Below are 72,089 nucleotides of genomic sequence, written 5' to 3'. Positions count from 1 at the left end.
AAAGACGTAATACACATCTCGATTGGCCAGTCTCGATCGGAGTGACAGCTTGGCAACATCCACAGTTAGTAACGAGAGATTGTTGAACACAAATAGTCCTAACTAGAAGCTACATGCACAACGTCATGCAGGCTAATAGGCAGCCTGGGCAGGTAACATACCTATGACTAGGTATTTGAGCTAAGCTAGCATCTACAGGCTGACAAAATAATGTGCATTTTTTAACCCATTACAACATCCACAGATCGTTAAACAAAAGCAATCTACATGCACCAGCTCAAACATAACATTGTTGCTATTACTATGGTGGAAGACATACAGTACCTGTGCATTGATTTTCTTTCCTCTCAGCTCCCGAGTCCCGCTCTGTCTCATCATGGACTTCAAAACTCCCTCTCTCGTTACTAACTGTGGATGTTGCCAAGCTGCCCCTCCGATCGAGACTGGCCAATAGAGACGTGTCTTACATCTTTCGGCGTAGGTCCCGCCCATGAGATCCAGCTCAACAGCAAGCAAAGCTTTTGGATTCGCAAGCAAAACTTTTGGATTCGCAAGCAAGACCGATTTAAAAACAATTTTCGTACACTACAGTGACATGCGTGAGTTGGCCAGAATGTAACGCTGGACTCTTGCGGAGGAGGGGAAGGAAAGAAGTTGGGGGAGGAGGGAGAGGGGGGAGTAGGGATGTCATGAACATGTAATTCAAAATGGCCTGCAAACCTGATTCTATCAAATTCTGTTCTTTTGATGTGTGTGTGTGTTTCTACATGTGGGTGAGTTTCTATATTTTTCTGTGTACGTATTTCTAAGTTTGTGTTTCCATGTTTGGGTGTGTTTCTATGTGTGTGCGTGTTTCTATGCGTGTATTTCTGTGTGCGGGTGTGTATCAGGGATGGAAATTAACACCCGCCACCCGCCATTTGCGGGTGGATTTGTATGGTGGCCGTTGTGTCACTTCACCCGCCACTGTGTCGGGTAATACTTTCCAGTAAGGTCTGATCGAATTTGCATATTTAATACATTCTTTATACGGCGCTGCGCAGTTCCACAACCATTACTGTCAACATCCGGCCCCCTTCTTCTTCTACGCCTCTTTTGCTAAACTGCGACTGTCCGGCATCCGGGATAATAGGGCTCTCAAGTCTCACGCATTCGGCGTTTGACACACGCAATTCAACCCATGCACACGCTCACACGCCACACTTCGTATTTCTCACGGAGAGAATTTACCAGGATAGCGCTCACCAATTTGGGCCGCTATTTAACAGTGTTACAGGTAGGAATCAAATGGGTTTCCCGTACATAGGGTAACCAGATGTCCTCTTTTTTCCGGACATGCCCTCTTTTTGAGACACTTTTAAAAAATGTGTGGCGAAATTTAAAAATCGTCCGGGATTTTATTAAAGCCTCATACATGTTCACATTGAATTTGCGTTGCGTTTCTCTGGGTCGTTCACAAGCTAGTTAGGCTACGCCCTCCCCTACTCAGTTCTGTTCGCTTTGCATTGGTGGAAGTGAGTAGGGGGCGTGGCTAAGTAGAGCCTTCAGATTGGACGGTTTGACTTACGCAGTTACCGTTGAGTATTTCTGTTTTTACCATTATTGTATTGTAGGGACAAACATTAACACATTTCTACCACAGGGGTTTGATAACGTTCTATCTATTCAACAGAAAGAAACACTTGGTCATACTTTCCATACTTTACCACAGCATTGGCCTACTGAATGCCACAGATATATTTCCAGCATTGGACTGAATGCCACATAAATATATAATTATGTTTTTGCACGTTTGCAACGTTTAAAAGTTCAGGGTATAAAGTTCAAGTATATGCCTCTACTTGTATTGCTTAAGCCAATAGCCTTTTGAGGCAGTGTTTTTTCTGAATATTAGTGTTAAGGGCCAATAATGCTTACTATCATACGTTAGTTACCATGTCTGTGGACACATTTGTATTCAGGCACTAATTAGATTGACTTATGATGGTGTAGCCATGCATGTTGTTTTATTGTTAATATGTCAATTCGTTTTTTATTGAAAATACTTTGTATAGATGCATTATCCCCAAACTTGTCATCGTAACACCTTTGACATTAACATGGCAGATACCTGTGTATTGTTTATCATATGCAGTAAGAGTGTAACATTTTCAACTCAGTTCCTTGGTAGCACCTACTTATAGTAAGAATCACTTCTGATGGAAAAAATGATGTGTATGAAAAACACTTTTCTTATGTATTGTTACTATTATATTGTTTAAAATGTACGCATACATTAAAAAAAATATAGAGCGCATAAAAAAGTGGCTGGTAAAAAAGATGAGTGGCTGGTAGATTTTTAAATCTACCTGCCACAGTGGCTGGTTGGCAAAAAAGTTAATTTCCATCTCGTGTGTGTGTGTGTGTGTGTGTGTGTGTGTGTGTGTGTGTGTGTGTGTGTGTGTGTGTGTGTGTGTGTGTGTGTGTGTGTGTGTGTGTGTGTGTGTGTGTGTGCTTCTGTTTGTGGCACTTCTTTTGCAAACTCGTGGTGTCCTGTACTGCTGTTGAATATTAATAACCATCATCAACTACCCGGAGCGAGACGCACACTGAGACACACACAGCAGGGGTCAGAGCACGGCGACAACACTTCACTCGGAGCCGAACGCACAAAGCACAATCCTACTCACACACACTCCTCCACACATCCCTCTGCTCCTTGACAGCCCCAAAAATGTGACCCAAAAATTAGAACGCACACACACAGGCCAGCACTCACACACGCATACACATAAAAGCACAGTAACACACACACAGGCACCACCACAACAAACAAACACATAGAAAAACAGGCAACCCCCCCCCCCCACACACACACACACACACACACACACACACACACACACACACACACACACACACACACACTCCTCTGCTCTTCAACACTCAAGAGGCAACAAGTTTGTGTGTCCCAAAGCGACACACAAACTTGGTATGCACCAAGCATACACACACATATTGAAACTCATAATCACACACACAGCCCCCCTACCACAAACACACACACACACACACATAGGTCACACCACTGCCACAAACACACACAGGCCCCACCCACTACCACAAACACACACATAGAAACATAGACACACACAAACACACAGGCCCCAATACGCAAAAACACACACACACAGAAACACAGTCCCCACCACTACAGACAAACAAACAGAGACAGAAAAACACGCACACACACATAACATGAACACACACATAAAAACACACGCACACACACACAGACGTAAAACAAATCTTGTACAAAAAAGAACACACACAGAAAACCGTACGCATTAATTAACCGACCGCAAACACAAACACAAACTTCGCAGTGTGTGTGAGTTGTGTTTTTACGTCGTTAAATTCACTCCAATCCCACCACACACACACACACACGCTAGGGCTGGGCGATATGGACCAAAAGTCATATCTCGATATCTTCAAGCAGAATATCGATATAAGATAAATATCGATATTTGTCGAACGGGGGGGCGCTCCGTGCGCAGATTTGATATTACTATTTCTACTGTTCGGAATTGAATACAGTTTGATGGTTGAATAAACCGTGGACTAGACACTGCCTCCGCCTCGTATTTGAGGACATTATAATATATAACATCACGGCCAAAAGCTTTGTGCGCCTCCTAAATATTATGAACCGTAAAGACTGCGTGGGGGGGGGGGGCGGACATGACATGCTATTTTATGTATTCTTTAATATAGGTATTAGTGGGCAACTAACACAGTATTCAAAGACGTTCCCGAAATTCTGCCGTGGAGCCACGGCACCATGCGCTCTGTTTACAGTGGATGTAATAATTTCAATTAATAATAATTTAATTTAAATAATTTCCCTCTGGGATTATTAAAGTATTTATCTATCTATCTATCTATCTATGTATCGCAATGGCGAGTCGCACATAGCCTTTAGCCGTGTTCTGTAAATATTCTAGAACACACGGGAGGCATGTCGCAGTAAATGTACTTCAGCGAGTTAAAGCCAAAGTTCCTTTCCCCCAATTCCTTCTCAACCATGGCTCAGATAACCCCCAATACAGTCTCGTTGCGGAAATACAAGAGACGTCAAAGAACCGACAAGAAACACTTGCGTTACAGTGTGTGTGTTCACACACATATGTGGCGCTCGCACGGTCGTGTCTCATTGGCGGGCCAACGTCTCTGGGCGGGCCAGGCAGAGTAAGGGGAGGAGCTTAGATACTTTGTGACAGACCAAGACATTCCAAATCAGCGCGCTTGAGCCTCCGTTTTTTCAAAGGCGAGCAGAACAGCTAGTGCTCGTTTTACACCAAACGCAAGTTTTAGCCACTGGGGGACCATAGGCAGGCTAGGGGAACTCATATTTATGTTAGAAAACCTCATAAAGTGAGATTTTCATGTCATGGGACCTTTAATGTTTTATGTTTGGGTCTCGCGGAGTGAGAAACCTTGAAGTTACTGTGGAGTTACCGTTATTACTATAGCCTACCTACCTACCGTTTCGATTTACAATTTCTATTCCTACCGTTCAGAATTGAATACAGTTTGATGGTTGAATAAACCGTGGACTAGACACTGCCTCCGCCTCGTATTTGAGAACATTATAATGTATAATATCACGGCCAAAATATGTGTGCACCTCCGGAATATTATGGACAGAATTGCAACCCTTTGGTTGCAACAGTTTTTAAGCACTCTCCACAAATTACGTGATTTTGTAATTCGTCAGACAACTTATATCCAAACCATTTCCATACTATGGAGCCGTTGGTCTTTCGCTTGCAAACAAGCTCCACGGAGCTGCATGCGCAGGCGGACTCCATAGCTGTGTTCGAAATCGTTCCCTATCACGGTTATAGTGCACTATATAGGGTGCTCGCCTAACACATGCACACACAAAAACACCCACACACACACACCAACACACACACACACACCAACACACACACACACACACATAGAAACACACAAGCACACCCACACACACACACACACACACACACACACACCCTCCCCACTCCAGAACATTATATCACTGCTCCTGAGCGAGGAGAGAAGTTTTAATGCAGCTTGAAGGTCGCCCTCTGACCGTGTATAGACTTCTATTGATCCACAATGTTGTTGCTCAGCCCTTGTTCTGTGTCCTGTGTGTTCAGAATCAACCTGGAAGCCGCTTGGAAGAGACTAGTTCAGAGTTTCATCCAGATCACTAGCTTTGAATTACAGTATAATATAAGTTGGACTAACAATAAGACCAGGACCAGAATCAGAAGAGACCAAATTCGAGAGGAGCCACTGTACTGAGCAACAACAATGAGGCAGACACAAGAGTAACAATTGAGTAGCCACTCTTATATTTTACAGTGAACAAAGTAATTTGTCTGGTTCGTACAAAATGCAAAATATTATACCAAACAGTAATGAAAATAAAAAAGTAGTGTGCACACTTAAAACAAAAATGTCTGTTGGGGCCCTTAAAATAAAAGGAGTTGTTGAAAGTTCACCTGATTCCAAGGTTCCTTGTAGTGTAATGTGAGTGTATTATTTGTGTGAATGAGTGTGTACGTGAATATCTCCTCGGTGCTAATCTTCAATCAGGGTAGTTGGCTCGCCATCTTTCACAGCAGGAAGTTGTCCTGAACCTCAGACTCTCAGTCCTCTAAAAAACCTGACCGTTGCTCTGTGTATCAAGGTGGAGCATACCGATGCCGAACCTCGTAGCAGCTCTCCGGAGGACAGGCAAGCAGTTAGCCTGCGACGTAACTCTCCTTCGTTCAGCCACTTGGCTCCGGACCTCCACTGGGTAAGTGCTCCGACTCTTTTTCCTTTTTCACAGGTTTCACTCTGGGTTTTTTCTCTAGTTTTCCTCTTCTCCTTAACACACAGCTGCCCTCGCTTCCCGGGCCGAGATCCGAAAAGACCGGAAGAGCAACGCGACTGCACTTCCTCTCCGAGCCGACTGGCTGAGCGTGGCCTGCGTAGCTTCTGATTGGCTGCTGAGAACTAGGTACCCCACGTGGGAGTTGAGCGGTGCATTCAAAACAAATAAGATAATCAAAGCAAAGTCTCTCTTCTTTTACGGTACTAAATGAACAGTGTTTCTTACACCTGGTTACACGAAGGTTGCTTGTTGAAGCCTCGGCTCCTGCTAGCGAGTGTAGAGGTGTCCCTGAGATGCCTCACCCTGACTGCTCCTGACGAGCCGGCTGTCCCCTTGAGAGGTCGACTCCGTTTATCCAATGCGTCCCACAACCTGTTGTGGGACGCATTGGATAAAAGAGTCAGCAAAAATCCCTTTAATGTAATGAAAAATTCGTAATCGGGAGGATAAGTTGCAGCCTTTGATAGTTGACATGGATGAGGTGTTTGTGTGTGTGACAGTATGCAAGGATATCAACGATGGAGGAGCATGTGTTAATTGGACACCACTGTGTGTGTGTGTGTGTGTCTGTGTATTTGTGTGTGTGAGTGTGTGTGTGTGTGTGAGAGTGAGGGACACTAATCCACAGCAAGAAGATCGTGCAGCGCATTTCAGATGCACACAAACACACACACACAAACACACAGACGCACACACAAATGCACAAACACACATACACACATAAAGACAAACGCACACACGCACACACAGTGTCACACTCGGCGTGCTTTGATATTTGTCATGTGTAATTGGCGCCCCAGTCATCTCCATGTATCATGGGGGGGGGGTGTCTCTAAGGTCTCCTTCTAATCTTTTTTTTTCCGGTTTGACATACACGGGTGGTGAGCATTAATCACGATTACTGTCTCGATATAGGGGGGGGGGGGGGGGGGGGGATGGAAGTGTGTTGTTGCCGAACAGTCAAGTGCATGCCCGCCTCTTGTTTATTATGACGCATTTTGAGTCGACGCGTCACGTTTAACAGCACAACAACCACCGCGTTGGAATTACATTTACACTCAGGGCGTTTAGCGGACGCTTTTATACAAAGCCACTTACGCCTCACGCCCCGTGCCCACTACCTCCGTCAGTTGACCGTTGTCCATTGACTTTGAATGGGGACGGACGCGCAATGCATTGTGGATCCGTCCGTTCAGTTGTAGCGTTCGCCACCGTCAGAAAGTTGAAAAATGTTCAACTTTTTCGGCAGCGACGGTACCGTCATCTAATCAGATCACGTATGCAAATGTAGGCACTGTGACGCGACTCGGGCTCTGACGATACTGGAAAGCGGGAAAGCGGGTCATCTTGCCTCGCAACAAGCAGGAAGAAGCGGGAAGAACCCGGCGAAGCGATTTGATTGGCTGACGGATGCCTCTGCAAAGACTACTCCCCCATCCGTCAGCCACGCCTTCCCACGTCCGTTGACTGACGGTGCAGTGGGCACGAGGCGTCATGCCCACTGCACTGTCAGTCAAAGGACGTGGGAAGGGAAGGCGTGGCTGACGGATGGGGGAGTAGTCTTTACAGAGGCATCCGTCAGCCAATCAAATCGCTTCCCGCTAACAACAAAGCCGGGTTCTTCCCGCTTCTTCCTGCTTGTTGCGTTGTCATTGCAAGATGACCCGTTTTCCCGCTTTCCAGTATCGTCAGAGCCCGAGTCGCGTCACAGTGCTTAAATTTGCATACGCGATCTGATTGGACTACGGATCCGTCGCTGCCGAAGTAGTATCTGTCTGCGTCCTGCAAGACGGAGGCGTAACTTGTAGTCGGAGGAGGCGTAACTTGTAGTAGGAGGCGTAACTTGTAGTCGGAGGAGGCGTAACTTGTAGTAGGAGGCGTAACTTGTAATAGGAGGCGTAACTTGTAGTAGGAGGCGTAACTTGTAGTCGGAGGAGCCGTAACTTGTAGTAGGAGGCGTAACTTGTAGTCGGAGGCGTAACATGTAGTCGGAGTCGTGTCTAGTACTTTTCTAAATCGCGGAAGTGATCTGAATCTAGCTGTGAACTCGGACCTCAAATATTTGGCCTTATATAAAAATAATGCACCCGACCCGCTCATTTAAAAATATGCTCTTGATTAGCTTAATCTTGATATGCTCTTGATTAGCTTAATCATAGCCTTACTTGAAACTGACATCCCTGAGTCATATGCATTTAAGAAAAGAAGCCTATTACAATTTACAATGACATGTAATGCATATAGGCCTAGCAGTTTAATGTGGGGAACCTGCTTAAGTTTAGCCTACTTTATCCCTTTATACCTTTAACAAAAAGACTGCAGATTAATAATTCAAAGAATTAAAGACAGAAGATTAATAATTCAATTCATTTTATTGACTACATATTGTTATTGATCGCATGCTGCATGTTTTCAAAGTCCTGCATGAGATAGAAAACAATGAATTAAAATAAATAATACTGATATAAACAAGACAAGAACAATGTCACTAACAGGAGGGTAGTTATGAGAAAGCCTTCATATTATAGCGTTCACATTACAAGCCCTCATTTTATATATATTTGCCGGTCTTCAATACATGGATTTCTCAGGTACGTCATCGCTGTTGCACTGTGCAAAATCGGGGCAGAAAGAAGCAAGCAACATCTACTAGCCTGTACAGTACAGAGTATTTTGTGACTGTTCAGTGGGCATCTCAAACGTGTGCATCGAACTAACTTCACCGAGGTGGCGGAAGCTGGGGTTTCTTCCAACGTTAAAACAGTAGGCCTAAGCGTTAGAACATTTCGTAAAGAATATTAAACAGTATCACAACCACAAGTAGTCTGCCCTAGTTCTAGAGTTCATTAAGCTTGTAAAAACAAAAAAAAATCATTCTTGTTAATCCATTTCTTTTTACTTACCGACATGAATATCTGAAGATCCGACTTCAAGGAAGATCTCGTCTGAACCGTGATTTACAAGGCTCTTTTTTTACCACGAAAAAGAGAAGATCTCGCGTGGACCGCGATTTAGAAACGTACAAGTTACGCCTCCTAGTACAAGTTACGCCTCCTACTACAAGTTACGCCTCCGTCTTGCAGGACGCAGACAGACACTGCTCAAAAAGTTGAACATTTTTCAACTCTTTGACGGAGCCGCCAAAGGCTCCAACGGAACAGATCCACAATGCATTGCGCGTCCGTCCCCATTCAAAGTCAATGGGGATCAGTCAACGGACGGAGGTAGTGGGCACGAGGCGTTACAATAAGGGCATCCGTCAAAAGAAAGAGAAACAACAATTTATCTCTTTGGTACAGTAAGGAGATTCATAGAACCAAGTACTATTTTTAAGTGCCAGGACGTACAACATACAATCAGTGTGTAAGAAGGCTGTAGGGGAGGTAAGGCGATGTGAAATTGCGCTATAAATCCATACGCTGTAAATCCAGACACCAACATACAATCACACATTGATTATCGGGGTTGAAGTGAATCCCCAGTCTTGTAAATTGGCTGTTAAAAGACTACAACGACCACGCTGTCGTTCCTTCCCCCTGCTCAGTCTTCCAAGGGCTAACTGAGTTAAATAATAATAATAATAATAATTTTAAAAAAAAACATCTGATGGATATGTTTGACACGCATACCAGTTGCCTTGTTGTTCTTAAAAAAGGGAGAAATGTGGAATTAACTATGACCATGTTTATGAATAACTACTCAGGTAGTCGTAGACTTAGTAAAAGTTCAATGAGTAGTTGAATCAGTACTTTTTTAAATAACTACTATCTACTAAATTAGTACCATTAATTTTGAAAAGTCTAGTACTAACTACTAAGTTAGTAATACAATGAGTAGTTTAATTAGTAGTGATAAATATATATTTTTAATTTATTTTTAAGTAAGTCTCTTAAAAACAAAAACATTAACAAAAGAAAAGCCCTTCTCATCCTAACAGTTTCCCTATCGGCTAACATCTCTCCCATTACAGGAAGATGACACCCCACACATCCCTTTCTCTCCCGGTACACGGAACCTCGAGACATGATTACCTAGTGATCCGGAGGACGCCATCTTTTTTGTGTTCTAATGGCATTCATTGGACTGTCTCCGTGGATTAAACGCTGTTCCTGCCGGCTGTCGGCAGGTCGACGGGCGACTGTTCGATGCGACGTGACACACATGCTTATTCCGACACCTCTGTTCACTATGAAGGTATTATTGTAGCAAAAGTCTTTAGCACCTGTAACTGCAGAATTTGAATGCGTACACTAAAGTCACAGTAAATTTGAAGTCGTATATATTTATTTTGCATGTGTACTCTAAAGTCACAAATGTGTAACAGTACATTTGTAGTCGTAAAAAAAAAATATATATTTTTTATACCATTGTAAACACAAAATAGGGTCTACGAGTACGCTAATCTGTGTTACAGGTGCACAAATCCTTTTGCTACAATTATTGCGGCGCAGTTGGTGCAAAACACATTCGCACACCCCTGTTTCATAATCTGAGAACATGCCTAAAAGGTGTGCATTCGTAAACCCAAATTTGAAAAAATGCATCAGAAGTTGCACATCTGTGAACGCTATGTTAATTCAGCATTTTAATGAGCGAGCACAAAACCATTTTACAACTGCTCGAATCTGCTCCTGCAAGTCTCAGCTGTGGTTTTTTTTGCAGGTTGTTTTGCAACACCCCTAGGTGGTAAATGTGTAGCAAAAGTATTCGTATCCGTAGATGACAGAGCGTCCGTGAGCGGGACAAAATAGTCCCGCCCATAATTTCCTAATCCAATGAAAATCGCCGGCAGGGATGCATTTCTCAAATTACAGTGACGGCTGGTGGTGATTTTGGGTGGGTGGGCTAAAGAATGCATTACATTTATCAATACTTCACAGGGCTCCAGACGCCATGAGGTCACCTTTATATCTCTGTTCATAACTTTCATATAATGTGAATGATTTTTAAACAAGATTAAGGTGTAGAGAAAGGCATGTCTTTATTTGAAGCACAATTATAAATAGAAGAAAAATAAGGTGTTTAAAGTGCTTCACTGAGCTGAAATGTAACATTTCGAACTAAACCATTAAGCAAAATAAAACTTTTTTTGTGCTTAAAGAATTACACAATAAAATGTTGACTGGTCTCCCTTTGCGCAAAATGCGGCTGTAGACGATCACACACTCTTTGGTAGAGATGTCTGTGTCGCCGTCAATCATGAAGGACATGTAGGCCTATGTGGCGTTTCCGACGTCCGCAGCTGTCTTTTGCTTTAAGGTGTCGCCCATTAGGCCTACTGCAATGAATTGTGCACATGCCATCTCATTGCTATACCACGGGTTGATGTTTAATCCATTTCTCTTCATGAGAATAATTTCGGATTTAAATTGAGAATGGCAACTCCTCTTTGGCAATGTTGTATGCGACATTAAATGAGATCATTTCCGATTCCTTAGAGAACCTTATTGTTACTGCCTGTCGCTGAAATGCAGCTTGGAGAGGGGCCACTATCTCTACACACTTGTCACGTCATGTTGGGTTATTTAGACAGCTTTTTAAATGTTTCGATACGAAACGTAGTTGACCCGCTTACAAATGCACTATTACCGGCCATATTCTGACCGCACTCCTGACAGTAAATCTGTACATCGTTTGGTTGATGTGTCCCCAATCTTTTCACTTCCAATTTTTCCTCCAAAGACATTAAAGAAAACCGATTAGAAAGTAAATAATCCACTGCACTTGCGCTACTGACTGTGCTGTGATTAGTCGAAGGTCACTGTACTGTATCTACTGCGCTAGGTCAGCCTTTGGGCTAAACTAATTTAGCCCAAATGGGAAGCATATGAAGGGGGCGTGTCAGGGCACATGTCAATCAAACGTCAATGGAAGCTTACGCTACTGCGCTTGGGCTGAATACATTTTGCCCATTCACAGGAAAAAAACGAAGATATATATATCCTGGGTCACTTTTTGGTGCTGTTGCTCCTTTAGGTTCTACCAACATTTAAAACAATATTTTCTAAGTTTGGAATAATATATTTTTTATTTTCACTGTAAGAGGGCTGTTAGCCCATTTATACCAGCCGTCCCTGACTGGGACCCATCGCGTGCCAGCCATGGAGCTATAAAGATCGCAGCATTCTCAGCGCGGGTACGTTTCTTTCTGGAGAAGTGAAGAGGGCGTCCTACTGAACAGAGGTGGGTATCCTACATTATGTAAAATGAAATGACTTAGTTCAAGTGAATTCTCACCAAAGTATTGCATTAACATTTCTGAATTTATGTTATGGCGACCATTAAAATACATTCAAGGCATGTTAATGAAATACTTTGGGGGGAATTCACTTGAACTAAGTCATTTCATTTAACATAATGTAGGATACCCATCTCCGTTCAGTAGGACGCCCTCTTCACTTCTCCAGAAAGAAACGTAGGCCTATTCCGCGCTGGGTATGACTGGCACGCAGTGGGTCCCAGTGTAATTTGAGAAATGCATCCCTGCCGGCGATTTTCATTGGATTAGGAAATTATGGGCGGGACTATTTTGTCCCGCTCACGGACGCTCTGTCATCTACGGATACGAATACTTTTGCTACACATTTACCACCTAGGGGTGTTGCAAAACAACCTGCAAAAAACCCCACAGCTGAGACTTGCAGGAGCAGATTCGAGCAGTTGTAAAATGGTTTTGTGCTCGCTCATTAAAATGCTGAATTAACATAGCGTTCACAGATGTGCAACTTCTGATGCATTTGTTCAAATTTGGGTTTACGAATGCACACCTTTTGGGCATGTTCTCAGATTATGAAACACGGGTGTGCGAATGTGTTTTGCACCAACTGCGCTGCAATAATTGTAGCAAAAGGATTTGTGCACCTGTAACACAGATTAGCGTACTCGTAGACCCTATTTTGTGTTTACAATGGTATAAAAAATATATATTTTTTTTTTACGACTACAAATGTACTGTTACAGATTTGTGACTTTAGAGTACACATGCAAAATAAATATATACGACTCAAATTTACTGTGACTTTAGTGTACGCATTCAAATTCTGCAGTTACAGGTGCTAAAGACTTTTGCTACAATAATACCTTCATAGTTCACGGGAGTGCTACCCTAACTTGGCTCGATTTACCATTTACCGTTTTCTGACCAAGGTGTCAATGGTGAATGGATTACGTTTATACAGTGCTTTCCTAACCACTCAAAGAGCCTCACAATATTGCCAGAAATTCACACATTCATTCACCCGTTGATACACACATTCACCCATTCATGCACGCATTCACCCATTCACGCACACAATCACCCATTCACGCACTCACTCACGCACTCACTCACCCATTCATACACACATTCACCCATTCATACACCCATTCACCAATTTACACACCAACTTCGGAGTCAGACACGCAGTCAGGAGCAGTCAGGACTGGAGCAGCCTGACTCGACACTCATAGCGGTATGAATACAGAGGGCTTTTATTTTGTTAATGTTTTTAGTGAATAACTATCTGTTGATGAATAAATATATTCATTAACAGAGGTGTATGATTACAGAGTAGCAATAGGAACATGGGTTATTATGGTCTGAGGAGTAATTTAGGGGAAAACACGCTTTGTAGAAACAGCCTCGTCTACTTTTTCCATTTGGAAGAACGAATCTGCGCTTTAAACACATTTTCGCACCGTTAGTATAAATCGATATCCAAGCGAAGGAACGCCCTTGAACAAACAAATTGAAGCGCCGGTGTGTCTATCGTCATTATGGTAAACTGTCACACCCCGAAGAAAATCTAACCGTTAAAAAAAAGGCAATCTCCACTGGGACGCGGGGAGGGGGGGAATACTGCCAGGTATCCACAGCGATGATTGTGGTGGGAAAGTACTGTTTCTTTATCAATCCGGTGCGTCATGTGGCGCAGGAGGTAGAGTGGGTTGCCTGGTAATGCGAAGATTGCTAGTTCGATCTAGTGTGGAGGTGTCCCTGAGCGAGATGCCTCACACTGACTGTTCCTGACCAGCTGGCTGCCACCCTTGGGGGTCGACTCCAGCGTCGGTGGGTGAATGTGTGTGTGAATGTGTGTATGGATGAATGTGTGTGAATGGGTGAATATGTGCATGAATTGGTGGATGTCAGGCCATATTGTAAAGCACTTTGAGCGGCCACTGGTTAGAAAAGCCCTGTATAAATGCTGTCTATTTACTGGCTGTCCGACAGAGACACGAGAGACTTAGAGAGAGGGACGGAATAGAAGAAGGAACCTCTCAGCGGCTCTCGCTGCCCCTCCTCACTTCCTCTTTGCCTTTCTTATCGTTTCTCCGTGGGCTTGATTCACATTAACATCTACATTCAGGGAGTTTAGCAGACGCTTTTATTAAAAGCGTCTGCTAAGTAAGGATGGACAGTAAGGATCCATCCTTACTTAGTCGGTACAGTAAGGATGTTCATAGACAGAAGTACCAAGCACTAACAATCGCTAGGATAACCCCTTCCCACGCATACAACACAGACAGCTAGGATAAGATATATACATCATCCTTTCTCACAAAATCCTGCTCTTTCCTGTAATAAAGACGTTACCCTTTAGAAATAAAGAAGTGACAGATTCCCTTGCAGGTAAAGGGCCTTCATCTAAAATGTATTTCTTGTCTTTTTACCGTCGTCCTTACTGGCATCTTGTGACTTTTGCTCTGCCATTATACCAAGGCTCATTTGGATATCACCATCGGTACGCTACCACAGCTAAGCTTTAGCACGATGCTACAGATATGTACTAGTGGGGCTATTCTACCAATGCTCGTTTGGGTACCACTGTCGCTACACTACAACAGCTAAGCTTTAGCACATAGCCACAGATATGTACAAGCAGGGCCATTATATCAAGGGTCATTTTGGTATCACCGCTGCTACGCTACCACAGCTACTCTTTAGCACATAGATACAGATGTGTACCAGCGACCCTATTATACCAATGCTCATGTGGGTATCACCGTCGCTACGGTACCACGGGCCTGCCCGTAATTCCGACAACACATTGATCCGACGTCTCAATGGTCCGAAATATTTCCCATTAGATCGACATGCCACTATGCCGACGGTTCAATGTTCCGAAAACGGAACCCATTGGTCCGAAGGTCCGTTTGTCAGACTTTTCAAAAAGGAGGCACATTAGGCCGACGGTTCAATATGCCGAATAGGCCTACAAAATAAAGCATAGGCCTATCACGTTCACGATGAATATTGGAGAGCAAAGTGACAACGCTTCACTTCATTTCGACGGGGTGTTTCAGCCCCATGGACAGAGAGCGTAGGTCTAATTCTCAACACACACACACACACACACACACACACACACACGACTAAGTACACGGTATGAGGTATAAGTTTGACTAAATCAATACCAGCGAAATTATTCAGGCTAAAAGCCCACTGTAAACACAGTAAAGAACACATATAGGCCCACACACAGCTACTAAAGATAACATTTGTATTTGTTTTTCACTCACCGTTTGACTTCTTTACGGGAAAAGTATTATTCCTTGTATAACGTGCGCTTCATAAATTCACCTCTTGTGACCGTTCAAGCCCACAGCAACAGTCTGGCTTGGTGAAGTGCACTGCTGGAACTTAGCCTACATTGTCTTTTATTTTTGGTTTCATAATCAACCATGTGGAATTGCGCCTTGGCCTATTCGGCATATGGAACCGTCGGCCTAATGCGCCTCCTTTTTGAAAAGTCTGACAAACTGACCTTCGGACCAATGGGTTCCGTTTTCGGAACATTGAACCGTCCGCATAGTGGCATGTCGATCTAATTGGAAATATTTCGGACCATTGAGACGTCGGAACAATGAGGCGTTGGAATTACGGCATGGCACCGGTACCACTGCTAAGCTTTAGCCTGTAGCTGCAGATATGTACCCTCGGTGCGGGGTACGCTGGGTGTGTTTACTCTAGCATTGTTTCGCTGGGGGGGGGGGGGGGGGGGGATGTATTAGGGTACAAGCAAAAAGAAAGAAAATCCTAAATATGGATGATGGGAATGGGAATGACGAAGCGGAGAGAGACTCTGCTGGACTTAATTTTTTAATGCGCCAAATTACCCTCATTTTCCCCCCTGTGTTGTGTTGTTAGCTGTTAGCGTAGCGCTGCTAGCTCTACAGGTTGGGGAGCTGCACATTTAACGAGGGTGAGGGGTGGCCTTTATTTGGTTAATGCTTCAGTGTATGCTGTATGTTTTTGGACAAAGTATTCCTTGGTTAAGAAAATTCAGTACTATTTACTCTTTAAAATTACTACTTCTGACCTCGTCGTTAGTAGTAGTACCTTTTTTTTGATTACTTATTTTAACTTAGTTATTAATAGTACATTTTATTTATTTTTATTACTTTTAAATATGTATTTGTAGGTCATTTTGTAACTGCTCATTTAGTAACTAAGTCTTCTCCTAACGAAGTAGTTAGGACTAGACTTGGTAGTAGTTTAATGCCACATGGCTCTCTTTTTCAGTAGAATAACGTAAACTAGTTTAAGAAAAATCTGAAAAAAATATATTAAACCCTCTTTTTCCCGCAAGCATTAAAAGTGAAAGCTGGAGTCTAGCTGATCATTCAGCCTCAAATTGAAAGGAGTTTTCAAATGGATTGACAAAGCTCCGCAAGGAGACTTTGTCTTGGAATTGCATGGTTTCCTTAGACTCTAATGAATTTATAATCTCGTTACGATTGTCAACGATAAAACTGATTTGTGGCTACTGCGTATTCAGGTGGTCGGATTCCAACACTTTTATCTGTCAAACCCAGACGGTAGAGCTCTGGTTTGATGAGCAAGAGGGGTAAGAGGTGAGGGGGGAGGAGGGAGATGATGAGGAGGTGGAGGGAGGTGACGGGGAGGGAGGTGACGGGGAAGGAGAAGACGGGGGAGGGGGGAGGAGGTGGGTTGTGGGGGGAGGAGGCAGATGATGGGGGGAGAAGGGAGGGAGGGAGGTGATGGGGGAGGACAGAGGAGAGAGAAGAGCAAGCTGGGTTACTTTGTGGAGGGAAACATTTAAACTTGAGGGTTTGTGTTTTGTGTTACCGGCTGAATTTTTGGTTCTCGTTGTAGAAATTCTCTCTTGTTGGGCCCACTTAGTCCTCCTTATCAGAAGGATCCTGTAATTGATCTGTGCTGACCGCAAGTTCCAGAGCAACCATTAGGGAACACTAATGAGGAGGAATTCAACACCAGACAAATAAATCTTTGCACTTAAAAATGGACAATGTGCTGTGTCGGCTAATTCAAGCCAACTCCAGTCTCCATTTTGGAAATACCAATTTGTTCCTTCACCGTTTCTTCTCCACACTCTTTTCAGACCTGACGTAAGGTCGGGCTAAAGTTATATTCCGTGGGTATATATCTAGGAGGAGAAGGAGATGGAAGAGGAGGAGGAGGAAGAAGAGGAGAAGATGGATACTCCGTTGCAAACAACATACAAGGAGATAGAGAAAGAGGAGGACAGGGAGGCGATGGAGGAGGAGGAGGAGGTGGTGAAGGGGTAGGTGGAGAGGGAGAGGAGATGAAGAGGGAGGAGGTGGTGGCTTAGGAGAGGGAGGTGGCTGAGGAGAGGGAGGAGGTGGTGGTCGAGGATGAGGAGGAGAGGGAGGAGGAGATGAAGCGGGAGGAGGTGATGGTGGAGGATGAGGAGGAGAGAGAGGGGGAGGGGGATGAAGAGATTGAGGAATAGGAGCAGTAGAGGGAGGGAGAGGAGATGGAGAGGGAGGATGTGGAGAAAGAGGAGGAGGAAGGGCAGGAGAGGAGAGGATGGATACTGTGTTTCAAACGACACACAAGTAGAGAAACGGCCCTGCTAATGTTGTCCTTCATATATCCGAGGAGAGAAGGAGCGCGCTGTGTCCAATATCGGTTTGGATTCAGCCAGGGAATGGTCTCCCGTCGCCTGCAGTCGTCATTTCGGAGCGGGCGGTTTAATAAAAGAGAATTGACTGAAGATGGCCCACCACCACGCTATACCCTGTGGTCTGAGAAGTGAAGTTTCACAGTGTTAATATGACAGATGTTCACCGACATAGCTCACGGTCGGTCTGTTGTGATTCTGCTGTTCTGCGATCCAAATGGAGGGTAGTTGAGGACATTTTTATTTGTATATGAAAATATGAATATGGATATATACAGTATATTTTGATAGATCTATATCTATATAAATAGAGATGCAGATAGATATACAGACAGACAGATACAGATATAGAGACAAAGACAGAGAGACAGGCAGACATAGAGCTATAGACAGACAGATATAGACAGAGAGACAGATACAGATATAGAGACAAAGACAGAGAGACAGGCAGACATAGAGCTATAGACAGACAGATATAGACAGAGAGACAGATATAGAGACAAAGACAGAGAGACAGGCAGACATAGAGCTATAGACAGACAGATATAGACAGAGAGACAGATACAGATATAGAGACAAAGACAGAGAGACAGGCAGACATAGAGCTATAGACAGACAGATATAGACAGAGAGACAGATATAGAGACAAAGACAGAGAGACAGGCAGACATAGAGCTATAGACAGACAGATATAGACAGAGAGACAGATACAGATATAGAGACAGGCAGACAGAGAGACTTACAGATATAGACAGACAGACAGACAGACAGACAGACCGACAAACACAGATATGGAGGCAAAGACAGACGGACACAGATATAGAGATACACAGAGAAATACAGAGGGACAGGTAGACATAGAGCACAGATACATATATGAAGACTGACAGATATTTATATATATATATTTATAGACAGACAGGCACACCTTGTGTTACATAGCGACAGACAGACATAGCGATGTAAACAGATGTATAAACATATATTGATGTCAGTCAAGATATAAATATACCTCTGTATGAATCACCAGCCTGAGTTCAAGTGTAAAACTGGAAAAACCGAAAACGAATAAAGTCAAGGGGGAAAAAAACGATTGGAATTGAGCCAATCTGAGGGGGAGGAAAGGGACTGGGACCTCCTCCCCTCCCTCCTTCCCCCCGGTCCGTGGGCCCAGCGGGGGGAGAACATTGCCTTGATTGTCACGGCGCCTTCAGAACAGCGTAGGTTTATTCGTGCACGCTTTTCTTCCAGCTAACAATGACCTCGCTTTGGTTTATCTATCCCTGTGTGATTGGAGGGGAGAGAGGGGGGAGGGGAGATAGGCAGGAATATACTATAGGTTTGAGACGGATACACTAGCGTCTACGCATCCTGTGGGGGAGACCCCCCACAGGATGCGTGGGGGGGGATAGACAGTTTTCATTGCCTTTTTCTTTTGCTGGAAGCAGTGACCCAGCCAACGACAACATTCTGATTGGCTGTAAGAATTTCTCGGAACATTGCTTTATTTCAGATAAATCATGACTATGACAATGCGTAACTGTTTTTTATATCTGACTGATGAATAGTATGTTTTTAGTGAATCCAAGAGATGCTGAGGGGGGTGTAAACCACCAACCGGTCCCACGACCATGTAGGTTATTATTTCACAGTGTTCACTCTATCACTCTATTATTAACATGTTTATATTGCTATCACACTATTATCATTAGTAGTAGTTTTGTGTGTCGACAAACGGAGTGGTAGGTCAGTTTGAAATTTAATTACATGTGCTCAAATACGAATACCGCCTTCAGCTGCTATATGAAGCACCACCTGCCCTGCGTTAAGTTATTCATGTGTGGGGTATGCCTAGATGGGGGAGTGAGAGTTTGAGTCTGTGAACTTTAAAGTGTTAAAAGGGGTGAATTACCTATGATATGAAAACACTATAGTTATCCGTATAGTAACATGTCAAGTGAGTTTGTGGGAAAAAGATTGGATGGTATATTCGAGATATGTTCACTAATATATATGTACGATATATTAAAGTGTATAGTATGTCTCATCTCATCTCATCTTCGTCCGCTTATCCGGGGTCGGGTCGCGGGGGGAGCAGCTCAAGCAGGGGGCCCCAGACTTCCCTTTCCCGGGCCACATTGACCAGCTCTGACGGGGGGATCCAGAGGCGTTCCCAGGCCAGTGTTGAGATGTAATCTCTCCACCTAGTCCTGGGTCTTCCCCGAGGTCTCCTCCCCACTGGACGTGCCTGAAACACCTCCCAAGGGAGGTGCCCAGTGGGCATCCTTACCAGATGCCCGAACCACCTCAGCTGACTCCTTTCTAAGTAAAGGAGCAGCGGCTCTAATCCGAGTTCCTCACGGATGTCTGAGCTTCTCACCCTATCCCTAAGGGAGACGCCAGCCACCCTTCTGAGAAAACTCATCTCGGCCGCTTGTACCCGCGATCTCGTCCTTTCGGTCATCACCCAACCCTCATGACCATAGGTGAGGATAGGAACGAAGATCGACCGGTAGATCGAGAGCTTTGCCTTGCGGCTCAGCTCTCTTTTCGTTACAACGGTGCGGTAAAGCGAACGCAATACCGCCCCCGCTGCTCCGATTCTTCGGCCAATCTCACGCTCCATAGTACCCTCACTCGCGAACAAGACCCTGAGGTACTTGAACTCCTTCACTTGGGCTAAGGACTCATTTCCTACCCAGAGTAAGCAATCCACCGGTTTCCTGCTAAGAGTCATGGCATCAGATTTAGCGGTGCTGATCCTCATCCCAGCCGCTTCACACTCGGCCGCCAGCCGATCCAGTGAGTGCTGAAGGTCACAGGCCGATTATCCAATGAGGACCACATCATCTGCAAAAAGCATTGACGAGATCCTCAGACCACCGAACTGCAACCCCTCCCCACCACGACTACGCCTCGATATCCTGTCCATGTATATCACAAACAGGATTGGTGACAAGGCGCAGCCCTGGCGGAGACCAGCACCCACTGACAACGTAACTGACTGGCTGCCGAGGACGCGAACACAGCTCTCGCTTTGGGAGTACAGAGATTGGATGGCCCTGAGGAGAGACCCCCTTACCCCATACTCCCGCAGCACCTCCCACAGTTTCTCCCGGGGGACCCGGTCATACGCCTTCTCCAGATCCACAAAACACATGTAGACCGGATGGGCATACTCCCAGGCCCCCTCCAGGATCCTTGCGAGAGTGAAGAGCTGGTCCGTAGTTCCACGTCCGGGGCGAAAACCGCATTGTTCCTCTTCAATCTGAGGTTCGACGATCGGCCGAACCCTTCTTTTCCAGCACCTTGGAGTAGACTTACCAGGGAGGCTGAGAAGTGTGATACCCCGGTAATTGGCACACACTCTCTGGTCCCCCTTTTTGAACAGGGGAACCACCACCCCGGTTTGCCACTCCTTTGGCACTGTACCCGACTCCCACGCGATGTTGAATAGGCGTGTCAACCATGACAGCCCCTCAACACCCAGAGCCTTTAGCATTTCTGGCTGGATCTCATCAATCCCTGGGGCTTTGCCACTGCGGAGATGTTTGACTACCTCAGTGACCTCCACCAGGGAAATTGACGACGAAACACCATCAACCTCAAGCCCTGCCTCCAACATAGAGGGTGTGTTATTCGGATTCAGGAGTTCCTCAAAGTGTTCCTTCCAACGTCCGACGACCTCCTCAGTTGAGGTCAACAGAGTCCCATCCTTACTGTACACAGCTTGGATGGTTCCCCGTTTCCCCCTCCTGAGGTGCCGGATAGTCTTCCAGAAACACTTTGGTGCCGACCGAAAGTCCTTCTCCATGGCCTCTCCGAAATTCTCCCACACGCGCTGCTTAGCCTCCGACACGGCAGCAGCTGCAGCCCTTCGAGCCTGCCAGTACCCTGCAACCGAGTCAGGAGTCCTCCAGGATATCATATCCCGGAAGGCCTCCTTCTTCAATCGGACGGCTTCCCTGACCACCGGTGTCCACCACAGTGTCCGAGGGTTACCGCCCCTTGAGGAGCCTAAGACCCTGAGGCCACAGCTAGCCACCGCAGCTTCAGCAATGGAGGCTTTGAACACCGCCCACTCCGGCTCAATGCCAACCAACCTCCACATGAATGCCAGAAAAACTCCACCGGAGGTGTGAGTTGAAGATACCTAGGACGGGGGCCTCCTCCAGACGTTCCCCATTCACCCGCACTGCACGTTTGGGCTTACCAGGTCTATCCGGAAATTTCCCCCATTCCCTGATCCAACTCACAACCAGATGGTGGTCGGTTGACAGTTCCGCCCCTCTCTTAACCCGAGTGTCCAAAACATGCGGCCTCAGATCAGATGACACGATCACGAAATCGATCATCGATCTTCGGCCTAGGGGTACTCTGGTACCAGGTACACTTATGAGCACCCTTATGTTCGAACATGGTGTTCGTTATGGATAATCCATGACTAGCACAGAAGTCCAATAACAAACGACCGCTTAGGTTTAGATCAGGGAGGCTGTTCCTCCCCACCACGCCTCTCCAGGTGTCTCCATCGTTGCCCACGTGGGTGTTGAAGTCTCCCAGCAGAACTATGGAGTCCCCTACTGGAGCCCCATACAGGGTCTCCAAGAAGGCTGAGTACTCTGAACTGCTGTTTGGTGCATACGCACAAACAACAGTCAGAGTTTTCCCCCCTACAACCCTTAGGGGCAGGGAGGCGACCCTCTCGTCCACCGGGGTAAACTCCAACACCGCGGCGCTCAGCCGGGGATTTATGAGTATCCCCACACCCGCCCGGCGCCTCACGCCCTCGGCAACTCCGGAGAAGAATAGAGTCCAACCCCTATCCAGGAGTACGGTACCAGAACTGAGACTGTGCGTAGAGGTAAGCCCCACCAGATCTAACCGATAGCGCTCCACCTCCCTCACAAGCTCCGGTTCCTTTCCCCACAGCGAGGTGACGTTCCACGTCCCCAGAGCCAGCTTCTGCCGCCCGGGTCTGGTCCGTCGAGACCCCTGACCTTCGCTGCCACCCATGTGGCTGCGCACCCGACCCCAACGGGTCTTCCCACAGGTGGTGGGCCCATGGGATGAAGAGAGGGGGGGTGCCACGTAGTTTGTTCGGGCTATGCCCGACCGGGCTCCGTGGCAAACCCGGCCACCAGGCGCTCGCCATCGAGCCCTCCGTCTGGGCCTGGCTCCAGACGGGGGCCCCGGGCTTCCTCCGGGCCGGGTCACATCTCCTCTTCTTTCGTTGTTCATTGAGGATTTTTGAACCATTCTTAGTCTGGCCCCTCACCTGAGACCACTCTGCCATGAGAGACCCTACCAGGAGCACAAGGCTCCAGACAACACAGCCCTCAGGTTCACAGGGACACGCAAACCTCTCCACCACGATAAGGTGACGGTTCCAGGAGAGGGTCATTGGGACTGTTCAGGAGAAAAGCCCAGTCGGACCTGCTACAAGTGGCTCTCTTCCGGCAGGAGCAGTTGAACCAGTATGGGATGCTTGTTCCATCATTTGATGTGCCAAAGCCCCTCGAATATTGACGCGTTAATTGTTCAGTGGAACCCAGAAGTGGAAATGTTGTTGTCATGGTGGTTTAAAGGGCATGTGGCTGGCCCCTCACATTGCGGCTCTTAAAAGTTGAATACAGCAGTGCATTATGTGTTTAACTTTATACTATGAATTATTGTTCAGAAAACGTCTTACCTCAAGCTCTTTTCAAATTAATGAGCTAAATTGTTTTTATACAAATCAATAAAATATTGTTAGCTGTTTTATTAAAGAATACAAAAAAGTAATCCCTCCTGGCTGCCTTCAAAATGCACGACGGTCGCTATGCAACACACTTTAGCGTCCCTCCGAGAGAAGGCTCGGCTAGAGCAGTTCGCCGTCAATTTATCAGGTCCGACTGGGCTTTTCTCCTGAACAGTCCCAATGACTTCAGATGTCTGCGCAATGTTGACATACTTATATTAATGCCCTCCTCACTTTTAAGGAACATCCATATTTCCCAATGCCTCAACCCGAGCAGGAAATAAAGTACGATAGCGTCGGTGGCGTCATCTTTGCCGGCCAATGACTTCAGATGTCTGCGCAATGTTGACATACTTATAGGAGATTAAATACGATAGCGTCGGATAGCGTCATCTTTGCCGGCCTGCAGCAAGCCAGCAACGTTATTTATGAATAAGAGGCGTGATCCTTTTCTCGTAAACGAGTTCCTTATGTCGTAAATATGATATCTTATCTCGTAATTACGAGATCCTTATCTCATAATTACGAGATCCGTATCTCGTAATTACGAGATCCTGAGTGTGCTAACGGCTACATTAGCTGTGAAACTTTTTTTTAGTTGGTGAATGCTCAGCGCCACCGTACATTACTGCATGACATCAACATCTAATCTGCAATAGCTTTCTTTTGTAATGAGTTTCACCCAACACTGCCACTAGGCCTGGCCTACTTGCCAGAGAGAACACACATGTTTATTACTATCGACTAAGCCTAAATTTGTATTATTTTTTAGACTGTTGATGTCTTACAAACTGGCCCTACATTGTTAAATCTGAGCATTTAGTTGTTCTCATTTCATGAATTTTACTACAAATGCTATTTACCTGTGTCTAAATAGTGAAATGACGTCTGTTGCTTGTGGTATGGATTTGGGGGCTTTAGGGGTGCTATGGGCTGACGGGTTAACTATGCTGCAATCTTTCCTAATTGTCACAATATGTCCCACCAGGATGAATTAGATGACACAGCACAGACCTGGAACGCCCATACCATCAGGCCATCAAGAAATACTAATGTCCCTAGCGGCCGGCCTAATATCATGTATGCCATCCCACAACTGTATAATGTTAGAGACCACCTTTGTCCTGTTCAGAGTGAACATCTGGGTGTATGCAAGACTGAGTGCATCTTTCGAGAGCCCATTCCCTGTGATCGAGATGTTTATTCACTCTGCAATGATATCATGGTCGAATCACATCTGCATCTACCTGAGGATCCTTATCAGGCTGTTAACTTGTACATGTGCTTGAGAGGTGTCATTACTACTGCTCTGCAAATGTGACCTACAGTATTCACACACCCACTGCCCTACCATTGGACTCACCTATAGTGCACCCCTGTCTGTAGATACCTGAATAAAACAGATATGTTCATGGACAACTTTTACCTTTACTGGACTCATTTTCTGGTTGAATAGTTGCACCTGGAGTTTTAAGTCTGGATTTCTCCCGCTCCACTAACAGTGGACACTCACCTGCAGCAAACAAACCCTCCTACTGTAATGGACACAGTGCAGCTTACAGACAGGTGTTGAAATTTAGCGTCCCACAGCACATAGCCCGTCAGTGTTAAACTACTTTTTGGCTTTGTTGGTTTGGTTTTTGTTAGAGATAGCAATTGAAGGTATACAATTTAATAGAACATGGAGTGGAAGAAATTCAGCAGACACTTTCATACACAAAGCAGGATCTGAAAAATGCTTGCTCACTTTAATATACAGTTCTTCCAAAAATGAAAAAGAAAACAATAGTGTGGGGTGATCTCAACTTCTAAGGAAACGAGTACCTCTGAATAAATGTATATAATGGGCACATTTTTGTATTTTGAGTAAATGGAACACATGCATCACCCAAAGTTTGGTATGGTAACCACATCACACACTCACACATAATTTGCCATGGTTTCTGTTGAAATCTCAGTGATATGTCCCACATAGCCAATCAATTTCATCTAATCTCAGCCTTGGAGGTTGTGTAGGCCTTAAACTACTGCACTTTTTCTTATTAAATCAATCATTACTATGATTTCCAATTAAAGGTCAAGAAATACAAATTTGGCTGCCGTATAGTCATGCTGGTAGTACAAAAATAGATATGGACTATGGACATACAAACTAACATTTCAACAGAAAGAATGTCATTATGTAAGCATTTTACCAGCAAGAACAGGTATTTTAGAGAACAGAAAATAACTCACAAATGACAAAATAAAAATTTAGATAAGACTTTTAGATTATATCCATCTCGAAGTAATTGCTTGAGAGGACGTTATCAAGCACTGTCCTGAATTCAGGGAAAGAGCTATATGTGCAAGGAACCTCAGGAGTAGCACCACACGTGTGCCCAATTGGCCTTCTCCCAAGTCCAGTTTCAGCGTTAAAGGATACCATCACTTTATCTACACATATGACACTGGACCCTGTGCAGAAGCGTAGGAATTTCTCCGCCTTTGTTTGGTCGGCATTTTTAATGTAACGTTGGAGATAACTGAACACATTCTGTTCTCTCCGACTAAGGACAACATTTGTTGTGTCCAACAACTGCACTACTCGTTTGCCTCTGGCCTTTTTGGACTCGTAAAGAGCCAACACACTTTCTTTGTCAGGAAGGTTTTGCTGTACAAACAAGATAACTGTACTGAAGCTATCTCTGACAAATTTAGGCTCCTGCAGAATGGCTTTGTGAGCCATGGATTCAATGGCTGTTCTCATATTATCTTTTGGTGGAAGAGAATGTGAGCCCATTCGTGAAAAAAGCTCAAGCAAATCATCTTCATCGTCTTCCTCCATCCTCCCCTCAAGAGCCCTTTCCACAGCTGCCCTCTCGACTGGAGGCAAGTAGTTGAGAAAGGACATAATGAGCAGGTCTACATCTACCGAATCCATACCATGGATGCACGCTACCATGAAGGCCTTTGAAAGCATCACTGGAAGTACACCAAGATCTAGTAACCCCTTCACCCACACACGTCCAACCGCTTGCCATTCACCATGACAGAAATCAGGCCTCAGCCTTGGGACCCTCTCAGTTTCCCCATCACACTGCTGTTAAAGAAACATCTCCCAAAATGCAGTGTACACCTCCCGCGAAACCCCTGAATCAGCAACAGCATTTTCATTAACAAAATCCATCTTCAAAAACAAAGAAATTATACTACTGTCCATAAACACAGACAGAACATCTTCGACCACATTAATTCTGCGAATTGAAGCTCGACGAAAACCCTCTGTGGCCCCATAGCTGGCAGTTGATGCCTGGACTGAATCAGGTGATACGTGGGCAGGAGCAGTCGGCAGTAGTTCTCTCGACTGGAAGGCGAACACAGAACACAATAAAAGGGTCACTGTATGAAGAACTACAGCATGGTTAAGGTCCAAACTATTTGAGACATGACATTTTCCCCAACATTCAATAGCATAACTTCAAAATAGAAATACTAAACTTCAAAATAATATCACAGAACCTGAATTGAAGCTCGACGAAAACCCTCTGTGGGCCCTGAGATGGCAGCTATTGATTGGACAGAGGAATCAGGTGATGCATGGGCAGGAGCATTCGGCTGTTGTTCTCTCGACTGGAAGACGAAGACAGAACACAAAAGAGTCATTGCATGAGGAACTGCAGCATGTTTGAGGTACAAAAACGGGAGACATCACATTTATCAAAAATTCACTGGCACACCAAAATAGAAATGACAACTTTCTAAACATAGAACCCAGCAGAACCAACACAATCTCACTTGGTGATGTCATGTGAAACCATGCAAAAGGAGTTGACCATGAAAAGCCCAGAACAATTGAAATGGTCCAGAACAAAGTGGAAATTGTCTTAAATATCATGGTATTTTTTATCTTCGCAAGCACTGGGGCTCTGGTAGCATAGTCGTTAAGGAACCTGGCTAACATGCTAGCCTGGAATTTGTGGTTTTGAAGCTGCCACCATTGTGCCCTTGAGCAAGGCACTTAACCTTAAGTTGCTCTTGGGGAGACTGGTAAATAAAAACTGTTAAATTATCTGTAAATGTAAAGCACTTAAAGCTAAATTTTGTTCAAATGTTAATGTTTTTTTTTGGGCGTTAAGAGTGCAGAGATGTATATGATCACAAAAAACCTTCAAAAATGAGGGAATGTGATCCTGCAATTGCTTACTAAATGTGAAGCCTAATGCATACAGGCCTAGACTTTCTGTGATTCTAATGCCATCGTGGTCAAAAAGGGTATTCAAAGGAACCATCTATACTAACGTGCTAATTAGCAGTTTAAATCGCAAACTGGAGTTTAGAATCACAGCTATTCAGAATGAGCACTCCCAACATTTTATAAGATTGTTGGTTACATGCTTCCCTGAAATTTGCCCCTTTCTCATTAGGTACTATTAACATTAATTACCTGTAAAACAAAATCTTATTTGGACTGTCACCTCATCCTCTGAAGCAGCCTCATAATCCGAACACCACTCTACTGTGTCTGACTCTGAGACTGCATTGGAATCTTTGACTCTCCTCGGGCTCGTGTCTTCTATATCTGTAATGTCCAAATCAGAAGACTGCTCTGAAGCGGTGTCATCAACATTAATAATGAAGTCGGCCTCCTCTTGCCGATCACTGGGAATGTTGGTGGATGAGTCAGATGTTGCAGGGTCTGAAACAATGGCATTCAGATTCTGCAACAAACACAAAATGCTTGCAAAGTCTTGCAACACATTACTTCACAATAAAAATGTACCAGGACGACTACACATTGTTCACTAAGTAAATTCTAACAAACACCAAAATACATCTGCTAAAGGGGAATTCAGTGTTATTTGACCCGTAACCCCATTGTTTGTGGTCACCATATACTGTCCATGGGAACAAGAAAGAATAAAAGTAACAAACCCCTGTGCTTAGATCTTCTAAATCTTCAGTCGATGAGTCAATTTCGTCCTCCACAGAGAATTTGTCCTTTGAGCAGATGTAAAAACGGAGAAGCTTCAACTTTGTTGACTCATACAACTTGCCCACGGTCTCTTCCAACGGAATATAATTCCTTTTGAAGTCACGCACCTCAAAATCAAAAATATGTTGTGGCCCCTTGGTCGACGATCCATTTGGGAAAAACAGCCGTTTTCCGGTTTCTAGAACCTGCTCCACGGTAGTTTCTTTAGGAACCGTTGTGTGTCTAGTCCCACCACCATGCCTCGTTCTCACCTGGGTGTAGTGAGGTTTTGAATAGTGAAGCCACCCAATTTCAATCTTCCGTACCACCTTTTCTCCACTTTTGTTGCACTTTCTAGACAATCCATGCGATTCTGATGGCGTGTGACAATCCGTTTTCAACATCTTCCTGTTCCCTATCTTCTCCCTTATCCTCTCCAAAAGGGTCACTCTGTTAGGTGTATGGCGCTGCTGATGACAAAAAGAGACAACAGCTAGTCGAATGCCATAGATTGGTATATATCGTGCAAGTGCTCATCAGTCATCAGTGTAAGCACAGCCTTGTCAATCTGCAAGCAAAAATGTTGGAGAAAAGCAGTTAAAGAAACGCACATGCAGTGCAGAAACCAACAAACATGAACCATAAACCAATAGCCTAGTTAATTTGAGTGAACTGTATTTCACTTAACAGTCAGGTAATTCCAGGACCACCATATTACAACAGATCTTTAGTAGCAGTAGCACAAACTCCAAATCTTCACCCACCGACCAGTTAAATGTTAACTGCTAGTCTTGATACCGACACGACATGATTTCGAAACTGACATTTTTGTCCATCCCCGTATTCATACGACGCTTCAATTAAAATCGTCCTACGACGATTCAATTGCAAGATTACAGAAAGCATTACAAATACAATTCTAACTTTACTTCCATGCTCTAACATCAGGATCGAAAGACACGAGCGCTAACCACTTGAGCTAGTTAGCCTGCTATCAGTTAGAGGTTCACTCACTGGAATTATATGACACTTAACTACACATAGGCTACTGTTTGCCCAGGTTGGGTGACACAGCAAGCAACTTAAGAGCAGTTCCTACCCACCTTATCTGTCTTCATGTGGTTTATCTTGTCCTGTGCCACGGCTCTGGCGATAAGGAAATTCTCCAGGTCCACCTCCATTTTATGACCTTCTTCACCGTATATCTACGTTATTTACCGCCATCTACTGACCCGGAAGTTGATTTTAAAAACCACGAAAGACAAAAAACTTTGATTTTTGAACTTTTTAAAGAAACTGATACTAACAATAATGTTCACATCTTATATCTTCACGTTTTTAGAAGAATTACGCAAAGGATAATATGTTCGACATCACTTTCGTCTCACCTAACCAGAGCCGACTTTAGAGTAAATTTCCCCCCCTGCTGGTAATATGAAGAACTACAACCAAATTTCAGTGGACTACACTCACACACCGACAAGTAGGCTACGCTAGGATTTGCGAGATATTGCAAATGAAACTCGAGGTCTCGCAAAACAAACTCGAGATCTCGCAAATCAAAGTCAAGATCTCGCAAAAATAAACTCGAGATCTCGCAAATCAAAGTCAAGATCTCGCAAAATAAACTCGAGATCTCGCAAAACAAATTCAAGATCTCGCAAAACTGTAGTTAGTGTTTGTCCCCAGAACACGTTTTTTTTTTTCTCCATTTTTTTTTCTCTCCTCCATGTCACCTAAGGGGCTCCGTACGTTACAATGCATTTTAACCCGAAATTAACGGGTGTGTTGTTTTTATACAAATTCGCTAACACCGCGAGATTCGCAGAGGAGAAAAAAAACCACGCAAATGTTTACTTCGTCGTACTGCTAGAGGAGAAGATGACAGCAGCAGCAGAGTCGGACTCTACATTTGCCAGATGGGTATGCTACTGTAGCCCAGCGTTCTGGGTTTGCCTATACTGTAGTATTATAGAAAAGAATGAACGGGACCGGAGACGAGATAGTGTGTTCAGCAGCCAACTCCGCTTCACTTTAATCTCAGACACACCCACACAACACATCAGCCGTACACTTCCCCGAACTTCCCCCCTACGGCAACTCACAAGGGACACACCTCCTTTTCCAAACTAAACACAGAACAGTCTGTTACACTATAATTGAATCCAAAGCAAGCGTTACTGGCTTCTGTGTCACTGCCCAAGTTTAAGCTGCGCTGAGCGGTTGATGGGGGGGGGGGACCTATGGCTATGGCCATAGACATTATGTAGGTCTAGCTATGTCATTCATTATGCTATGAATTCTCTGTTAATGAAAGCAAATAAAAGGATAGAAATGTAAAAAGGGTTGTGTATCTTGTCATGACTTTTTTTTTTACAATCTCTATTGATTTCAATACCTAAAGATACAGTTATTTCTATTATAAAATGTATTGCACCATGAGCCATAACTGCGACCATTATATTGTACATTTGTTAGCCTTAAGCCTAGCTCAGTCATTATGCCAACCACATCACCTCCTGCTGTGTAATGAGCTGCATTGAAAACAAGAAGATCTATTGAGAACACCAAATCCATATTTCATGTTATTTTGGTGAAAGTAATGCAAAAGTAGTGTAATGCCTTACAATTCAAACACAGTAATACTGTAATGTAACTAATTACTTTGAAATGACAGTAACAAGTAATAAATAATGCATTACGCTTTTGAAGTAACTTGCCCAACACTGGTCATGTGATATGCGTTGAACAGTTACAGCTCTATTACTGTCTTGCGTTCCCTTCTTTTAGCCTCTGGAGAAAATTATTCGGAGGATGTTCAGTCATTTGACCTCAGGGTGGACAAATTTTAAATGTGCTTTGTCTGAGTTATAGCAATCATAGTTTATGTTTTGTGTTCTCTCATTTTAGGCTTTTGTGGAAACTTCTAGGCAGAGCTAGAGTCAACAGACCTATTCAATGATAGTAAGTAGACAAAAAGGCTGGATGTAGCTATGTGATGCCCTCAGCCACTCTTATTGTGTCTAAAGTCTGTTCATTCAGTGTCTCCCTATCTTGCAAGGATATAATTTGGATTGTCCTCTTTTTAGACTTTGCTGGCAATCCCCCTCACCACCCTCAGGGCTGAACAGGTGAGTTAACTAACAAATTCTCACCGGACATGCCAACCAATCTCAAATTATGCCATTCAACGGCCAATCAATCGGCATCCTTTGTTGCTATATGGTGCTCATTCACAACCACTTTGATAGTGCTTATTTCCCTTATTTTGTTATTTCTGTCTGTATGTCTCTAGGAATGCCAATGTATAACTCGAGCCCCTACCACAATGTGCCATCAGAGCAAGCAAGGAATGGTATGTATTTCAAAATGTTGTTTGTGCTATAAGGCCCATTTACCCCCCAATACACAATGACCTAATGTGCAATGCCATGGGTGATGGCATGTTGTCGGTGTCTTAAAGGTTAAGCTCCAGAAACACCACTGGGAAGATTCCATGGAAGGGAGCCCAGCCAAATGTTGCAAGGCAAGCATCATTTTCTGATCAACTTCTTAACCTTACTGATGCCATCTGAATTGAGAAACATGTCCCTTTTGATATGACTGTCTTTGTTAGACTTAACATTTAAATTCTTAATGGTTACTATAAGTTAGGGGTGCAAACATCAGTGAGTTGCTTAGTGTCATTCTAAATAATTGAAAATGGTCGATCTATACTTGAAATGTAATGTAAAACCAATTGCTTTTCTTCTAAGAGATTGCTGCCAACAAAAAATCCAAGATGCTTACGGAGCTACTTATGGAGGTGAAGCAAATGTCACTGGACATTTAGTTTACAAAGACTGTAATCGCTAAATCCTCCATGAATATTCCTGGAGCGGGTCCTGAATTACATAGAGAAGAGCCCTGCATGGTTCTGCCACTCGCCAATGAGGAGCAGTTTGATGAGGATGAAGCTGCACTGAAGGAGGAAACAGTCCGTCGAATGATGGTGAACCATTTTTTGACCAATTATTTTCTTACATTTATTGTCAGGAATTGTAAGTGTGGAGGCATTAAAGGGATAGTTCAGATTTTTTGACAAGCGGTTGTATTACATCCTCACCATCAGTGTCGGGGCTCAGCAGTGACTTTTCCCCCACTGCATCCCGTGACCCCAATAACTAGCAGGAACTAATTTCTGCAACACCGAAACCGGGCCAGAACTCACGGAACGCAGTGGGGGAAAAGTCACTGCTGATGCCCAACACTGATGGTGAGGATGTAATACAACCTCATATCAAAAAATCAGAACAATCCCTTTAAATGCAATATGCTGTCCATTTGACATGGCACATTGTACACTAGCAAACTAACCATTTTCTCTCTAATCTGTTAAAACTACCCGCTTGGCATTAGTCGGAGGAACCAATGCCGAAAATATGATCCGGCGAATGCCATCCGCTACCATGGCAAACCGTGTAGCATGCATTTTTAACTGGGCGGGAAAGGGACAGAAGAGGGCCTTCAAGGACATGTTAATGCAGGACTGCATGTTTGGTGAGTCTGCAAATTAGAATTTAAAACTTCTTCTGAAGTAAATAAGAATGGATGCATTTTCCTCACCATGGAGGGAGCCTGATACATATGGAGGACCAACTCTGCCATAATTAAAAATGAATAAATGAATCACTCAATACCTAAATATATGCCATAAATACATACATTTTATTTATTTATTTTTAATTATGGCAGACTTGGTCATCCATAGATAAATGGCTCATTTCATGGGAAAAAAAATGCATCCACTCTTGAAGAAGCATTTCCAATGTTTATCTTCATATAAGTGGTCCTCTGATGCAGTTTTTCTCAACTATTCCAGGCCGTGACCCCCCCCCCCCCACCCTGGCAAGCACTTAGAATTGTGGGTGTTGAGGCATTGCATTTAGTTTGACTCGGTTACACAGATAAATATTGTGAAAATAGCCGATCGCTCACAATGTGACGGCGCTGGGAACTTGTAGATCGGAAAAAATGACAAAATGACAGTGGACTGGGTGTAAAGTCCGCCTTAACCCTACGCTCGACGTAGCCAGTGTCAAACTAAAGGTGTTCTAAATTTTGGTTGCACCACCATAACTTAAGTTGTAAGGTTACTAGTAGTGCATAAATTGTACCAGTGTCGCTTTTAATGACGTTTAGATAATTTCAAGCCAATCATTGACAGCTAACAATATTACAGCTAATAATATTCCGCCCGGCAAAATCGAAATCGCGCATATAATTCAACATCCTCATAATAAAGAAATGGATCGATACGGCGCAAACCGCTTTGAAACTCCTCTTCCCTTTGCTCAAAACGAATAGCCATCTTTACCCTGCCTTAGTGTTGAAATCTTTTTACGTTTTTTTCTTTTAACGGTTCTTTATCGTTAGTATGGAACTTACACCAGCTAGAGGGGAGGTGTAAAAGATAAGTTATAACTTAGTGCTACGTTGAAACTATCTGCTTGGTGCAACTGCTATTTTCTTAGTAGAGTGTAAAGTCGAACGTTTGGGTGATTTACGTTCAACGTAGCCTTGGGACCTTATGTTCTGCTGGTGCAACCAGCTGCTGTGCACCAGGAATCCACGGTGCACAGCGCTCAGCGCAAGCATTCCTGTGGTGTCAATCAGGCCTCTGTTCCGCTAGCAAATATAGAATAGATCAAGCGACTATTGTCATCGTACATCTTGCAAATATAAGACTTCCGGTGGACTGTCTCTTCCACCTCTCTTGATGTCTATCTATAGAGGTACCCTTATTCTGAGGAGATCGTACGCCGGAAATCCTTTCCTCGTGGAACGTAGGCCTGATTGACACCGCAGGAATGATTGTGTTCAGTGAATTTGTCTATATGTGACAATTTGGCCAATCTTTGACCAGGATTTGCAGTATAATTTGTTGATTACTTTTGATGCATTAATGGTATTATTTCTTCTTCTTTTTCTGAGGTATTAGAAATGTCTTAAAAGTTCTTAAATTGTCACTTCCCTGTCATCTGGGGACAGCCCCCAGATTCATGTGCGGGTCCCGACCCACAGGTTGAGAACCACTGCTCTAATGCTCACATTAGGATGGCACCACTTCTGTCTACTCGTTCTGCGTCTCAGAGGCGGGCAGTGCCTGTGGACAGTTCTGAAACGGTCATCAGTGACATAATTTCAAGCTAATGGACATTGAAAATGACCAGTGCCCTCCCCTGAGACACAGAGTAGACATAAACTGTGCCATTGTTTTAATATATGAAGATTTTTTTTCTTTTTGTTACAGCGGCTGCTCGTCGATTTGACCGCAAGTAGGCTGAATTGCAGTACAGGGGTAAACTGCGGAAGTGGCTGCGTTACGCACCTGAGAGGAGCGGCGGGGTGCCAAGAAAAGGCAGAGTTATAAGGACAAATGTTATTGTAATGTTCTTTAATATAGGGTTAATTAGGGTTATTGTTCATAATTACTTAAGATGTTTGTTTGTAATTGATTTTGAATAATTAAACGTTTTGAATAATGGTTTGTTTTGTTGTTGTTTTTTTTGTTGATAGAGTGTTCAGTAAAGCAGCTGTTCTCAACCTTGGTTTCTTAAAAATAATGGAAATAGCCAATCGAATGGTTTTTTTAATGACGCATATTAAAAACATAAAAAGCAAGGTTGAAAAGTCCCTTAAATAATAACCTTGTTTCAATGTATGATGCAATGCATATAATGTATATAGTTAAATCAATGTTGATTCAATTCTACATTCTTTCAATGTTGATCATATCATAATTGGGGTCTCCCCAACAGGATGCGTAGACGCTAGTGTATCCGTCTCAAACCTATAGTATATTCCGTGAAATAACTGTTGATTGCAACCCCACACACACACACACACATACACACCCACACACCCACATACACACCCACATACACACCCACCCACACACACGGGGTGTGTGGGGGGAGGAGGTGACAGGGGGAGGGAGGGACGGAGGTGAGAAGGAAGGAGGTGACAGGGAGGTGGGAGGAGGGAGGGGAGTTGACAGTGGACACAAATGATGATGGGTGGGGGGGGGGGGAGGAGCCGCCAGCCCGGATCGATAGCAACAACATGTCAGTCGCCGTGACAACACAGCCTCAATCAACCCCCACTCGGGGGGGGGGAGGTAATTCAATAAATGCCTGGCGGCAGGGGGGAGGAGGATGCAGAGGGAGGAGGAGGAGGAGAGAGAGAGGGAGATGGAGTTGGATGAGAATGAGAGAATGGATGGAGAGGGAGGAGCTAGAAGTGGAGGAAGGGGGAGAAGGAGAGGAGGGAGGTGGAGGAGAAAGAGGAAGGAGAGGAAGGAAGAGGGAAGGAGGTGGAGGAGAAAGAGGGAGGAGAGGGAGGGAGATGGAAAAAGACGAGAGGGGGGGTACAGTCAGGTCAAATGGAATTTCTGACCCGTTGTAAAGGTAAACATACACACATGCAACCCCCCCCACCCCCACCCCCTCAAGGCATGTGGTCTATAAAACCAAGTGCATGATGATAAAGGACAAAACACAAGCAGGTTTGTGTTTGTGTTTGTGAGGCCAGGGTTCTGCGTGTTTCAATTTGTGCCACCGCTGCCCTTGGGCAAGAGTTTATTTTCGAGGATTGAGCATGGTTTTGATTATTTTCATTTGACCGTTGGCCATGTGTGTGGTGTGTGTAATCAGTATGGTCACATGGCATAAAGTTGGTTTGCCTAATGTACTGTATAAATATAGATCTCTCTCTCTCTCTCCCATTCCCTCTCCCTCTCCCTCTCTCCCTCTCCCTCCCTCCTTGTTTGAGCCACCTGGTCAATTAGCACGTCAGTGGGACCAGACCCTACATATACCTCCAGGGCAGAGTGTTCCACTGTTAATTACCTGATTAGTTCTTTACATTGTCATTTCAAACGTGTCTGGACATTTTGAGCGGGAAAATAGGTTAAGGCGATCGGTTTCCTGTTCGGCTAATTAACGATACATAGCCCAAACCGCGGGCTTTGAACCAATGCTATCACGCCGACAGTGGTTTTCACACCTTTTCTTCTAGTGTACCCCCTCCTCTATAAGGGTATATTCACACCAGGAAAGTCTTTTAGTTTGCCCTCTTTGGTCTGGACCAAAATACAATGTTTATTTTTTTCACATGTGTGCAAAGATTGTTAAGTCATTGGACAAAAATGTCTGAGGCGGGGTAAAGCGTTAAAGAAAAAAAGAGAGGGAAAGCACAATCATGGATTTCCTGTGTGATATGCACTGATCTGCGGGCATTGCCCAAATATCCACCAGACGTACCGTCTACTCTTTGCTCCATGTTGAGCCACGACTCATTTTCATCTGCGTTCACATTCAAATCTCAAGCGAACCGCACCAAGGTTCTTTTAGAAGCGAGCCGAGACCGCCGCTCCGGCTGTTTCTCGGACCGGTTTGTATTCACACAAGAGCTAGCGAGCAGAGCGCGAGCGAGCGAGGAGCGAAGCGGATGTTTTTAATTTAGAGGCCGGAGCGGCCTCTCTTTTCCGCTCCAATTTGGCTCCGATACCGCTCACACCACAAGTCTGAGGCATGCCCAAATCCGCCCACAAATAATTTATTCCTAATGCAACCACTATTGACGTTGCCAAGCTTGTTCGTTGTTGCACTTGTCTATCTTTAAAAATAAATATTCTATGAATGAAATACATTGACGTTGCTCTTAGTTCTTTAGTATTTAAGTTTTCTGTCTAATAATAATAATAAATATAACCGCAAGCGGTGATTAACGGGGTCCGAGCCAAATTTAAAGTCAAGAACACACTAATGGAAGATATATAAAGATGACATACAATTATGAAGATGTTCCACTTAATGCAATTCTGTGCCTCGGCTTTCAGGTGAGCTGCAGAGCAATGGCCGAATGTCATGTTCAGCTTGTTCATGAAGCTCTAATCGAGATTCGAACTCTCAACCTAAGTATCACCAGTACAGTTTTCTGTCTTATCCCATTGAGCCACTTATAAACCTGCACAGCAGCCTAATTTACATGGTGAAAATGTCTATTGATAAGCACACAACATCCAGAAAACTCCAAGGACACATTTCTCAAGTGAATTAAGGGCTTTCTTCAAAGCATATACCTGAAAAATCGTTGAAATTCTGGCAAAATAAACATTTGTAGTCAAGAACACTAAGAAATATAAATATGACGAGATGAGTTAATTATGAAGGAAAAATGGTTAATGAAGAAGTTCCCCTTAATGCCATACTGTGTCTTGGCAGACCGATTCTTGGATACTAATGAGCCGGAATGTTGATTGCCTGATGAATTTCAGGTGCTGTTCATGTAAATGAGAGGCAATGACAGAATGTCATGTTCAGCTTGTTTATAATGCCCTAATCAGGATTCAAACTCTCAACCTATAAATCACCAGTAGAAGGCATTACCCCTTTGAGCCACTGACATTCCTGAACTGCATGAAGCCTCATTCACATGCTGAAAATGTCTATTGATAAGCACACAACATCAAGAAACCTCCAAGCACACATTTCACAAGAGAATTAAGGGCTTTCTTAAAAGAGTACAGATCTGAAATTTTGCACTGTTAATGGTATCCACCTAACGATAGCCGTATGATACACTGTAAACCCCTACAGTTCTACTAACTTATACATATAATACATGTAGTACTTAAAAGCTGATATTTAGTTAACCAAACTATAACGTTTTGTGTTCTGTCAAAGAGTAATGACGTTTGAATTTTATTGGAATATAATTGTTTGAGTAAAAATAGCCCGCTACCTTATAATTAATGAGTATCCAGTCATACGTAGCGTCTGACGTCATCGACGTCTTTCCAGGCTTTCAGAAACATCAAGATGGCTACCCTCGAACGGGCTTGAGAGATTTTCAAGCATAGGAATACTTCGGTATTTTTCCATGCCCCTGCAAACCTTGCCTTCGTGTGAACCAATAATTGTCACAAGTTTGGTCCTACTTATTGTTATAAGCGTTCTCAGTTGGCAAGTAAATCGTTTTCTTTTTTATGTATATGTACCTAATGCTACCGTTGAAAAAGACAGTTCGCTAGCTTAGCTATCTGTGGTTGACAACTTTAAGTACGGCTAACGTTTATGGGGGTCATCCCTATTAGGGCTGGTAAATTAATATTCGAATTTCGGATATTCCTCGAATATGGGAAAAATATGTATATTCGAACGTGAAAATGAATATTCGAATAATTTACAAAATATATATTTTATTGCTCAGGGCAGCGCGCGCATTGATTCTCCTCCGTTGTGTCCCATGGTGCGTCGCTTACTGGCCTGTGTGTAGCTGCAGTCACGTGTCACAACAAGGAAGCATGGACTGCGCTCCACCACCTCCACCTCCCCACCTCACTGTAGACACCGATAAATGTATGAAAATGTATGAAACACAAACCAGCGAGCCCGAAAAACAAACCGGGGAAATGGAATCCGGTGAAGTCAACAACACCACCACGGACAAAGTGATTGTTAAGCCAGATAATTTAAGAAGTACTGTTTGGCGCTTTTTTGGATTCTGGTCAGTTGGAGGTAAAGTTGTCGACAAATCCAAGGCTGTTTGCAAGTTATGCGATGCGGAACTGGCATATCACTCGACTACCACAAATTTGAGGATGCATTTAATAGTTGTTCACCCGACCGAATGGAACAAAGTTGGTGAAGACGAAGCAGACGGCCCGCTTCCCAAACAACCCAAGCTAACAGCGTTTTACAGCCCGACCACTTCTCTTCTAATATCACTTCTCACTTCTAATATTCGAATATATTCGATATTCAGACCATTTTTTAAGACCAATATTCGGATTTAATTTCTGGGGAATGTTACCAGCCCTTATCCCTATGTTCCCCGGGTCCTATGTTCCCCGGTTCCTATGTTCCCCACTCGGGGAACATAGGATCCTTTTTTTTAAAAAAGGTCCTATGTTCCCCGTTTTTCCCAAAAAGGATCCTATGTTCCCCTGTAGTTTTTTTTTTTAACCTTTATTTTTCCAGATAAAACATTAAGAACAGTTTCTTATTTACAATATTGATCTGGTCCAAGAGGCCCCACCAGGAATAAAAGGTACAAATAACAAAAACACAAGCATGACTAATTTAGACAAATATAAAACGGATATACAAATACATAACCTATGTACAGAAAGAAAATAGAAAACACCAATGCACTATAAATAATAATAATAATAATAATTAAGATGGGTCAATGTTATATTGTGTGTGAAGGGTGTAATGCAAATGAGAAACAGTGGAATCAACAGGAGCAGGGGGGGTCTACTAAGACATAGTTAAGTTTCTGCTTGAAGGCAGACTGTGATATGAAAGCTGTAAGTTTGAGGGTGTCTTGAATTTTGTTCCAGTCAAAAGCTGCTGCAAAATGAAAGGAGTTTTGGCCGAAGGTAGTCCTGGTGAGTGGGTTGATGAGTTTGATAAGCTCAGATGATCTTCAATTCAATTCAATTTTATTTGTATAGCCCTTAATCACCATTACAGTCTCAAAGGGCTTAACAGGCCAAATATTTGTGACACCCCCCTTTACCCATGCCCCCACACGGGCAAGAAAAAACTCCCTTGAATCAGCAAGGAAGAAATCTTGAGAAGAAACGCAGTGTAGGGGAGGGAACTGGACTGGACAGGCATCCAGTCCAGTACCCGCAACACGCTAGAACAGACAGAATAGTGAATTAGAACGGAAAAGTACATAGTGGGAATGTATAATGTAATAAGAAAAGCACAAGCAAACAGAGTAGTCTTCACTTCGCATCTGTCGTTTTCACACTCCAAATGCAAGATTATAGAGGTGCGTTTTGAGCTTTCCTTTGAATAGCTCCACAGAGTCAGCTTCCCTGATCACTGATGGCAGCCTATTCCATAGGAAGGGGGCTCGATAGGCAAACGCTCTCTGTCCAGCCGATTTCTTTTTAACCTTCGGCAATGAAAGAAGGCCCGCTCCCGAAGACCGGAGGGACCGAGAAGGACTATAAGGAATAATCAGGTCCTTCAGGTAGAATGGAGATAATCCATGCAAGGCTTTATAGGTTAGCAATAGCACCTTAAAGTCTGATCTGAAAGTTATTGGTAGCCAGTGTAAAGAGGCGAGAATAGGTGTAATATGATCAAACTTTCTCGTTCTGGTCAGCAGTCTAGCTGCCGCATTGTGTACCAGCTGTAGACTTTTTGTGGTAGAGTTCGGTAATCCCGAGAACAGTGCATTGCAATAGTCCAGTCTTGACGAAACAAATGCATGAATCAGTGTCTCTGCATCCACTGCAGATAACATTGGTCTGATTCTTGCAATGTTTCTCAGATGGAAAAAGGCAATTCTAGTTATACTTCTTATATGTTGGTCAAAGCATAATTGAGGGTCAAACAGGACACCAAGATTTTTGACGGACGCACTCTGTGGGATGGCGAAGCCATCCAACCACAGAGAGAAATCCTCAAACTCTTCCCGGTCCCGCTTCGAGCCGATAACTATCAGCTCTGTCTTCCCAGAATTAAGCTGTAGGAAGTTTTGTGACATCCACCCCTTCACAACTGCCAGACAGGACTCAACCCTTTGAATCTGGGCCGAGTCCCCGGAATCTACAGGAATGTAGAGCTGGGTGTCATCCGCATAGCAATGGAAACTAATTCCGAAGCTGCGGATAACCTCGCCCAGGGGAAGCATGTAAATTGCAAAAAGTAATGGACCAAGAACCGACCCTTGTGGTACCCCGAAGCGTAATTTACAGTGCTTTGATTCTGCACCCTCATGAAGCACAAATTGGGTTCTATCTGTGAGGTACGATTCAAGCCAACCAAGAGCCGTACCCCCGAAACCAACATAGTGTTCAAGACGGTGAAGAAGAGTGCTGTGGTCGATCGTATCAAACGCAGCGCTCAGATCCAATAGCACAAGCATTGTGCTTGTATTTTTATCCAAAGCTAAAAGGATGTCATTTACAACTCTTGTAATAGCAGTTTCAGTTGAGTGGAAATTCCTGAACCCCGACTGGAAAGGTTCAAAGAGATTGTTCCTCGTCAAATAATCAACGATTTGCTTTGCTACAATCCTTTCCTGTACCTTGGACAGGAAGGGCAGATTCGATATAGGCCGATAGTTCCTGACTAATTCAGGATCTAGGCCAGGCTTTTTGAGTAGCGGTTTTAACACCGCAGCCTTGAAATTGGAGGGAACAATTCCTGTTGAAAATGAAAGATTCATAAGCGAGAGGATTGCAGGCCCCACCGTTGGAAGAAGTTCCTTAAGAACCCTGGAAGGGAGAGGATCCAACATACAAGTTGTTGGCTTTGATGCCTTTATCACCCTTTCAAGTTCCACCAAAGGAATTGCCTTGAACTCCAGAAGAGTTGCGTCAGAGTTCCCCATCCTACTTGGCAGGACCCCATCCTGCCCCACAGGATGTGTAGGATTAGCCGCACGGCAAGCATCAATTTCCTCTCTAATTGATTGAATCTTATTCTCAAAGAATTCCATGAATTCACCTGCCACGATCGATGAGCCTATGGTCTGAGTTTGTTTCTGAGTGAGACTCCTCACCGTGTCTAAAATAAACTTAGGATTGTTTCTATTCAAATTGATGATACTGGAAAAGTAGGCATTCCTGGCAATAGTCAGCGCACCCTTATAGGTGAGCAGACTGTTATGCCATGCAAGATGAAAGACCTCAAGTTTAGTCGAGCGCCATTTGCGTTCAAGGATCCTGCAGTTTCGCTTCAAAATGCGCGTTTCTGCATTAAACCAGGGGGCTGGTTTTTTCAATGTTCATTTTTTAGTTACGTTCGGAGCAACTGAATCAATGGCAACAGACAAGGCAATGTTGAGGTCATCAGTAAGTCAAGTCAAGTCAAGTCAATTGACTTGACTTGACTTATTGTGTCTCCCAGGGGAGAAATTTGTTTGGATCTGGGCAATAGCTGCATCACATCAGTATGAAACAACATACAACATACAATCAGTTCATCACATGGGCAAGTGCAAAATTGTTGTACATAGTATTGGCAAATCACAGATACGAAAACGATCAGTAAAAACTATTGGACAAACAGGCTCAAAAAACTGTTGTACATAGTATTGTGCAAACAAGCATTCATGTGCAAAAATAGCAATCTGTAAATTCCCACACTCCTGTGCAAATAGCAATCACACCATACACTCAGCATTCATCCTGACCAAAACTGCTCCTCCATTCATACATCCATACCTGTGCAACAATAGCAATCCAACCAGGCATACGATCAACATTAATTCTGGTCTCATTCATTCATCCTTGCATACTCATCTACCAGATCTTGTTCCCTGTGCATACAGCTATCCCTCCCCCCACTCCCCATATAGTCCTAGCTACCTATACATTACTCCATCTCATAACATACATTCCACTGTCAAAAAGACATCTCACATGTTGTCATACAGTCATTTTCACTGTTTTTCCTTGATGAGCTTGACTGAGAGGGATGAATGAGTGTTTGTACCTGTTGTGTTTGCACAGAGAAACCCTATACCTCCTACCTGAGTTTAACAGTGTATATTCAGAGTGCAGAGGATGGGAGCTGTCAGATAGGATAGTCTGAGCCTGTCTTATTGTAGTTTGTTCAAAGAGCTCCTGTGGGTTGAGAGGTACTGGTGTTCCAATGATTTTGCCTACTGTCTTAACTAGGTTGAAAATCTGTGTTTTTGACTTGACAGTTAGGTTCCCAAACCAGCTGGTAATACCGTATCGGAGAATGGACTCAATTGTTGCCCTGTAGAATATGATCATGATATTTTTACTTACCCCAAAAAACCCTAAGTCTGCGCATGAAATGGAGGCGTTGGTGAGTTCTGGCACACACATCTGCCACATGTGTGCGCCAGCTCAAGTCACAGTCGATATGTACCCCTAGGTACTTGAAGGAGGACACCTGTGCCATGCCAGAACCATGTATGGTCACAATGCTTTTGTCACCAACTGATCTGGGATCCACCAACATTTCTAATGTCTTTTTTGTGTTGATATGAAGTTGGTGTGAGTCACACCAATTAACAAACGTGTCCACAGCAGCTTTGTGAACACTGATGTCTGTGTTTTTAGTGAGAAGACTGAGAATGACAGTGTCATCAGAAAACTTTACTATGTGTTGGTTATGTGCAGTACTGACGCAGTCATTGGTGTATAATGTAAATAAGAACGGAGAGCTGACGCAGCCTTGGGGGGCGCCGGTGCTACAGACTGCAGAGTCAGAAAATGACCCGTTAAATTTCACCTGTTGAGGCCTGTTTGACAGGAATGAGTGGTACCACCGGATTAGAAAAGGGTTGACTTTTAGCTCTACCAGTTTCTTGAGAAGGATGTCTGGCTGGATTAAGTTGAAAGCAGAGTTAAAATCAACAAAAAGCAATCTGGCATACGCATTAGGACTCTCTAGGTGCTTAAGAATGAGGTGCATTATTGTTAATATGGCATCGCTCGTGCTCCGGTTTTTGGTGTAAGCAAATTGGTTTGTGTCAAGCATGGGTTCTACTTCTGAATGGAGTACTTCAATCTTAAGCCTCTCTAGAGATTTAAAAACATTGGAGGTAATGGCCACCGGCCGATAGTCATTGTCCTCTTGAGGGCATACTTTCTTGGGTACCGGGATTATGATTGATTTTTTCCATAAGTTGGGTACTGTGAATGTGTCTATGGAGAGCTGAAATAATTTGTGCCATACTGGAGAGAGTTCATCTGCAAAAATTTTGAGAAAGAAAGCCGACAGATTGTCCGGACCTGTCGCTTTGTTAGTCTGTATGCCTTTAAATATCTTAGTTACAGAATGTGGCTCTAGCACAATTCTATCCCGGTTCACATCACAAATGACATTGTCCAAAACTGCTGCACACTCACTGCCGTTATCAGAGTTAAAACGCATATAAAATTCATTCAGTTCGTTGGCCCTTGCCGCCTCGTTCTGGGCAAAAAGAGGCTTCTTCTTTGTGTCCATGTTTGTCATTTGTCTGATGGAGTCCCAAAGTTTCTTTGTGTTGGCTTCTGATAGATTTTGTTCTGCCCTCTCCCTGTGTTGCTGCCGGGCTGCCTTTATTAGAGCATTGAGTTCTTTTTGAGCGGCCCGGACTCCTGCTTTATCCCCAGATTTAAAGGCTGCTCTTTTTCTGTTGATGCAATCCTTAATGTCTTTTGTGATGTATGGTTTGTTGTTAGGATATCGTTTAACAATTTTCTGGGGTATGACAGAATCTATACAAAAACATATGTAGGCAGTGATAAGCTCCGTGATATTGTCAATGTCTGTATCCCTGAAAAAGAGATCCCAGTCCGTACAGAGAAAACATCCCTTCAGCTCCTCCACTTTGTCAGTGGACCATACCTTCACTGACTGAGTCACTGGTTTGCTGGACTTAAAGACTGACCTATATGTAGGGAGCAGCTGAATGGCATTGTGGTCAGAGTTACTCAGGGGGGGTCTAGCTCTGGCTGTGTAGGCGTCTTTGATATTGCCATTGCATTTATCAAGAATGTTGTTGTTTCTGGTGCTACACTTAACATATTGGTGAAAGCCAGGTAATGATTTGTTAAGACTGCAGTGGTTAAAATCTCCCAGTATAAACATGGGGGCGTCCGGTTTAGCTTGTAGATGGCGGTGCACACAGTCCGTGATTGCATTAGCTGCTCTGCCAGCGTTGCCGCTTGGCGGGATGTACACAACACACACAAAAATGTTAGTAAATTCCCTCGGGAGATAATATGGCCGCAGGGTAACACACAGCAGCTCCAGATCAGGGTTGCAAATTTTGTCTCTCACCGCAAAGTTACGACACCAACTGTCCTTGATGTACACACACACCCCGCCTCCCCGTGTCTTCCCCGAGTTAATGTCTCTGTCTAGGCGTATGTGGGAAAAACCTTCAATTTGAATGTAGCTGTCCGTCACATCTTCGTTAAACCATGTTTCCGTAAAGGCCATTAAACCCGACTCACGATACTCGTAGCAGGCTCCCACCTGTTGACGCAGATCATCCAGCTTGTTTTTCAGCGAGCGGGGGTTGCAGAGAAGCATAGGAGGTAGTGGTAGCTTGGTGGCTCCCCTGATGCGATGTCTAACGCCGCCTCTTTTACCCCGTTTCCTGGCCTTGCTGCCCGGCGGGTGGCCCGGTCCAAGGCGTTGTAGCTCTCCCGGAACCTCCTGCAGCAGTGCAGGTGACGGTAGTACTCCACTGTCCCGCAGTGCTAGCAGCTCTGCCCAGCTGTAGTTTTGCAGGCCGCTGTTGATGGACCCGTCTGCTAAACACCGGACGACTTGGCCCGACAGGATTAGCCATGCCAACACAAGCTCTGATCTTCTCCAGTTTAGTTTGCCCACACGTAGCACACAGTTCACAGCACCAATTATGTCCAACGAGTTTGCACACTTAGTCCACACATGGAAGACATAGAACACGGACTTAAAGGACGCCACGACAAACGAGTAGACGAACAAACAAACGAGTTGCAGCAAGAGCCCTTCTCCATGTCGCCAGCAGAGCAGCGCCATTGTGAACTCCAAGGCACTCCACAGAACCACTATAGTTACAGAGAGGTGCAAGTGAACCAGATAACTTATCTGCCATAGCTGTAATGGTTGCAGGTGTGATGCGGCGACAGCTGAAAGTAGCTTGCTGATCGTCGCAGGGGCAGGATACCACCACCTGGAAAGTGAGCAAAATGTGGTCTGATAAAGCTGAGGTGTAGGAAGAGACCACTAGCTGTGAAATGTCTACACCGCGGGTCAGAACGAGATCCAGCGTGTTTCCACCGATGTGGGTTGGGTGCTGGACGAGCTGTTTGAAGCCAAGCGTATCTGTAATGGACAGAAAAGCCCTTGCGAGGGCATCAGACGGGTTATTCACATGAATGTTGAAATCCCCAATAAGCAAAATATTGTCTGAGTATGTAGCCAGATCAGCTGCAAAGTCAGAAAACTCATCAACAAAAACTGAATACGGTCCTGGGGGACGGTATACTATAGGTAAAACGAAAGAGTCTGGAACTCGTTTCGCTTCTCGGGGAGCTGAGGTGCAGAGCGCTAGCACCTCAAAGGATCTGAAAATATATCTATTCTTTGGCTTTAAATTAAGCTTAGAATTAGATATCAGGGCTACTCCACCACCTTTCTTAACTTCTCTAGATACTTGGGTGCTAACGTAATGGGGTGGAGTAGCTTCGTTTAGGGCTAGAAACTCATCTGGTTTTAACCAGGTTTCACAAAGCCCCAGTATGTCGATCTTTTTATCAATAATTAGATCATGGACCAAGAGCGCCTTCGATGAAAGCGACCTTATGTTCATGAACCCTATTCTGAGTGCTTCCTTTTTATTATTTTCATTTTGTGCGGTAAGTGCTTCTAGAGAGATGGAGAAGGGAGGAAAGGTAATACGGGGTCTTGCCCAGGAGTGTCTTGAAACTGAAGCCAATGTCGGAGTCGACGGGTTTGGAGCGAGGGCCAGTCCACCAGTTTGAAAAGTTCACAGTGGTGTGTATTAAAGGGAGCATTCGTGGCAAAGCGGATAGCTGAATGGTGAAGAACGTCCAGTTTGTGTAGCGCTGTTTTTGAAGCCATTTTATAGATTGTATCACCATAGTCAACGATGGGCAGAATGGTCATTTTTACAAGTGTAAGTTTAGCAGAGCGTGTGAAGGATGCTTTGTTACGGAAGAGAAAGGCCAATCTGGCTTTCACTTTAATCTGAATATTATTAATATGGGTGGAGAATGAAAGGGAAGAGTCCAGCCAAAGCCCTAGATATTTATAGGACTTGACAAACTCCAGTTCGGAGTTGTCAGCGCAAACGATCTTGGGGGGGCTGGAGGTGTTGTTTTTTCGATTGAAAAGTATGCATTTTGTATTTTTAGAGTTGAGCCGTAGGTGAAGGTTGTGGAAAGAGTGCTCAATAGAAGTGAGACTGTCTTGAAGAGTGGAGGCCGCGGAGCAGAGAGTAGGGCCAGAGGCATACAGGATAGTGTCATAAGCATAAAGGTGGATCCGGGAGCTGCCTGCAGCCTTGGCCACATCATTAATATAAATGGAAAAGAGGATAGGCCCCAAGATTGAGCCCTGAGGCACCCATTTAGTAATAGCTAGTGGCTCCGACAGGATGTTATCTGTCTTGACCTGTTGGATTCGGTTAGTCAGGTAGCTGGCAAACCAGTTGCAACAGGTGGGGGATAAACCAATGCTGGAGAGCCTACCCAAAAGGGTCATGTGATCAACTGAATCAAATGCCTTGGCTAGGTCTATAAAGCTGGCAATACAGACCTGCTTGTTTTCCAAGTCAATAATGATGTCGTCAAGGACCTTATGCGTGGCTATGATGCATCCGTGGCCAGAACGAAACCCAGATTGAAAATCAGACAGAATGTGATTTGTGGTAAGAAAAAAGTCCAGTTGTTTGAGGACCAGCTTCTCTAGCACTTTAGCCAAGCATGGCAAGATGGAAATAGGCCGGTAGCAGTTGGGGTCGGAGCTAGAGCCACCCTTAAAGAGTGGAAATATCAAAGCTGATTTCCAATCAGACGGGAATGCAGAGAGATTAATGGACAGGTTGAATAACCTTGAGATTGGGTCAGCAATAAGATGAGCGGCTGCTTTGAGAAACTTTGGGTCCAACCCATCAAAGCCAGCAGACTTATTAGGGTCCAATCGGGAAAGTTCATCCCGAACCTCAGTAAATGAGAATGGTTTAAAGGAAAGGCTGGTAGTAATACCTACCGGGGATTACTACCAGCAATCTTTAAAAATATTTAAACTTTGACGCCACATTCGCGTGAGGACAGCCAATCAGCGTTTGACAGCGTGGCCACTGAGTGACATGTGTAATGTAACAACCAATCAGCGTTCAACCGGCCAACTCAGTGCAGTGCAGTCCGGGGTGAACTGCAGCATGGAGGAGAAAGTGATTGTTGCCGTTTGCGACTCCCGGAGCTCTATATAATATAATGTAATTGTATACATAATATCACGGCCAAAAGCTCTGTGCGCCTCCGGATGGCCGTAGCGCGGGGAGCTCTCGTAGGGATTGGGCTTCTGAGGGTTTGTTTACCGGCGTTGCCTCTGCCATGGTCATTATAATATTATGAATAGACTGCGTCAGGTTCTCAGACGTCTCTCCCTCATCCACAAAAGGTGAAGACATGCAATGGTGGTTATCTCGGTATCTATTTGGCAGTAATGGTGGAAAACGTAACAGACCGGGAACATCGGACCCTTTTTTGGAAGAAGGGTCCTATGTTCCCCGGTCAAATACATATCGGGGAACATAGGACCCTTTTTTAACAAAAAGGTCCTATGTTCCCCAGTCTCATACAAAGAGGGGAACATAGGACCCGGGGAACATAGGACCCGGGGAACATAGGACCCGGGGAACATAGACACGCTCCCCGTTTATGCTAGCGACGTATTCATGAAAAAGTTTCATTAAAAATAACGTTTCGTTTTTATTGTTTCCATCTTGGGTGACTATAGAGGAGCGTGTTAAAGAAAACGTATTGAGCATGACAACTGTGTAATGAAGTAATATGTCCGGGCCACAACATTATCTGAAATTAATTAAAAATATAGCTGCGAGCAGCAATGTGGGTGTCAAGCATAATCGGACTCGGTAGGCTTATTCTGCCGGATGGACGCAATCGGCCAGGGGGCTCCATGACGACCGCCTCGGAAATCGGCAATACCGACAGCCGGTGGGATGAGTAAATGGGAAAAGGACCCCACCTAGAGGTAAGGGCGCAATGCAGTCTGCCTGACAGAACAAATGTCACAAATACATAGGGGTATTCGGAACAATATCAACAAAATAATTTACAAGATATATGGGGAGGTCTGACAGTATCATTAAACATTGAAAATAAGTTTGAAATGTATTTTTATTATTATTATTATTTTATTATTATTTATTTGTATGTGAAGAGAGAGGAGTTAAAACACGTCTTCATTAATTATAGCGCCCCCTAGAGGTCAATGGTCACCAAATTCATTGAGTGTTCCCATGATGATGTTATGGGTCTATGTAACAAGTTTGGTTATGATATGTCAAAGGGATGCTGAGATATTGGCGTGTTTCCGGTTTGGTGGCTTCGCGGTCGAATATCATTGGCTGTCACGGATATTTCTGCAATAAATAATATGCTAGCCACACGGGGAGGTCTGTTAGTATCACCAGACATTGAAAATAAGTTTGAAATGTACTCATGTGAAGAGAGAGGAGTCAAAACACTTCGACATTAATAACAGCGCCACCTAGAGGTCAAAGGTCACCACATTCAATCAGTGTCACCTTTATGAGGCCATGGGTCTATATACCAAGTCTGGTTATGATATTTCTAAGGGATGCTGAGAAATCGGCTCACTTCCTGTTTAGCGGCTTCGCCGCCAAATTTGATTGGCTTAAGCGGGCAAAGAGTTTTGAATTTGACAAATCTATTCAATGTTTTTCATCAAGGATGGCCAGAAGATCATGTGTGCCAAGTTTCGAGATGATTGGACAAGATTTGTGATAGAAGTAGCATTTTGATGGTTTTTGACATAAACCAAGATGGCGGAAATATACGTCATGGCGCAATGACGTCATAGGGTTTGTTGAACTGGGCTTGGTTCAAGGAATCAAATGATACCTGGTTTGTGAATATTGGTCGAATGGGTCGAAAGTTATGAACATGAATGCATGTCCAACTTTGACCTGTTGGTGGCGCTAGAGCTGTTGGGCTAGCGACCTGAGATTGGCTTAATGGGCTAATGGGGCTGTCCTGAACAAGTGTGCCAAATTTCACAACTTTTCGCCAAGCGGTTCTATGGGCTGCCATTGACTCCAATGGCAGCATAATAATAATAATAAGAATTCGTACAATAACAATAGGTTGTCTCGCAACATAGTTGCTTGACACCCAATAAATGCTGCCGGTTGGTTTACACTAGGTCTAGCCATAGCCTACTGGAATAACTTGAGTGCGTGTGGCAAACTGGAGCATGAAGAGAGTGTGGAGCATGAAAAGTGAGGTCTGAGTAGCCGAAAAATAGAGATGAATGTGAATGAGATAGAGCTTTTTTCCTTCAAGTTTTTGGAGGGAGTCATTTTGGCGCGCAGCTAATTTCCCGGTCATTTTTTATGTGTCCGACTCCATTGTTTCAAGTTTCAAGTTTTATTTATCATACACTCATAAATCAGCATTTATCAGTATTGATAATGTGTGTTGATTGATAAGGTTGATTTAGGCATAGCCACAGATGTACAGCATACACTAGGTACCTGATAGTAAATGAGCATGAATGATTATGAATGAAAATTGTATTTGTACTTTTCAGTCTCAAGCTCATGTATCACAATCTCACAGAGATGCAACCAGATCAGATAGAGCAGTAGATGCACAGGCATATTTTTCATGCCACATGTGCAACTTCAAGCACCCCTTTTCTGAGGAAACACTGTTAGGCCATTTAAGAAAGCGTGGGAGTCTGGTACAGTACCAAAGGAGTGGCGAACCGGGGTGGTGGTTCCCCCGTTCAAAAAGGGGGACCAGAGAGTGTGTGCCAATTACCGGGGTTTCACACTTCTCAGCCTCCCTGGTAAAGTGTACTCAAAGGTGCTGGAAAGGAGGGTTCGGCCGATCGTCGAACCTCAGATTTAAGAGGAACAATGCGGTTTTCGCCCCGGACGTGGAACTACGGACCAGCTCTTCACTCTCGCAAGGATCCTGGAGGGGGCCTGGGAGTATGCCCATCCGGTCTACATGTGTTTTGTGGATCTGGAGAAGGCATATGACTGGGTCCCCCGGGAGAAACTGTGGGAGGTGCTGCGGGAGTATGGGGTAAGGGGGTCTCTCCTCAGGGCTATCCAATCTCTGTATTCCCAAAGCGAGAGCGGTGTTCGCGTCCTCGCCAACCAGTCAGTTTCGTTCTCAGTGGGTGCTGGTCTATGCCAGGGCTGCGCCTTGTCACCAATCCTGTTTGTGATATACATGGACAGGATATCGAGGCGTAGTCGTGTTGGGGAGGGGTTGCAGTTCGGTGGTCTGAGAATCTCGTCACTGCTTTTTGCAGATGATGTGGTCCTCATTGGATCATCGGCCTGTGACCTTCAGCACACTGGATCGGCTGGCGGCCAGTGTGAAGCGGCTGGGATGAGGATCAGCACCGCTAAATCTGAGGCCGTGACTCTTAGCAGGAAACCGGTGGATTGCTTACTCCGGGTAGGAAATTAGTCCTTAGCCCAAGTGAAGGAGTTCAAGTACCTCGGGGTCATCCATCCCCAATTAATTTCAAGCGAGAGCTTCTATTATCAAAATGAACATCCTACCACGGGTTAACTTCTGTAGTACAATGCTGCCCTTAGCACCCCCTGTTAGACACTGGGAGAAACTGCATACATTTGTCTGGAAAGGGAAACGCCCACGGGTCAAAATGTCCATCTTGCAGCGGCATAAACTTTCTGGTGGTCTTGGGTTTCCAAATTTCCAATTGGTCCTCAACACTCCGACCTGTACATACCTGGTTAAATCCGTCGGCACAGGTAGCCTGGCGTTCCTTAGAAGAAAATCTAGTTAAACCACATAGGCTTCAGGACTTAATTTACTCTAACATCCCTATCAAAACCTGCAAATCCAAATTTGGCTCTTTAATATCGCATTTGGTCGCCACATGGAGAACAGTGGAATCACACTCCAGCACTCACTTAAAATTCCATCCTCACCTTCCTTTATTTAATAATTTTTCCCTTTGCTTGGGAGGTCACCCGATTTCGTTCCCTCAATGGAGTGATAAGGTGATCAATACCCTTTCGGACATCACATCAGAAAATACTCTCAGATCCTTTCAAGACCTGAAATCTCATTTCAACCTACCGGGCACTTCTTTTTTCTTTTACCTACAACTCCGCAGTGCCTTACGGGCATACAGAGTTCCCTGGGGGGGAAACTTGGAACCTCATCCAATCCATAAAATATGTGGAAATCTTTCTACCCAAGGCTTGGTGTCCGCCCTTTACACGTTCCTTTCTAAACGCGCCGAAAAAACTCTGCAGTTGGATAGTCGCTGGAGCCATGATCTCGCAATGGCACCTTCCACAATCAATTAGTCCAAATGGTCAAAGATTGACCTTAGCATCTCGTAATCCAAACCGTCAGATGATTCATTATAACTTTGCACACACTCTACTGCACTCTGCATAAATTATTTTTGATGAAATTAAATCCATCTCCCAACTGTCAGCTATGCTCTTTAGAAACATCAGGAACCTTTGTTCACATGGTCTGGGATTGCACTGGTGTGAGAGACTTTTGGAGTATGGTGTCCAACAGAATGTCTAAAGTGCTTGAGCGTACCATCCCCTGCTCCCCAACTGTCCTATTGCTGAATGATTTCACTGGTCTGCTGGTTTCTGGTAGGCCTTACTGCTGCCAAAAAGCTTATAGCACAGAGATGGAAAGCACCTCATGCTTTATCTTGTCAACACTGGGTGAACACAGTTATAGATCTGGCTAAGTTAGAGAAATCTGTGGCCAGCATGCATGGTGCGCAAGCTAAAAACATCAACTTGTGGTCATCCTTTATCGTTAGTATGTTGGGGGAGTAGCCATGATTTATTTTCCTTCTTCTACTTCTTTTACATCTGTTATCCAAAATTTCTGACTCGGACTTAACAACTCTACTGAGCTGTTCAGATGACTGATTTTTTCTAGGTGGGGGGGCAAGACCTGTGTGTGCGTGTGTGTGGGGTGTGGGGGGAGTGCGTGTTGGTTGATGAATGTTGCGTCTTCTCATTTGTGTACGTGTAACTGTTTAATGTCAAATGTTGTCTTATTTGCGTTTATGCCTTATTGGTGTATGTTGTCTTATTTGTGTTTAGGTCAAATGTAGTGTGTTGTCTTATTTGTGCATATGTCTAATTGTTTTCTATGTCTATCTGTTTGTTGTATAAATCATAAAATAAAAAATTGATCACAAAAAAAATAAGTACCTCGGGGTCTTGTTCGCGAGTGAGGGTACGATGGAGCGTGAGATTGGCCGGAGAATCAGAGCAGCGGGGGCGGTATTTGCGTTCGCTTTACCGCACCGTTGTTACGAAAAGAGAGCTGAGCCGCAAGGCAAAGCTCTCGATCTACCGGTCGATCATTGTTCCTATCCTCACCTATGGTCATGAGGGTTGGGTGATGACCGAAAGGACGAGATTGCGGGTACAAGCGGCCGAGATGAGTTTTCTCAGAAGGGTGGCTGGCGTCTCCCTTAGGGATAGGGTGAGAAGCTCAGCCATCCGTGAGGAACTCGGATTAGAGCCGCTCCTTTACTTAGAAAGGAGTCAGCTGAGATGGTTCGGGCATCTGGTAAGGATGCCCACTGGGCGCCTCCCTTGGGAGGTGTTTCAGGCACGTCCAGTAGGGAGGAGAACTCGGGGAAGACCCAGGACTAGGTGGAGAGATTATATCTCAACACTGGCCTGGGAACGCCTCGGGATCCCCCCGTCAGAGCTGGTCAATGTGGCCCGGGAAAGGGAAGTCTGGGGCCCCCTGCTTGAGCTGCTCCCCCCGCGACCCGATCCCGGATAAGCGGATGAAGATGAGATGAGATATTTAAGAAAGCATGAGATAGTAGCATGCCCGTTCAAAAACTGTCACTACCGCAGAAATGTATATTCATCCTTTAACGCACACAAAAGCAGAGTCCATGGAGGTAGTTTAGATGACAATGACAATGTGGTGTCAGTAAATAATGATAGTACTCTAGTAACATCCTCTGCTGACTCTGTGGATGAAGGGCCTGCTCAATGTGAGAATATAGATGACCCAACCCGGTATCACGCGATTTCGTGCTCATGCGCACAAAAGTTATTAATCTATTGAATCGTGTCCCGGATTACGATTGTCCGACTTTTTTAGTGCTACACAGAACGAAATGTAAACAAATGCCTTCTGTGTCACGGTCTGTCCGCCACGCCCCCTTCACCCTCGCAGCTGGGCTGCGTCAGGTGGTTAGTGGAGCCTTTAAGTTGACTGAACACTGTTCTCCTGTTGCCAGATTGTCTTCGCTGTTGGTTCATGCAAGTCTCTCCAGCTATTCGCCTATAGCTAGTCTCCTGTTCCCGGTTTACCGATCCTGCCTGTTCCCGACTACGTTCCCCGCCTCGTCCTACTGGATCCTCGTTCGCCTGTCTCCTGTCCCGGCTTCCCGACCCTGCCTGTCCCCGACCACGTTCCCCGTCTCGTCCTACTGGACCCTCGTTCGCCTGTCTCCTGTCCCGGCTCCCCGACCCTGCCTGTCCCCGACTACGCTCCCCGTCTCGCCCCTCTGGATCCTCGTTCGCTTGTCTGCTGCCCCGATTTCCCGATTCTGCCTGCCCCCGACTACGTTCTTCGCCCCGTCCCCGTTGATTTGCTTGACAAAGTAAAAATCGGATTATCATTGTGTTTGCTGGTCTCTGAGTCGTGCTTTTGGGTTCAAATCTGCCAGTCTCTTCAGTGGAGCGTGACAGTACAATCTGGCCACAACATGAACCCAGCCGACTCAGATTCTTTCCAGAATGAACTACAGGCGCAAGGCAGCGTCCTGCAACGCCATGACCTACAACTTACCTCCATGGCGGAGAGTCTGCAGACGCTGGTCGCCCGCCACGAGAGCAGCATGGAATCGGTCCGGGATCACTTGCGGAGGTTACCCGTCGCCGCTCCTCATCCCGGTTCCTCTTCAACATCTGAGGCTCGTGTGCCCCCTCCGAAGCGCTGCTCCGGGGCTCCTGGTTCTTGTCGCCCCTTCCTGGTGCAGTGCTCCCTCTCCTTCGAACTCCAACCCTCAGCCTTTCCCACTGAGCGGTCCCGGGTGGCTTACATTGTCTCTCTGCTCAACGGAAGAGCCAGGGACTGGGGAACCGCCGAATGGGAGAGGGACTCGCCTATCTGCGCTTCGGTTAGTGCTTTCTCTACGGAGTTCCGTAAGGTTTTTGATCATGAGACTCCGGGTAGGGAGGCAGCTCGGGGGTTGCTGAATTTAACCCAAGGTGGGAGAACCGTCGCGGATTACGCTATCGAGTTCCGCACAATCGCGGCTGATAGTAGCTGGAACGCCCCCTCCCTCATAGACGCCTTCTACCATGGGCTCTCCGGCCGCATCAAGGATGAGCTGGCAGCCCGGGATCTCCCTACTGACCTGGACCCCCTGGTAGCCCTTGCCGTTCGCATCGACGGACGTCTCAGGGAACGGTGGAGGGAGAGAGCCCAGGTTTCAGTCTCTCCAGCGCCGCCCCATTCTCCGCGAGATCCTCAGCCGCCTCCAACTTCTCAGCACGCCCCTAGTGGCTCACCTGAGCCTATGCAGCTGGGTCGGTCTCAGCTATCCATGGAGGAGAGGCAGCGCCGTTTACGTGCGAACCAATGCATGTACTGCGGTCAGGACGGCCATTTTGTTTCGGCTTGTCCAGTAAAAGGCAGGGCTCACCAGTCATCCAGAGGGCGCTGGTGAGTCGGACCGTGAACTTTGAAATGCCCTCTCGACCTCTGCTCCAGGCTCGTTTCCACTACTCCGGGCAGGACCACACATTCAGTGTCCTCATAGACTCCGGTGCCGACGCCAATCTCATGGACATGTCGCTGGCCACCCAACTGGAGATTGGACGCGAGCTCCTGGAGAAACCCATCCTCGCCACGGCCCTCGACGGCCGTGTTCTTTGCCGGGTTACTCACCGATCTGTTCCCCTCCGAATGAGCATGTCAGGTAATCACACCGAGACACTTGCCTTTCACCTCATTCACTCTCCTCAACAGCCAGTCATTCTGGGGTATCCCTGGTTAAGAAGACACAATCCACACATAGACTGTTCTACAGGAACCATCCTACAGTGGAGTTCACATTGTCATGCTGTCTGTCTTAAAGCTGCATTTTCGCCTGCCCCTAGTCCGCCTGCCCTTTCAGATTTCCCAGACCTGTCTAGTGTTCCTGGGGAGTACCTGGACCTAAAGGAGGTCTTCAATAAGACCCGGGCCACCTCTTTGCCACCTCATCGACCGTACGACTGTGCCATTGACCTGCTTCCTGGCATGTCGCCCCCTAGAGGTGGGCTCTACTCCTTGTCTGCTCCGGAGAACAGAGCCATGGAGCAGTACATCCAGGGGTCACTGGCAGCAGGGATCATCCGGCCTTCCTCGTCTCCTGCTGGAGCGGGGTTTTTCTTTGTCTCAAAGAGGGACAAGTCCCTGAGGCCGTGTATCGATTACAGGGGGCTCAACAACATAACCGTCAAGAACAGGTACCCCCTTCCACTCATCTCTTCTGGCTTTGAACTTTTGCAAGGGGCCACCATCTTCTCTAAGCTCGATCTCCGAAACGCCTACCACCTCGTACGCATCAGAGAGGGGGACGAGTGGAAGACGGCTTTTAATACACCTAGTGGACACTATGAGTACTTGGTCATGCCGTTTGGACTCACCAATGCTCCCGCTGTGTTTCAAGGTCTGTTAAACGATGTGCTTCGGGATATGCTCAACATCTGTGTGTTCGTCTATCTGGATGATATTCTAATTTTTTCTAAGACCAAACAGGATCATGTGCAGCACGTGTGTCGGGTGCTGCAGAGACTCCTGGAGAACCAGCTGTTCGTCAAGGCCGAGAAGTGTGAGTTCCATGTCCCAGAGGTATCGTTTCTGGGGTTCATCGTCGGTACAGGGAGTGTTCAGATGGATCCGGCCAAGACGAGATCAGTAACGGGATGGTCCACTCCCTCAAACCGCAAGGAACTTCAGCGGTTCCTTGGGTTCGCAAATTTCTACCGGCGATTTATCAGGAGCTACAGCTCGGTGGCAGCTCCCCTCACGGCACTCACCTCCCTAAGCGCCCCCTTCCAGTGGTCATCGGGGGCCGAGAGGGCGTTCGGTGAGTTAAAGGAACGCTTCACTTCTGCTCCCATTCTCGTCTTCCCAGACCCAGGCCGCCAATTCATCGTGGAGGTGGATGCCTCTGACACGGGGGTGGGAGCTGTCCTCTCGCAACGTTCGGTCAAGGACCAGAAGGTCCACCCATGCGCTTTCTTCTCCCGCAAACTGTCTCCGGCGGAGAGGAATTATGGCATTGGGAATCGGGAATTACTGGCGGTGAAACTGGCCCTTGAGGAGTGGAGACACTGGTTGGAAGGGGCAGAGTTACCGTTTGTGGTCTGGACAGATCACAAGAACCTGGAATATATCCGTTCAGCCAAGCGTCTGACTTCCAGGCAAGCCAGGTGGGCTCTTTTCTTCAACCGATTTGACTTTTCTCTTTCATACCGCCCAGGTTCCAAGAACCTTAAGCCTGACGCCCTATCCCGGCAGTACCAACCCGACGCGTTGTCCTCCCAGCCGGAGAATATTCTCCCTTCCACCTGTGTCATCAGGTCAGTCACCTGGGAGGTGGAGGAGAAAGTCAAGCGCTCCCTGACGGAGCATCCTGCTCCAAGCTCTTGTCCCAGTGGTCGTTTGTTTGTCTCTGCTAGTCTCCGTTCCCAGGTTCTTCAGTGGGGTCATTCCTCCCGCCTTGCTTGTCATCCTGGGGTGAGGCGCACCCTGGCTCTGCTGCGTCAGCGGTTTTGGTGGCCGTCTATGCAAGAGGATACCAAGGAGTTTGTCGCTGCCTGCCCAACGTGTTCCCAGTGCAAGGGCTCACATCAAGCCCCGCCCGGTCTCCTCCAACCCCTGCCGATTCCGCATCGCCCCTGGTCTCATGTCGCTTTGGACTTGTCACTGGACTACCTGCCTCTCATGGTAACACTGTCATCCTCACTGTTGTGGACCGTTTCTCTAAGACGGCGCATTTAATCCCTTTACCCAAGCTACCCACCGCCAGAGAAACTGCAGAAATTATGTTAAAACATGTGTTCCGCCTGCATGGACTCCCTAGTGACGTGGTCTCAGATCGAGGGCCACAATTCACCTCTCGTTTTTGGTCTGAGTTTTGTACCCTCCTAGGAGCCAAGGTTAGTCTGTCGTCTGGATTCCACCCACAAAGCAATGGTCAAGCTGAACGCATGAACCAGGAGATGGAGACTGCTCTGCGCTGTCTCGCCTCCCGCAACCCATCCTCCTGGTCCAAACATCTCCTGTGGGTGGAGTATGCCCACAACACCCTTCCCAGCTCGGCCACTGGCCTCTCTCCCTTCCAGTGCTCCCAGGGGTTCCAGCCACCCCTCTTTCCCGAGCAAGAACGTGAGGCCAGGGTTCCTTCAGTCCAGGCGTTTATTCGGAGGTGCCGACACACCTGGAGGCAGGCTCGTTCGGTTCTTCTCCGCACCTCCGACCGCTACCGACGGTCCGCCAACCGACGTCGCACTCCGGCCCCCTGTTATACTCCAGGACAACGTGTCTGGCTGTCCACTCGTGATCTCCCGCTCCGTGTGGAGTCCAGGAAGTTGGTGCCAAGGTTTGTGGGCCCATTTCCCATCTCCAGAATAATCAATCCTGTGGCCGTCCGTCTACGCCTACCACGATCCATGAAGATTCACCCCACATTTCATGTCTCCAAGCTGAAGCCTGTTTGTGAAAGCCCGCTTCAGCCCTCCTCCAGACCCCCTCCACCCCCCCGGCTCATCGATGGGGCGCCAGCCTACACCGTCTGTAGACTCATCAGTTCCAGACGCCGTGGGAGAGGCTTTCAGTATCTTGTGGACTGGAAGGGCTATGGCATCGAGGAGCGCTCCTGGGTGGCCGCCCGCAACATCTTAGACCCGTCCCTTATCAGGGACTTCCACCGGTCCCATCCTGACCAACCTGGTGGGACGTCAGGAGCCGTCCCTTGAGGGGGGGGTCCTGTCACGGTCTGTCCGCCACGCCCCCTTCACCCTCGCAGCTGGGCTGCGTCAGGTGGTTAGTGGAGCCTTTAAGTTGACTGAACACTGTTCTCCTGTTGCCAGATTGTCTTCGCTGTTGGTTCATGCAAGTCTCTCCAGCTATTCGCCTGTCTCCTGTTCCCGGTTTACCGATCCTGCCTGTTCCCGACTACGTTCCCCGCCTCGTCCTACTGGATCCTCGTTCGCCTGTCTCCTGTCCCGGCTTCCCGACCCTGCCTGTCCCCGACCACGTTCCCCGTCTCGTCCTACTGGACCCTCGTTCGCCTGTCTCCTGTCCCGGCTCCCCGACCCTGCCTGTCCCCGACTACGCTCCCCGTCTCGCCCCTCTGGATCCTCGTTCGCCTGTCTGCTGCCCCGGTTTCCCGATTCTGCCTGCCCCCGACTACGTTCTTCGCCCCGTCCCCGTTGATTTGCTTGACGAAGTAAAAATCGGATTATCATTGTGTTTGCTGGTCTCTGAGTCGTGCTTTTGGGTTCAAATCTGCCAGTCTCTTCAGTGGAGCGTGACATTCTGAATGGGAGCGTTCTCCGACAATTGACGTGCTCCACAAAACGAAACGAGAGAGAGAAAGAGAGAAAGGACAGAGAGAGAGAGCGAGGGTGAGAGAAGCTTCAGAAGGGGTGAGCGCAGATAGTACAGTGCACCCTCTAGTTATATATCTGTATATATTATCTAGTTATATATATGTCAACATTTCTGATTTGTAAGCAGACCTCCTCAAAAACGACGTTAATTGTCGGAGAACGCTGCCATTCAGAATGCATTGGTTTACATTTTGTTCTGTGCAGCACTAAAAAAGTAGGACAATCGTGATCTGGGACACGATGCGCACAGATTAACGTTTGTGTGCATGAGCAGGAAATCGCGTGATACCGGGTTGGATGACCATGCTGAGGTTGAGAGTAACTGTGCAGAGGATCTGAGAGCCCAGTTGCACCATAATTTAGCATCATTATTTCTAAAGATGCAAACTGTTCTTCACGTATCCAAAATGGCAATTCAGGAAATTGTAGAGCATTTGAATCAAATATTTTCCTTGTCCCAGCCAGTCATTAAGAAAACCATAAGAGAGGTCTTACAGAGCCATTGTTGTTGCTGAAACATCTGTAGATGAGATAATTAGTGCTGTTATGGACGACAATACTTTTGCTAGTGCAACGGCTAAAGGTGAGGCATTATCAATGACTAAGAGACGGAAAACTTTTGTTGAAAAGAATTTCCATGTGGTAAGGCCTGTACAGTATGAGCTAGAGCCAGGACACACAACAGTGCATATTTCCATTCTTGAGATGATCCAGGAAATGTTCAGACATACTGACATTCTTGAGAAAATTTGTGAAACAAAAACAACAAGGTCATTACATGAGCCATCAAGATGGATCATATTTCAAAAGTAATGAACTACTGTCCTCAGAGGAGCTGACACTACTAGGGATGGGAATTGATAAGAATTTCATGATTCCGATTCCGATTCTGCTTATCGATCCGATTCCTTATCGATTCTCTTATCGATTCTCATTGGGTGAGAAAATAAGTACAAATGTGTTTGTTTGTATTAAATCTCTTTAATATCTGATCAGAAGTGCGTCTAGTATTAGGAAATTGTATATTTTCACATCAATTGGTCTAGACAAAAATATACATTTTCAAGCCCAAATGTACGATGGAGTATTACATGTCGACATTAAACTCGACGTGTCGTGATTAAACTCGAAATGTCGACAATAAGGTTGAAATATTATGTCGACTTTAATCTTGATTTGTCGACTTTAAAGTCGACATTAAACTCGAAATTTCGAGAATACAGTTGAAATTAGTTGGGAGGGATAGCAGGCGCTCCAATGGCCTGCACTGAATCCCAGGGATTGTGTAGATAATTCGGCAAAATTGTATTTCAGAATCGGGTTTACATGGGAAATGGGCAGATGCAAAGATACAGATGGGTGCAAGACATAAAGGTTATGTTGTGTCGCAAAATACAGTAAGACAATTGATCAAGTTGCTTGATCCTGAGGGTGTGGAGCAAAGGCGTGCCCGGCGTCTGAGGCGCAGGCAATATCACAGCAAAGGTCCGAAATGCACTCTGGCATATGGATGGGTACGATAAACTAAAGCCATACGGCCTTGCCATCAGTGGTTGCATTGAAGGTTTTAGACACTATATTGTTTGGATGGAGGCCTACACCACAAACAATGACCCCAGGGTTATTGCCGACTACTTCGTGTCATCCGCTGCACGAGGATGCCCGGAGCGTCTGCGTGCTGACAGAGGAACGGAAAATGGACACGTCGAGATTAAAGTCGATATGATGTTTCCACTTTATTCTCGACATTTCGAGTTTAAAGACGACATGTTGACTTTAAAGTCGACATGTCGTCTTTAATCTCGTCACGGCAAAAAAAAAAAATGTATTCACGTGTGGCCCTAATACTCTGTCGTACAAATGCCATCATTATGTGCCATAAAACTAAAAACACAGACTGAAAACAGTCAAGTAAGAGCTTTTGGAATGCTAACAGTGCTCATTTGCATTCAACTTGTAACGAAATTCAACTGACATAAACAAAATGAAGCATTGATTAGACAGAGATTTATTAGATGGGCCTACCTAATAAACTGTTGGAACACACAAGACCGGAAACCATAGCAACGCCGGTAAACAAACCCCGAGAAGCCCAATCCCTTGAGAGCTCCCCACGCTACGGCCATCCGGAGGCGTACAGAGCTGTTGGCCGTGATATTATATATACAATTGCATTATATTATATACTATTTTATATAGAGCTCCAGGAGTCGCAAACTGCAACAATAACTTTCTCCTCCATGCTGCAGTTCACCCCGGACTGCACTGCACTGAGTTTGACGGTTGAACGCTGATTGGCTGTTATGTTACATATGTCACTCAGTTGTCACGCTGTTGAACGCTGATTGGCTGTCATCACACGAAATTCGCATCAAAATCCTTGTGAACGCGCTCGCCTGTGCACGGCGAAAGTGTGGCGCAAAGAATCAAAACTTGTCGCCGGTTTTCTCTCGCGAAAAATTCGCCCGATACGCGTCTCTACGTTCACTTTGTATGGGATCTTGTCGCCCCGTCACGTTTGGTGTGAACGCACAATGCGCTTCTTCCTTGGCGGCGCCATGTTTGCTGCGTTCTGAACCAAAACAAAGCAGCGTGTGTGTGACGTCAAGACGCATTTGCCGCGACCGGAGCCGATAAGCGGAATCGTTAAGCAGGCTTGCTAATGATTCCAAGGAAATCGATTGACTTGGCACTGGTTCTGAACAAGAACCGGTTCTCGATTCCCATCCCTAGACGCTACCTCTTCTTTTGTACACCGATGATCTTGAAGCATGCAATCCACTTGGCACATCAAGAAAAATTCATAAGCTGAGTGCAGTTTACTGGGTATTTGCTGAGATCAGCAAATACCCAGTAAACTGCACTCAGCTTATGAATTTTTCTATCCATCTATATTAGATTCCTAGCAAATACAGGTCAAACTTGTATGCTATTCAGCTAGCTACATTGTGTAATGTTTCTGACATTGAGAGATTTGGCTATGAAAGAATACTTGGTCCTCTGTTAGGAGAACTTCGTACTCTTGAAAAAGATGGTGTATTCAATGAGTCCATTGGCAAGGTAGTTAAGGGCACTGTCATTAGTGTCGTTTCTGATAATCTTGCAGCCCATTCGTTGGCAGGCTTTATGACGTCTTTCAGATCCAAATATCTTTGCAGATTTTGCACAGCGACTTACGATCAAATTCAGTCCCATGAAGTTGGAAATGGAGAGTTAAGCCTGAGGCAAAAGCTAGCCATGACTGACTTGCATGCTGTGAATCAAGGGGACAATCAGAATCAATGTGGTGTACAAGGAGATTGTGTACTTAACCAGTGGTTAGAGTATTTTCATACCATCACTGGTTTCTAGGGATGGGCACGAGTAGTAAATTCCAAACTCGAGTGATCGAAGGAATTCCTCGAGGATCAATCGAGTACTCGTTTGATCGAATCTATTTTTAGAATGCAACGCATCTACAGCAGGAATAGGCCTAATGATGAACTGCAATATTACCAACCAAACATGTAATGCTTATTCTCCATCAAAACAGTCAGTTATCAGAGTATTCATTATTTATTTTTGCAAACGTTCAATACACATTTTCCTTACAAAAATAAACATGCGTCTCACAATTTAAATCACGTCGAACCAAGGCCTGTAACGGTTAAAAAAAAAAAAAAAAAGAAACAAGTAGCCTAACCATTGCAAATAATTTAAAGCTGCAAATAATACGGCAGCAAATGGACTATGGAAATACTCAGCGTTGTGATCTTCTCTACACGGCCGGGATTACAGCTGCGTCTTGCGGCGGTGAAAATAGCCGACACACTTGGTTGCTGCGGGTCTGCATTCCCGAACTCACCGTTGTGTTTCAGGAGCATATGTTGCCGCATAGTACTTGTAGTACTCTGGTAGCTCGATTTCGCTTGGCATATTTTACATTTCACCTTATGATCTCCTATTTCTTTAAAGTATTTCAATGCTTCGCTGCGCTTTGCTTTAACCGCCATCTCTTAACTTTTAGAATTCTGGCATGCCTGCACACGGCACGGCATGCGCCGTGCATTTCATTTGCATTGTGCCCACGCCATGCGTAAGTGGCGCCGCACAGAAAATTGATACATTTGCTTCAGAAAACTTTGTTTGTGTGTGTATATGCAAACTCGAGTTTGCCTGACCACCAACCAAGTTCATTTGTAACGAGGAGTACTCGAGTAATCGATTCCTCACGCCCATCCCTACTGGTTTCCCACCGGATGTCGTTCATGATCTTTTTGAAGGCATTGTGAGCTGGCCCTGTGTGTTAAGGAGATGATCCGTTCCAAATACTTTACTCTTGAGTATTTAAATTAAAGAATTGTGTCATTTCCATACCAGCATGCAGACAAAGTTGACAAACCCCACCCTATCCCATAAACATTTGCTGGAAAGAACACAGTGGGTGGCAATGGTCATGAAAATCCTATGTTGCTTCGACTGCTCCCTTTGATTATCGGTGATAGAATTCCTTAGGGTGATGGAGCATGGACCGTTCTTATGGATTTGAAAGAGGTAGTTGAGTTGATGCCAAATGTTGAGGGAAGTCTTTCCTAGTTTCTCACTCCGCCCCAAACACCACTACGTTGAACATTATCCCAATCTCATACGCTGCTTTGGGCCACTTATCCACCTGTGGACAGATAGTTTGGCACGCCCATAAGACAATGAGCTAGAGACATCATGAGATATCATGGCTTCCAAACAAATTTATGGCAGGTGCTCAGTGTTCGGATGTGAAAGTAAAAAACTAAGTACATTTGTAGCTCCTTCATCCGAGTCTCTGAGGAACCAGTGGGTTCATTTTGTTTCGCTGGAAATGCGCCGACACGACTTCCGAAATGTGTGTTTGTGTGCGCCAAACATTTCACCGACGACTGCTTCTTCAACTTGGGACAATTAAGCCTGGATCAGTACCAACTCTCCTTGCCTCAGCTACAAACCGCGGACAAGTAAGTAAACTAACGCTGTATCATGTTTTTGCTTTACTGTGTATGATTACCTTGCTTGTTCCCCTTAAAATGTGGCTGTAGCTTTAGCTAATGCTCACCGTACTACAAACTAATACAGCTGTCTTTTAACAGCTATGTGACGCAGAAGTTCTAGCGTGAGACACAGGGCCTGATTCCCAAGTTAGCCTTGGTGTTCTTTATCATAGGGTTAGGGTTAATCGGTAAGGGGACCGTTTAACACATTTCATTCAGTCCTTCTAGTTGCAGAGTTCGCTCGTGCTAGGCTAGCGCACGGCAACAGGCAATGCTAGCCTGCTAATAAAACAGTCTTTCCCACTCCACAGTACACCCGATGTAAATCAATTATAACGCCAGACTATAGATGTAAATGTTGTGTTGAATAATGTTAGAAATAAAAGTAACCTTCCATCGCATGAATCATCGCATTTTGAGGGACTATTTTCTCGTAATGGAGCTGGTAACCTAGGTATCAGCAATGCAATGCAAGGTTGGTATTTTCCTAAATACATAGGGCCACTCTGAAAACGGAAAAGCTGAAAACAGGGTGATGGTTTAAGGTACAGTCCAGATGAAAGCTCAATCAGTTTAACACAAAATGTGTTTCCCTTTCTTTGTGGTTTGATATAGAGAAGATTCATCCACTGCAACACACAACGGCAAGAAATACATGGTGTACGAGAGCTGCATCATGGAGTTGTTTAATGCATGTCCAGTCTGCACGAGGGCATGTGAAGTGACCACCCAAAGGCTGGGGACAATCCTGTCTGTGAAGCAGCAGTGCCCCCATTGCACATTCGGAGGACGCTGGAATAGCCAGCCTATCCTTGGGAGCACGCCAGCTGGAAATCTGCACCTTTCTGCCGCTATGTACCTGAGTGGTGCATCTTTCCTAAAAAACGAAAAGGTAAATGATGTGCGACTGTGAATTGCTTCAATATAGATCTAATTACATGTATTATTTATCCCCCCACACCAAAAGGTCTTCAAGGCAATGAAGCTACAGTTGTTTCGGTATGAAACATTTCGCCGCCATGCCAAAAGTTTCATTGAACCAGCAGTTATTCACCAGTGGAAAGCCCTAAATGATTTAAATCTGCAGTTAGGAGGAAATAGTGATACTTGGTGGTGACATGAGAGCTGACTCTCCAGGTATTGATACTTAACTGAAATAGAGCATTTTATACAGGTGTTCAATATTGTTAAAAGTTAAAAGTGACCTAAATAAAATCAGACATAATACCAAAGTATTGGAGGGTGATAACTACACTAATTTCCCTATTTGAACAAAAATAGGTCACTCTGCAAAGTATGGGAGTTACACAATGATGGATCTCCATACTAACACCATTGTGGACATTCAGTTGGTCCAGGTGAGTTGTCAAAATGGATATTGTAAACGAGTTATTGGTTGTAATTTCAAAGTCTAACATGCATATTCTATTAATATATATTTTTTCTGTGTTAACAGAGCAACAAAGTTGGTGGTATCACCCATATGGAGTAGGAGGGACTGAAGAGGAGTCTAGCCTTACTGGAGTCGCGTGGCGGCAACCTTGACTGCATTGTCACTGATCGTCATCCTCAAGTACAGAAGTACCTCAGGGAGAGAAACATAACCCATTACTACGATGTCTGGCACTTTGCAAAAGGTATATTTTCAGTGGAAGCCTGGGACCCCCGTCTGGAACCAGGCCCAGACGGAGGGCTCGAGCGCCTGATGGCATTGGATGAAGAGAGGGGGGGTGCCACGTAGTTTGTTCGGGATGTGCCCGACCGGGCTCCGTGGCAAACCCCCTCTCTTCATCCAATGGGCCCACCACCTGTGGGAAGATTCGTTGGGGTTGGGTGCGCAGCCACATGGGTGGCAGCGGAGGTCAGGGGTCTCGACGGACCAGACCCGGGCGGCAGAAGCTGGCTCTGGGGACGTGGAACGTCACCTCGCTGTGGGGCAAGGAACCGGAGCTTGTGAGGGAGGTGGAGCGCTATCAGTTAAATCTGGTGGGGCTTACCTCCACGCACAGTCTCAGCTCTGGTACCGTACTCCTGGATAGGGGTTGGACTCTATTCTTCTCCGGAGTTGCCAAGGGCATGAGGCGCCGGGCGGGTGTGGGGATACTCACAAATCCCCGGCTGAGCGCCGCGGTGTTGGAGTTTACCCCGGTAGACGAGAGGGTCGCCTCCCTGCGCCTAAGGGTTGTAGGGGGGAAAACTCTGACTGTTGTTTGTGCGTATGCACCATACAGCAGTTCAGAGTACTCGGCCTTCTTGGAGACCCTGAATGGAGTCCTGTATGGGGCTCCAGTAGGGGACTCCGTAGTTCTGCTGGGAGACTTCAACGCCCACGTGGGCAACGATGGAGACACCTGAAGAGCGTGGTGGGGAGGAACGGCCTCCCTGATCTAAACCTGAGCGGTCGTTTGTTATTGGACTTCTGTGCTAGTCATGGATTATCCATAACGAACACCATGTTCGAACATAAGTGTACCTGGTACCAGAGTACCCTAGGCCGAAGATCGATGATCGATTTTGTGATCGTGTCATCTGATCTGAGGCCGCATGTTTTGGACACTTGGGTTAAGAGAGGGGCGGAACTGTCAACCGACCACCATCTGGTGGTGAGTTGGATCAGGGAATGGGGGACATTTCCGGATAGACCTGGTAAGCCCAAACGAGTAGTGCGGGTAAATTGGGAACATCTTGAGGAGGCCCCCGTCCTAGGTATCTTCAACTCACACCTCCGGCAGAGTTTTTCCGGCATTCCTCTGGAAGTTGAACCGGAGTGGGCGGTGTTCAAAGCCTCCATTGCTGAAGCTGCAGCGGCTAGCTGTGGCCTCAGGGTCTTAGGCTCCTCAAGGGGCGGTAACCCTCGGACACCGTGGTGGACACCGGTGGTCAGGGAAGCCGTCCCATTGAAGATGGAGGCCTTCCGGGATATGATATCCTGGAGGACTCCTTACTCGGTTGCAGGGTACCGACAGGCTCGAAGGGCTGCAGCTGCTGCCGTGTCGGAGGCTAAGCAGCGGGTGTGGGAGAAGTTTGGGGAGGCCATGGAGAAGGACTTTCGGTCTGCACCAAAGTGTTTCTGGAAGACTATCCGGCACCTCAGGAGGGGGAAACAGGGAACCATCCAAGCTGTGTACAGTAAGGATGGAACTCGAGGTCGTCAGACGTTGGAAGGAACACTTTGAGGAACTCCTGAATCCGAATAACACGTCCTCTATGTTGGAGGCAGAGCTCGGGGTTGATGGTGTTTCGTCGTCAATTTCCCTGGTGGAGGTCACTGAGGTAGTCAAACATCTCCGCAGTGGCAAAGCCCCAGGGATTGATGAGATCCAGCCAGAAATGCTAAAGGCTCTGGGTGTTGAGGGGCTGTCATGGTTGACACGCCTATTCAGTCGGGAGTCGGGTACAGTGTCAAAGGAGTGGCAAACCGGGGTGGTGGTTCCCCTGTTCAAAAAAGGGGACCAGAGAGTGTGTGCCAATTACCGGGGTATCACACTTCTCAGCCTCCCTGGTAAAGTCTACTCCAAGGTGCTGGAAAGGAGGTTTCGGCCGATCGTCGAACCTCAGATTGAAGAGCTACAATGCGGTTTTCGCCCCGGACGTGGATCTACGGACCAGCTCTTCACTCTCGCAAGGATCCTGGAGGGGACCTGGGAATCCGGTCTACATGTGTTTAGTGGATCTGGAGAAGGCGTATGACCGGGTCCCCCGGGAGAAACTGTTGGAAGTGCTGCGGGAGTATGGGGTAAGGGGGTCTCTCCTCAGGGCCATCCAATCTCTGTACTCCCAAAGCGAGAGCTGTGTTCGCGTCCTCGGCAGCCAGTCAGTTTCGTTCTCAGTGGGTGTTGGTCTCCGCCAAGGCTGCGCCTTGTCCCCAATCTTGTTTGTGATATACATGGACAGGATATCAAGGCGTAGTCGTGGTGGGGAGGGGCTGCAGTTTGGTGGTCTGAGGATCTCGTCACTGCTTTTTGCAGATGATGTGGTCCTCATTGAATCATCGGCCTGTGACCTTCAGCACTCACTGGATCGGCTGGCGGCCGAGTGTGAAGAGGCTGGGATGAGGATCAGCACCGCTAAATCTGAGGCCATGACTCTTAGCAGGAAACTGGTGGATTGCTTACTCCGGGTAGGAAATGAGTCCTTAGCCCAAGTGAAGGAGATCAAGTACCTCGGGGTCTTGTTTGCGAGTGAGGGTACGATGGAGCGTGAGATTGGTCAGTGAATCGGAGCAGCGGGGGCGGTATTGCGTTCGCTTTACCACACCGTTATTACGAAAAGAGAGCTGAGCCGCAAGGCAAAGCTCTCGATCTACTGGTCGATCTTCGACCGAGGAGACCTCGGGGAGACCCAGGACTAGGTGGAGAGATTATATCTCAACACTGGCCTGGGAACACCTCGGGATCCCCCCATCAGAGCTGGTCAATGTGGCCCGGAAAGGGAAGTCTGGGGCCCCCTGCTTGAGCTGCTCCCCCCGCGACCCGACCCCGGATAAGCGGATGAAGATGAGATGAGAGATGAGATATTTTCAGTGCCAATATGGAGCTATGTGTTGCTCCAGCCTTTTCCTTTCTGTGATTTGTTAGTGATATCCTTTTGGTGAGAAGGACCTGATGTTTGGAAGCTTGCGTAAAGCTCACATTTGGTGGTCCTTCATTTTAAAATTGTGACACTGAGTAAATGGTAACAAATGCTTTGAAATTATCAAATGCTACAATCGAGTAATCACTCAGTTTATGAGTATCTTAACTAAGTGGAAAGTACTTTGCTGTCATTGTAGGTATTTCAAAGAAGCTGTTAGCAATCAGTATGCAGAAAGACTGTGAGAAACTCAAGAAGTGGATGAAGAGCATCAACAACCACATATACTGGACTGCAGCTGGCTCAACCTCCGGGCCAGAGAGAATCGCAAAGTGGACCTCGATCCTGAACCATGTTCGAGATGTCCACGTACATGAAGATCCTCTTTACCCCATGTGTGAGCATGCGATCCGCCAGACAAGTGACCGGAGTAAATGGCTTCAAGCAGGTATTTCACCAATATACTAATGGCTAAATGTCAAAACAGTGAACAGACAACTACAGTTATTTAGTGGCTTTCAGAAATGTACCAGAGGACATGGTTGTAGTATTCTTTACTGTATGGGTAATGGTTTTCTAATATCATATTTTCTTATTGTCTGCAGCAACTCCAACTTTCTCCAAGTTGGAGAAGTTGCTGACCAACAAAAGGGCGCTGAAGGATGTTGCAAAACTGAGCCCCCACCACCAAACTTCATCTTTGGAGGCTTTCCATGCGGTTATTCTTCGTTTTGCCCCAAAAAATGTTGTCTTTCCCTTTATTGGAATGCTCTGCAGGTTAAAGAAAGTTTGTTTACTAAATACTTTTTTAAAAAAAAATTTGCATCGTCCTGTTTGATCTGTATATGCCAATGTTGTTATCAATAAAAAAAACATCTTCACAAGGCAAGCCGATGCACTTCTCCATGTTGATAAGAGCATTAAAATGAGAACAATTAATGGGACAAAGAAATCGAGGGATATTTAGCATAGAAAAAACATGTGATTAATCGCGATTGCTCGCGATTAATTATTCTAATCGCTTGACAGCACTAGTTCAAATCAATTCAAACAACACATATTTTGGATTTCTAAAATGTATTTCTCTTGATGAAAAATCAAATAGATACAAAAACAATAACACACAAAACCCAACCAATTTGAAAATAAAACGTGTTATGATACAGGTTACGTTGATGACATCATGGATGTCATTTTTTAGGAAGTCTTTCCCAACCCTACGCCATACACTGAGGCCCTGTTGGAGATCCCTGTTCCAGAGCCCCTAACAGCACAGTTTGAGAAGCCTGACAAGGAGGCAGTCATCAGCAGCTTTGTGTCAAGGTTCAAACGGGGACGTTTAAAACCGACATAGTGGCCTTCCTCAGCAGGAAACTCAGAGCGGATGCGCAGGACCATACAAGCTGGAATGACAACCCGGATACTGCGTCCCAGGACGCCCCAGCACCAGATCACAAGATTTTAGCTCTGATATAAATACATCTTGACTAAATTAGGCACAAGATTTATAACAACTTCATTTATTTTATTAAATTCTGTAACAATGCACAACTTACTTGTGTATTCTTCTCAAATTTAGAGGACCATAGTCAGCTCTATATATTTGGCTGGCATTCTGAATGGAGGAAACATTTAGACAGACAGGCTCCAATCCAGGATGGTTAACCATACACGTAAGCTGTTGTTCGACCTCTCGTAGTCTTATAGTAACCTAATTAGAATTTGAAAGGATAAGTTTTATTTTTAAGCATAATTATTTGTCAAATGAAGAGACAAAGTAGTTTCCAATTTAGTGGAGAGTGCTACCTGCGGTATCTCCATGCAGCAAATATTCTCCGCTTCTGTGGGCATGGTCGCACATTTTCCACAACGGCACCTATCCATACAATAAAGGTAGATGTAATAATGGCAGAGGTCTGACTATAGTGGCTCTGGTTAGTGTCTATAGCTATACATATGACAGTGGACAAGCTGATGTTAGACGTAAATCTTCACGAGTAAATCATGGCTTACGTGTAAAATGACTTCAATATAGGTTGAAATTAACCCATTAAAAAATGAGCCAGTGACTTCTCTAAACTACAAAGATGACTGATATAGATGCTAATATAGCGTTATAACGATAGCAAATCAGCAACTTTAAAAGCCAACAACGTAGGCTAGCGTTAGCACATGATAATAACTAACCGCATACATAAACAAACCAACTAAAGTACCGTATCCAGACACAATATATTAAACTAACCATTCAGAGACGTCCTGCAGTAGCCGCCGAGTATCAACTTCTTCAGGTGCTTCGCTATCCGGATCCGATTCTGGGTCAAACTGAAAAGCTTGAATGACTGGGTTTCTACGAGCCATTGCGATACAACTACTGTAAACAGAGCGCACGTGGCTGCAATTTGCTTAGGGCCACACCCCCACCCTCCTCCTTGACCTGCCTTGACACGCCCACCGAAACAGCGCATTTGGGGGAAGCTCAATGTGCGACTGGCTCGGAGTGGCTGTAACTCTGCACCACAGCTGAATTTCGGGAACTTCTTTGAATACTGTGTTAGTTGCCCACTAAAACCTATATTAAAGAATACATAAAATAGCA

General features: G+C 45.4%; 2 protein-coding genes across 2 annotated transcripts; both read right to left on the bottom strand.

Moving 5' to 3' along the window:
- Window positions 1-23,201: 23,201 nt before the first annotated feature.
- Window positions 23,202-33,293, bottom strand: LOC130386499 (uncharacterized). The gene is made up of 4 exons (XM_056595442.1): window positions 29,594-33,293; window positions 28,451-28,957; window positions 27,038-27,148; window positions 23,202-26,882 (listed from the first exon to the last, which is right to left on the bottom strand). The coding sequence occupies exons 1-4, from the start codon at window positions 29,669-29,671 to the stop codon at window positions 26,622-26,624; spliced, it is 957 nt and encodes a 318-aa protein (XP_056451417.1). The 5' UTR covers window positions 29,672-33,293; the 3' UTR covers window positions 23,202-26,621.
- Window positions 33,294-40,158: 6,865 nt separating this feature from the next.
- Window positions 40,159-55,101, bottom strand: LOC130385540 (uncharacterized). Its single transcript, XM_056594067.1, is given in 5 exon segments — window positions 40,159-42,328; window positions 45,481-45,910; window positions 46,074-46,942; window positions 54,775-54,898; window positions 55,096-55,101. Coding segments are annotated over 5 exon segments (3,465 nt in total). The 3' UTR covers window positions 40,159-40,292.
- Window positions 55,102-72,089: the final 16,988 nt, after the last annotated feature.

Source organism: Gadus chalcogrammus, chromosome 7 (assembly GCF_026213295.1).
Source record: "Gadus chalcogrammus isolate NIFS_2021 chromosome 7, NIFS_Gcha_1.0, whole genome shotgun sequence".
NCBI classification, from domain to species: domain Eukaryota; kingdom Metazoa; phylum Chordata; class Actinopteri; order Gadiformes; family Gadidae; genus Gadus; species Gadus chalcogrammus.
The sequence above is the reverse complement of the archived record's forward strand: the minus strand, read 5'-3'. Positions and strand labels throughout refer to the sequence as shown.

Bases quoted from the DNA above. Each gene is read 5' to 3' on its own strand.
- LOC130386499 (XM_056595442.1), bottom strand. From the start codon at position 29,671: ATGGAGGTGGACCTGGAGAATTTCCTTATCGCCAGAGCCGTGGCACAG. The intron at 28,958-29,593 runs GTGGGTAGGAAC...TGTCATCAGCAG, and splicing joins ACCACATGAAGACAGATAAG to CGCCATACACCTAACAGAGT. The intron at 27,149-28,450 runs GTTTGTTACTTT...TTCGTCTTCCAG, and splicing joins TAGAAGATCTAAGCACAGGG to TCGAGAGAACAACAGCCGAA.